The 59,230-nt window shown below is 52.5% G+C and overlaps 5 protein-coding genes across 5 annotated transcripts; 2 read left to right on the top strand and 3 right to left on the bottom strand.

Moving 5' to 3' along the window:
• Nucleotides 1-12,047: 12,047 nt before the first annotated feature.
• On the bottom strand, nucleotides 12,048-12,882 carry CGGC5_v017272 (uncharacterized protein; the record flags this gene model as incomplete). Its single annotated transcript, XM_032027914.2, has 2 exons — nucleotides 12,048-12,596; nucleotides 12,649-12,882. The coding sequence occupies 2 exons, from the start codon at nucleotides 12,880-12,882 to the stop codon at nucleotides 12,048-12,050; spliced, it is 783 nt and encodes a 260-aa protein (XP_031875755.2).
• Nucleotides 12,883-16,974: 4,092 nt separating this feature from the next.
• CGGC5_v017273 (uncharacterized protein) lies at nucleotides 16,975-18,150 on the top strand (the record flags this gene model as incomplete). Its single annotated transcript, XM_032027915.1, has 1 exon — nucleotides 16,975-18,150. The coding sequence occupies one exon, from the start codon at nucleotides 16,975-16,977 to the stop codon at nucleotides 18,148-18,150; it is 1,176 nt and encodes a 391-aa protein (XP_031875761.1).
• A 7,102-nt stretch (nucleotides 18,151-25,252) lies between these two features.
• CGGC5_v017274 (uncharacterized protein) lies at nucleotides 25,253-28,336 on the top strand (the record flags this gene model as incomplete). The annotated part of the gene is made up of 4 exons (XM_066153878.1): nucleotides 25,253-25,489; nucleotides 25,855-26,230; nucleotides 26,693-27,727; nucleotides 28,005-28,336. The coding sequence occupies 4 exons, from the start codon at nucleotides 25,253-25,255 to the stop codon at nucleotides 28,334-28,336; spliced, it is 1,980 nt and encodes a 659-aa protein (XP_066006738.1).
• A 3,190-nt stretch (nucleotides 28,337-31,526) lies between these two features.
• CGGC5_v017275 (uncharacterized protein) lies at nucleotides 31,527-31,967 on the bottom strand (the record flags this gene model as incomplete). Its single annotated transcript, XM_032027917.1, has 1 exon — nucleotides 31,527-31,967. One exon carries the CDS (start codon nucleotides 31,965-31,967, stop codon nucleotides 31,527-31,529), a length of 441 nt encoding a protein of 146 aa, XP_031875760.1.
• A 3,387-nt stretch (nucleotides 31,968-35,354) lies between these two features.
• On the bottom strand, nucleotides 35,355-36,260 carry CGGC5_v017276 (uncharacterized protein; the record flags this gene model as incomplete). Its single annotated transcript, XM_032027918.1, has 1 exon — nucleotides 35,355-36,260. One exon carries the CDS (start codon nucleotides 36,258-36,260, stop codon nucleotides 35,355-35,357), a length of 906 nt encoding a protein of 301 aa, XP_031875759.1.
• Nucleotides 36,261-59,230: the final 22,970 nt, after the last annotated feature.

Raw genomic sequence — 59,230 nt, forward strand, 5'->3', positions numbered from 1 at the left:
GTCGTCATGAGATTGCAGCATCAGTCTATCTCTATGTCAATTTGTCGTGCTTGGCTGATTCCGAACCGTGGCACTGCTGAGTTCTTTCAGGGAAGTCTACAAAAGTAATGTAGTGTAAAGTAGACCATTGTATCAACCGGATGGTACGATGATCCACTTGCATCCGTCCAAATGCATCAACAGCCAGTTATTTGGTGCTGTCTCTCCTGCACTGGCAGTGAGTCCCATTGATGGCAGCGACAGCAACTCCAAATGGCATGCCTGCCACGGCGTACCACTCGCATCAATCAACAATCCCTCATCTTAACCAGCTGTCAACCCCTTTCACCGTCCAAGATGGGCATTGTCAACCCGCAGTCACCATGACCACTCTTCAAGTCACTGCGCCCCAATGCAGACCTCATCGCGGCCACCGCTCACGCTGGCGCTGTTGTTCCCGCCTCCATTTTCTAAATTGATCCACCTTCGAGGACCACTATCATCACCGTGACCTAACAATCATCCTGGGTCCGACCGGAATATTGAAGCCGCCTTGCATCGAGCAGGACCTTGGGAGACAGTAGAGCCGGCCGAGTATTCGAGACCGCTATCACCACCAGCATCAATCATGCTTCACAATAGGTAATGTGGGCGGGAACCCACCAAACTCAGCTCCAAGGCGGAGAAAAGTTGTTTGATCTGTTTCTGGTGAGCCGGCTGAAGATTCGAAGTCACCAGGCAAGGCCGGTGAACGAGGGCATCCATAGGAAGATCCAACGGCGTCAGGTCGATGCGTACGCTCAGTTCACTGCCAAGCGGCAGTCCGTTCAGCTCGTTTCTCCACTCTGTGCCACTGCTTTCATTACTTAGTCATAGTTTTAACAGCCGGAATCCTACCGCAGAGCACACCCTTTCATTACGACAGATTCCAACCGCATCTTCAGCAGCATAGGCAACCCCTCTGTTGTGATCCCATCAGAATCAAGCTAGTCAGAGAACATATCGTAGTCCAGGTAGCCATATGCGCCTTCTTCCTTCAAATATTTTCAATCATTCATTCCACACTCCAACTATGTCCGGATAAAGCTTTGCTTTGCTCTCCTTCTCCTCTCTAGGTCACAAATCGGAGCCACGAGGCGGGATCTCAAACCATTACCTTGCCGTCAGCTGAGCAGATTCATGGTAAAGAAATTGAGGATGCTGCCGACTAATCCACGAAGGGTGGCGGTGATAGTATCAGCGACGACAGCGGTGATGACAACGCAATCAGTGATGGCAACGGTGATGGCGATGACAGGCCTCCAACCTCGCCCTGGTCCGTGAATCTGGGGTCCCAAAACCTCGACCGTCAAAGCATCACGCATCTTGGGAGTCCAACTTCTTCGCCCTGCCTGTAATAAATGCTCGACCCTATCATCGAGACCTCCCCGCTTGTTCTTTGCCTGCCCCAGACGCATTCGTAACAACCTCTGAGCATCAGTCGAGATCCCTTCCCCATTGAAGAGTCGAAGTTGCTTGAAGTTCTGGTCGACAGCGAGGGAGTCCCGCCAAGAAGAGAAGCCCTTGAGGGTTCGTGCCACTCCCCGGACTATACTCAAATACCTATTTCGCCGGGTCTGAATGATAGCTGCAAGAAATTATCCCAGATCTCTTCATCCCTGTAATCGTTCTGATTGGCAATGCTGCACGATCAGTAGCCTAGAATCCAAACTGTTCTAGCCTGCCCAGCTGTTGCAGACATGGCCATGACTTCGGCATAGGCATCGCAGGCGTGTACAACGTTTATGGGGCGGAAGGTTGTGGGAGAAGCAGGGGATTACCAACCATTTCAGGACCCAACAGAACGCCAATGGCATCGCCTGAAACGGTCTCCATCAGCTTCCAGGTCCAGGAGGGCTTTTGCCAAGATCTTAAGCCTGCAGCTTGAATCAGTAGAGATTGACAGGCCGATGTTCAAGGCCGGGCACGAGGCTACATTGATGCGCACAGAGATAGCCAGCGGGAGCAGTGGCTTTGCTTGGTGTCTTCCCCGGCTAACATTTTGACGCTCGAGGCTATAACAGAAGCAACAGGAGGTCAACACGGTGCGGCCCCCCATTGTGACCGCCGATAGCGATGGTTCAATCCTCTGAACTAGAGCCACTCGGTTGCAAAACGTATCCCAGCTCTCGCAGTTGACAATTTGGAAAACAGCCGTGATCTCATGCGCAATTTGTATTGAGCGCTGGCCTCCTAGGTGTCAACTATACCTGAGTGATAGAGCAACGACACCCAGCCTGGCGTCGCCTCGCGGGCGGGAACAATATTCAGGTCCGAGGTGTGGAGAGTGAAAACCCAATGGTGATTCCGATGGCGAAGGCGTGATGACATAAAATTCAAAGTTGAAGTCATCAGCTGGCTGGAATGGAGTATTGAGAGGTTATTTGCAAAAGTCGTTTCTTCTGAGGGGCTTCAAGTGCAGCCTGGACAGCAACCAGAATGATGCTTCCTTGGTGTTAAGACTTCTCAGATCACTGGACTCGATGCCGTTAGTTTGGGCGAGGACGTTTGCCAGTGCAAACGCCGGTACAGCATACTGCATGGGCTCAGGGATGTATCGGGACCAAATCCATTGTCGGCAACGCAAACATCCGACGACCTGAGCAGATTGCATAGTGTCGGCCTGTTTGAACCGAAGGCTAGGTCATGCCATCCAAGGCTCACGATGCCTCAGACAAATATTTCCATTAGCACAGGTTCATCACAGAACACCCATTCAACTCACAGAGATCAAACGCTGAAATAAGCATTCGTTCTATGTATTATTCTGTAGCTTCATTCTTTGCATCAGGTTGGAATGTCCTCGTATAGTCCAAGTGGGCCAACTCCTACTTACCAAGGCTCAAAGAACGCGTGTGAAATACGCTGTACTGAACGTAGCATACCGCCTATGTCGTAGCATTTGCCGAGATACCCATGTCCCCCGCAGCGATGTTGCTGCTCGAAAAGCAGAATATTCCATCGAGTTCTGAATGAGGGCAGTACATCCAGGTGCCAATTCCTCCATTTCTAGCCTTGCTGTGAACTTGGTGATTCGGCGAAAAAAGTGTCGATTAAATGTAACAGCGTGTAACTAGCTGGACTTCGCATACTCTTGGACTGGCGTCATTCAGCACATTCAGCACTCAATGATATATCCCAAGGCGCATACCCAGCAAGCAGCTTTGAAATTTGATGCTGATGTTAAATTTTCAAAAAAGCATGCACCCCAGTACTGTTCTGCAGGTGCAGGATTTGCCTATTGTAGGCGAGAAATCGGAAAATGTCGATTGAATAGAGGAGCTCCAACAGCACGGTTGAATGAAAACCTCTTTACGGCCAGCTATCACAAAGAGAAGCAATCCATCCCTCAAACGGGTTGAAATAAAGCCGTCCCAACCTAACTTATCAGCAGACCTTTACAATGCTCCCATGCCAAATCAATATTATCCATCAGTCCATGCAGCATTCAAATTACTCAATCGGAAAGTAACGACTCCTACTACTTTCGTCGCCTTACTACGCATCTCCAGCTCGCAACGTCATTCCACCCCGGATCAACGAAGTCAGCATCTGTCATGATCTCTTCAAATCAGAGCCGTGAGGACTTGAGTCCCTCGTACGACCTAGACCTACTGCCCGAGCCTCACCAAAGTGAAAGGCCGAGAATGCCATGAACAACACTGAAAGCGTCGGACAGCCCCCTCGTCGACGGACGCAAATGCTGAGGCTGCCCGGCACCTGAAAACACCGTTCAAGCAGCGGGCAGGGCTGCGCTGCGGGACAACACAAACAATCACTACACACATTCACGAAACATGGCGGCGTGATGAGGGGCATCAACTGCATCGAGTCAGAAGATTAGCTGGGCGATGTGACTCTGCGCCGCCACCCCACCCCCCATTTGCGGGTGAGATATCAGTCCATCCAACTGACAGTGCCGGCATAAAGCATTTCCTCGACGAACTTACGCTCAAAAGCCACATCAGCTGCCTACGTAGTCACTCTGGCGCAGTGGGGCGAAGGACAAACAGCTACAGGAAAGCCAGCCACTTTCCAGAAGAACCAGCGCTCGCGGTCCTACCAAGAGCTTCAAGCAAATGCGGACCTGTTAGCCGAGCAGCTACTTCAAACCGCTTGCCTCCAACCACTCAAACGTCCCAGCCGACGCTTTCCAGCTGTGGAAGCCCATCAGTGAGACTAAATAAGGCTGCTATGTCGTCCCAGTCGCCGTCGGAGACAAGGTCGCCACACGTATGGAGGAGTGCGACCCTTGCATCACACTCATGGATAACGACATATACCGCGGCGAAGACGATATGTCCAAGCAGGCTCTCTTCGGCGATCTCTGGGGTCTTTCCGAGGCTGTCTGGGAGACGCAGTCGGCCGTGGACCGTAGTATTTCTGAGGCGCAGTACAACTCACACATTAACACACCCATGCTAGAAGCAGGCACCTGTTCGGATGCGCCCTAGCACCGTTATATCTCGGAAGAAGTGCAGTATTTCGACGCCACGACGGCAATCATATCCGTTCGCTGAATCTCGTTATATGCAGACGTTACAAAGCTTGGCTGCAAAATGGTGGATCATTGCAGCGTACTCAATAGGGCGGGGGCGCAAGAATTAATCCGAGCCGTTATCATTGCCTGGGAGACCTTGGTGACATCGAAATCATGCGCTACGTCGCAATATCGCAAACATTGAAAGGGGACTGTATCTACAGCCCCAACGGCGACATCGCCGCCAACGAAGGCGCAGTCTACCAACCACTCAGAAATCCGCCCTGACAGCTGTTGTCCATCTGTGTGAGCATCGCGACTAAGCAGCCTGATCGCTCGGGCGATCAGGCGCGGGCACAGCTATCAGCGTATGGTGTGTGTGAAGAACGCAGCAATCAGCTTATGTGACATCACGGTAACGCGATTGGAAGCTTTAACATTGCTACCCTGCTTGAAACTGTGAAAGACACGAAAAGGGCAGCTCCGCGGCCGCCTCGAAACATCATGCCTGACGCTCAATACGCTGTCCTTCCATTGTAAATGCAAGACGGCTCCTGTATTTACTGTACCCAGACTGTTCACTGAACTCGTTATCTGTTTCCCCTGCAAAGAATAGACAGCTTGATGTTTTTGGAAACAACTCCTTTGGTTTCTCGAAGCACCGGCTACTTTTCCAGGGCGCCCATCTAATGGGCACTGGCCTTGACTTCTTTCCTAAAACCACCCTCGCGGCTAAGCGCGAACGAGACCATGTTAGAATTTGAAAAGAAGGCTGCATTAGAGGCGGAAGCTGATGTTATTCTTGACGACCGCTCGCTAGGTTATTGATGGAGAGGAGATCGGAAGCATTTTCATCCATCATTACGTATGGACAAGATGATGTCTCACTGAGTATGACCCTGATGGGTGGTCTCCCTTGGATCGCGAGATGATGACCAGGCCGACACCGTGAATATTCATATCTCAATCGGTAATTAAGAGCTTTCCACAGCTTCGTTGCTCACCGTTTCAGCTCACCGTCTGAGAAATATGCGACAGGCTTTCCCTCAAAAGGCATAAACTTAGACATTGTTCGTCACAAGAGACGGACCATAGTCATTGTAGCCGGGAACATTCAACCTAGACAATGCGCTTAATGAGACTTTCAAGCTGAATGAGGGGGGGGGGGGGGGGGGGGGAGACGAATCAAACAGCAGGACCCTGGTAGGCGTTCGCTCGGGAAGCTGTCGTCAATTTGCCTCTGAAATCGGTACCATTTCCGGTACTGTGAATGAAAGGTTTCAAGATTCGCCTCACACTGATCGCCGCCAAAAAACAGTCCAAAAAAGCAATCGAAATCATAGCTGTTTCCACCAAATCCCATAAACTTGTTTGGTTTCTTGTCTTCTCACACGCACCGCATCACTCATCTCACCTGCCCCGCGTAGCTCAATGCATTCTTCCTCGCAAACCCTTCAGCGCCTCGTGATCCTGTTGTTTGAGTCATACCAATCTTGCGGCTCATTTTTCATCTCACTACCGACATCGCCCATCCCAGCGCCCTGGGCATTTGGCGCAGCGTCCCCTCAGGTCCGCTCAAGTCTCCTCAAGTTCCCATTCCATCAGCATGCTGAGCCTTCGCTACGTGCACACACACACGAACAAAGATTTAAATTGTCACAACCAAGTCGCCCTCCATCTTCCAGCTTGTGCTGTTGCTCTTCCTATCGAACTTCTCTCATCCCCATAAGCCGAAGCAAAGATACGCGTCAAAAAGCAGGGCAAACCAGGCCAGGTAAACCAAAAATCAAACGTACAACACCGGGCATTCGCCGGTCGTCACCGACCCGACTACTACTCCAGCACTCACTAGCTTATCTATGGGAGAGCGGACGGGATCCCGAGTTCTCCAGTGGGTATGGTCGTACGTGCCCATCTTTCGCCGGAAGATTGCCCATATAGTATGTGGGTGTAAAGGATGAACACAGAGGTTTGCTTCCTTGGCTGTAAACGGTATCGACAAAGACCACGACGGGTAGGTGATCCCATAAACCCATTATTTAGGTCCTGAAGTCAGAGAGGCGCATCGCTGAGACATGACTGCTAGCGTGATGAGACAAATGCGGGTTCACAGAGCGATTCGGGCGCTTCGTCGACTATGATCTATTTCTAAGACTGAGTGGACAACATTGACGTGTCGTTTCAGAATTACCATCACGCTTGCTATCTCCTAGATCTCAAGCCCCGATATGCCGACGCTTTTGCCCCGCCGTCCAACCGCCGGCGAAGTCATCCCGCCTGAGTTAGATCCGTGTAGAAGAAGGACTGTATCGTAAGTGACACTTGTCATCCTGCTCCCCCGCTGCCTATCTTTTGGCCAGCGACTACGGCCTGGGATCTCACACAGCTCTTATTATCGAACGCAGGCAGACGATCCTTAGCTGATACAAAGTGCTGGCGCTGCTTCGCGAGCCGCGAACCTGAACATGAGAAGTCTTCTAGCCACGCTTTTTGCAAATGCTGTCATACTGAGAACAGTTGGCACAGCTGCTTCGTGTTTGGTGATGACTATCGCGACTTGACTGGCTGTGCGGCTGAGGTCAAAAGGGCCAAGGTCAGAAGGCAACACGAGAAGCGGGGACATGGGCGACCTGGTTCGTTTTTGGATGCCTTTGAGCATCCGTTTATCCGAATTGACCCCATCAGAAGCCGCAGCCGTCCGGGCAAATTCGTGAGGAGATGACTTCTTCCCACCCAGAGGTTCTGCGAAACAGACACGCGAGAGCCTAGGCGGCTCGGGCCAAACTTCAACTGAAAGCCCACGCCTTTTTTGTCTGTCGAACCCTAAGTGTTCTTACGCACCGACTGAACACTGGCCTTCGTTGTACTCGGGTACCACCGAGTGGTACAAGCCCTGTGCGAGACAACAAACCGTCACTTGCGGTGCTGATCCGAGCATCTGCTGTACACCCTTGAACCTGCAAGATGGACTGGGCATCTCACCCATCTGCGTCCACGAGCCTCTAAAACTCCAGATCTCATGTATAACTCGCCCAACTAGTCCGCCGTCAGTATTCTATATCTGCCGTGTCCGGCAATATCTCCAATGAAGAAATGACCTCGCCGGGATTGCGCCTAAAGCCGAGTGACTGAAATCACCTTGACTGGTGTGGCTGGCACGACTAGAATAGCCCGGGCTACTTTCGCAGAGGCAAGGTCGTCACCATAAGCTCGGGGTAAGCAAAACCGAAAACTGTTCAAATGCCGGCAGATTCCACCATGTCCTCTCCTCAAAGGCCGTGGCGACCTCTCAAAAAGCGAGAACGCAAGATGCTGCGCAAGCTGAAGACCTTTACAGCAACTGGGTAAGTTGAGCGATCCATCACGTCCAGAATCCCAAAGAACAGCCAGATGACAACTGCCCAATATACGAACAACCCCTGCCCGTTCCTAGGACATCAACATGATCTACTGGGAAACTTCAAGGGAATAGGCCAGGGATTCTCCTCCTGTGAAACACAAAAGATCGCAGATGTTAGTTGATAGTCGCCACGGGTACTGCATTACTTCTCCCAAGGTAAATAGTATCAACGGCATGCGGCATAGACCTCGGCTGCCATCCTGGGAGCAAGCTATCTGCGAATACAGGCCTATCGATGCTGGCAGTAATATATTGAGTCAGTGTCATTCTTTGCAAGGAGTGAACTTGAAAATATGTTGTCCTTCTTCCCTTCTACTTTTCTTTCGCAGTCTGCCGCCTGGAGGCGCATCTCTTTGACTGCCGTATGGCTCCGACGGGGAAATATGTGGAGGGTCACAGCGAAACCTCTATAGCTAACCCATGGGATATAGGAAATGTGTTGTAGCCGTCATTTGTGTCTTTCGTTTGCCGTTGTAACGTGCCGAGATTGGTGTAATCATTTGTTGAAGTCAGGCAGTGTGATATAATCTGGAATTCGGCCTCAATGACCTCCCCACTGGCGGACCATCTCCGTACAAATCACCTCTAGCTTGTGAGTATTCCAAAAGCAGGACTAAGCGATAGAATGCCGTCGGAAGGTAAGCTTGCCATCTCTAGATGATCCGCCCAGCTGATGCGATGGAATACCTGACACGCACGATCGAGATGCAGTTGGATGAGTACGGCGCGAAACTTGAATGGTTCGGTTTCAAGACCGTCAATGGCAGTCACGTCAAACAGGGCGTTGAATTGTCAGCCGAACCGATACGATTCGACGCCGGCTCGCGAATCGTCCGGTGAAACCGAGAAGCGCGCTCCTCGCGATCTTGACACCAAACGTGTGGCTGATAAGAACAATCAGCGGTGCGAGGCACCGAAGCACGTTTAGCAGCTGTCTAAATACAGACGATGACACACATCTTTTGGAACAGGCTTTAATTATGGAGCCTCCTTTTCTTGTTGTCCAATGATTGAATATCGCTGACGACTTGTCTGATGGAATGTGCGAAGAGACACGCTGATATGGAAGCTATCGTTGCGGTCAGTGCACAACCCACAGCCAAAATCGATACTAAGAGACAGGAACCAGCTCAGGTATCTGTTACATTGTTCGTAATTCGCGAGCTTCTTCAGTTAAGCGTGAACATGTTTGGGGTCTATGCCAGGGCTAGGTGGCTCGGTATGCTGTGACTGCGGACAACGGTTGACAATGCATCTCTACTTCCGAGGAACTTCAGAAACGCGGTCTGCGCTTCAGCCTCGAGTCGATAGTTCTAAGTGCTGAGTCATGGGTTTCAAAGACGTGTTCCGAGGTCCTGATGTCCACTAACTCAAGTCGCCCATGGCAATTCCCGGACTGCACTTGTCGCTAACGAAACTATGGCTATCGATTCGTCTATGGTGTACTGTCAGTCCACTTTCCTTTAACCCTGAAGACCAGATATGCCGAGCAAGTAAGTAGTTGCTGCTGAAACCTTCTCAGTTGCTGCAGTCTTGAAGTAACGTGCATCTCTCTATGGCTCCAGCTCTATGCTGAGGTCTTCGTCTTCAGGTCCATGCAGGTGACCAGTTGGTGCGACGAGGGTAAGATAGAGGGAGTGTGAGTCTCCTTGGCCGGAGATCCGCCAGCTGGGACGGGGAATTATTGCAGGTGATCCTAAGTCACGCTGCTGAAATGTTTGTCTTGGCACGAGAAACCAAGTAAAAAGAACCATCAAAGCTATCCGGAAAATGTATATGATTTAAAATGACAGAAAACTGTGGCTCTCACCGAGAATGCAGACGATATAGCGACGATAACGATAAACACATTGCCGACGGAAAGGTTTGGGGAGCGGAGCATGAGACACAGATGAAATTGTTGCGTCCCTCGCCATTCCGCACACTTCAGGATGTGCGCCGCACATAGCTAGTGAGGCTATCATAATGTCCTCTATGAAGCAAGGCTTACATAGAAAGGCTTGGCTCCGAGACGAGCATGAATCAACGCAGACCCAGCAAAGGCGGCCACGCTGCATGCTTCCACAGAACCTATGCTTGGCGAGGCGGTCGCCTATGTATGAATTGTGAAATCCGGGAATCTCGTCTCAGGAATAACCGCCCTCTTTCGTATATTTAACGCCGCGGGGACCTCTTCACATGAAACAAGTCCACTAAATGGCTCTGGGGGCTCCTAAATACGCCGGCCCTTTCAGGCTGAGACTTCAGCGATTTCATCCCATTCATAACGGGCTGGAAATGAGACGCAGCTTGGTATGAATAAGAACGAGGCATACTTCACATTATACATAGTCTTATAACTAGTTTCGTCTTTAGGGAAGGGTAAAAAACTTGCAGGATCTTGACTGCAGTAGAAACGTTACGAGTCAGTTGAGGCGAATAATGCCCTGCACAAGTTTTCTGCAGCATTACTTTCTGTGGGAGCTTCCTGATGTCAAGTCTTCTGCCCAGACAGTGGTGGTACGACCGCTGTAATAGAGTGTGCAACTGAGAATTGTTTTCCCCATGTTTACTGTCACGAGGGTTGTGGTGCAGAGTTGTGTCAGTCACGGTCCTGTCGAAGAACAGTACGATGAGAGCAAGCAATAACTGTTGATTTATGAAGATGTTTGGGAACTTCTCTTTTAATTGTCTGTCTGATGGAACAAACTGATATCAAGGAGCAGGATAGACGGCACTGTGCGGAATTGTAATGGCTAGGAGGGCCGTCGGGACCAGTGTCCTGGACGTCTTGATACGGTTAAATTTCACACAGAGATGTTTCAATATAGTGGGTATGTTTCCAACCCGGCCGAATACGAAAAGTATTGCGCTTTCATTCACATGCATTCATGTCACCTAAAATGTTGTGAAGCGATTGAGCTTTCATGATGCGTGCTGGTCACAATCTGGTAGATGGATGCGAGATTGGACGGTCATTGCCATCGCCGCCAAAATGAACGGCTTTGTGGCACATGGATGGTGACCCGATTGTAAAATGGAGTGAATTGGCTGAAATGAAGTATTCGAGTGACCGCACCACTAGGTTCTGAGGTTAGCTCAGAGGATGCAAGTCCGGAGAAGTCCGACCGCTACGTCGGATTCCGGCCCGACAAGTGGGGCAGACTCGTAGCCATCTGGCAAGCATCCACCATGGTCGCCGGCGGCCTTCTTCCCGGTAAACATGCCGATCGAGATGTAGCGCCACCACTTGGCATACCTTATGGGAGTACAAATAGGTGCTGTGCTCACCAAGACACACCTTTATATCTTGTGCAATTTTCAATTTCGCTCTGACGATGGTCTCAGACACGTGGCGTTCAGCCCCCTGCCTGTAAGGGGCTGGCCCCTAGGCTTGTTCAACGTAGAGGTGCCGTCGATTGACTATTCTAAGCTGAAGAAGGAGGAAAGGACTTTACAGGGATAGGCGCCTAGCAGCAGTGATGCAGACCGGGGCTAGGCGGTGTGCTACAGCAGTATAGTGGATCCGGCGGAGCCGGATCTCGGTAGCTGCTCCGGCAAAGCCGGAGATCTCGGCCGGGCTCTAGCCCGTGACACTGCCTGATCCCATGCGGCAACCTGATGTAAGCAACGCTCCGCCTAGTATTGATTGCTTTCGCTCCGAGGATCCAACTTGACCATGGAAACTGGAACATGCGTGCAGTAACGTACATAGTACATTTGACCCTTGAGAAAGAAAATACACCTTGCTGCTGGCGACTCGGCTCCCTGCACGGCTTCTGGGAACTACAAAGGTAGATTGACTGACAAGGCTCCATCCAGTACCAGTCATGAAGGGGCGGGTAATTGGCCTGCCACACGTGGGGCGGTGGGTTCTGACCCCCAACAAGCTCATTCGGCAAAAGCATTTCCTTCTTTCGGAAGCTTGAGTGGGTCTTCCCCTGACAACTGCATGGCCGCACGCTGGCTGCCCAGCCCCCCTCACCAAAGGCCGAAGTCACGGTCGCAGTCGCGAACTGGCTAGGTTTACTCTATCATCGTACCCCTCGGTCTAAGCCATGGAGTGACCGATGCCACTCATTATGACGCAAGCCTCGTAGAAAACACAAATGAATGCCAACTGAGCCTGGGAAGGTGGAAATGGTACTTAAGATTCGCCTACGTGGGTGTCTATGATGTCCCTCCTTTCTGGCGCTTATCTGAGTTTTCACGTCGCACGCGTGGAGGGAATCTGACCCTCCTGTTTCCCTGTGAACTGATGGCTTGTTCCAGCTTCTGACGGGCGGACTCCAGCCTCGCGGGCATATCCAACTCAACAATCGAGTTCAATCCGGCATCAATCTCGGTGGACAAACTTCTGTAACAATCGCTGAGGGCTTTGGAGGCTTCCTTGACTAGCCCACGTAGCGCCCTGCGCTTCTGCCACTGCGTACGCCATGTTGTTAGAGCCTCTGAGTTGGCTTTGTCCATCATTGGGAAGTTATATCTATGTTCATCGGTTTGTCCCAAGGCAAAATTCAACTCTGCGCCCTCCGAGTGCACTCGCATGACGAGGCTCTCGTGAAGAGACAGTCGGGTAGTATCTGTGTCTTCGTTGGTAGTTCTTTGCTGGTCCGAGAGGATCCGGAAATCACGGATGATATCCTCGAGCTGATGTAAGCGTTCCCGAATATAGGGGTGCCACGCTTCCACATCTCCCGAATCAAGATCTAGAGCAGACTGTATGTTCCGTTAGTTTTAGGGTTGTCGCTCAGTCTGTAGATTGGCTTACTGGTGGTCTTAAACAACACTCAAAGTCGTCATCGCCGCCGGTCTCTCTCGGCACGGCCGCTTTTCGGGCCCGCGTGCCGGGCTCCGTGTCAATGTCAAAGAAGCGAAAGTCCGTATCATCCATTCCGTCGTCCATCTCGTGATCTTCAGCCTCGTAACATGCAATCTCTTCGTGACCTGGTGCTGGATCTGGACGTTGACGCTTTGCCACAGAAGCCGCACTGGAGGTTAACATCATGGGGAGTATAAGGCGACGGTGAGAATAATATGGTCAAGAAGCCACGAGTAACTTCGCCCGGAAAGAAGTTTGATCCATCGATAGGACTTTGAACTAGCAGCATTGTGGAACGGACTTGTCCCTCTTCACCGGCACTCTTTGTTGAACTGATTTTCCCACGCGACCGTAGAGAGCGGGGCGGGGCTTTGCTCTTGGGCACCACGAATGATTGGTCTGTTGGTGCAAAGCGCAGGACACTACGCATCTCGCACCAACACACCAATCGGATGAAGTCTTTTTGATTTAAAGGCCCGCAGCATACGCGTTGGGACTGCTGCAGGCTCGGCAAGCTCAAACTGGCCAGCAACATCTTTCAGGCTGCGGGCCAAGACAATAATCAGAAAAATGACCACATCTGTGTAACCCATGCCACCTGGCCTGGTTCCCCTTACATTTGTGACCATCTGTCAAGCTGCAGCGAGCAGCCTGGTCGAGTCTGAGTACAGGCCACCAATGGTGGTTTTGCGAGGGTGGTAGGCGACGGTGGGCTGTGTTGATGAGTTGAAGTCAGCAGCAGGACACTGACTTCGAAAGGTGTGTACGGCTGCAGGATAGCGGGAGCAGCCTGAACAAATTGCAGAGCGGGGTTTTCGTGCCTACACCCCAGGATCCCCTGGCCTTTGAGCAGATCCTTGGCAGGCTGATGTCAGAGTTCGGAGTTTCCCTTGTAAAATTCAGACGTTCTTCGGCTTCCCGAAAACCGGCAGCAGATGCCTATGGACGATCTGGCCCTTTCTCCTGCTGCAGCAATCTGTTTCAAGCCCGCTGAAGTGACAAGTCAGCCCAAGCCAAAAGGTTGAAACAAAGTGGTCAAACGAGTTATACATAGATAGCGCAAAGATTAAAATAAGTGCCACGGAACACCGCATCGCCCTTCTATATCACCAATTCCACGATTCATGACCTAATTGGTACGAAAAGAGGGCCTGATCCCAATCATGACGCCCAGAATCTATTAGGCTGGGTCGCTTTTGCCAGTCAACAAGCTGGGACGGAGAGAATCACAGAAAGAATAACTATTGATTGCTCGCGTAGTTATGCAACACCTCAACTCTTCGGATGCTGCTTTTTAGAAAGAGCATCAGCCTAATCCATCCCCCCGCTGTACACTCTAGCACGTACGAAAGTAACTATCGTTTTCTCTCACATGCTCTCATATCTCTACTCAAGTTCACTGTACTTAAACTAAAAGAGACTGTTTGGATGGCGAGATATTGTTTCATTCACGTCCTTGAAATGCCTTTGCTCGGGCAGAAGGGTATCGCGACATTGCCATTGTAGAGCAAATGGAGGAGCGTTAAGCATTGGAAGTCCATCGTGGCACGAAAGCACGGGCAGAGCATGGCAAGATGCGTTCCAAATGATTTAATTACTGGTTGTGCGGATGACAGTGCTGTCCTCTTATATTTAGCAGAGCGCAAGACGGCTAGTAATGCCAGGAGACCACCTGCGGCAACAAGAGCTGATCAATCGCGCTGCATGAGCTGCAGAAGACTGATTTGTGGCCGAGGGACTTGGTCAGGCGTCGGTGTCATTGTGATCTCTGCCTCCGCACCTGGACATGGTGCGACATGTCAAGGTGGTCTGCCGGTTATGTTGACATGCCGCCCCTTGACCCATTGTACAATGAGACGCACACATTTGGCACTCCACACGGCATATGTCTTGATCGCTGAAGACATCGTCCACGCCCAAGAAGTAGCCATTGTCATCCTCATCATCTTCAAAAGAGACGATTGGGCGAGCAACTTTTAGTTGGTGGCTCCTACTGCTGATAGCTTTGGAATGGCTCTTTTCTAAGCTTCAGCAGGGGTTCTGGTCTAGGACAAAGTTCAGCTGGGAAGGCCATAATGCTGAATCCAGACAACAGGGTGATACAATCAAGGGGACGTACTTTGCCATCCTGAAACGCGAGTTTTGATGTGGGATTACACTTCTTGCCAGTCAGAGCTTGCAGTCACCATTCTTCTTGCAGTGACGGAGGACTGTCGAGGAATCGGGTTGTTCACTAGCAGCCGGGAATGGGGATCTTGATCGCTGCGAACACCATATGCTGCTGCTGTGCTTGCTCATCCACCAGACGCGCGAAGTAATGAGCGTCATGCACGGAGGTGGCTTTCTGTTGATTGACTCGCCGGGGCGGTCTTCCGTTGCGTTATCATCACACTCCAGCTTCAGACCAACCTCTCGCTTGATGGCTTGCTCATTCCATTTCGAAGGGCCGCATCGAGACGGCTAAAACGACGGAGTAGACTGCAAGTTCATCCTTGATGGGCTGGGGAAGAGGCCAGCGGTATTCAAACCTCGACAAATTGGTTTGCCGCGGCTGGCGGATGGAACTTTCTGAAAGGTGCCGCGGCGGTTGAGATGTTGGCGTTCGTTGTCGGAAGGGGGCCACTAGTCAAGAGAAGGGTAGGAGGAAGGCGTATGTGGGTAGACGTAGGAAGTTGCAGCGGCTAGAGCCTCGGCCCTTCCGTTCATATTTCAGGCAGCCCATCCAGTTTCTCGTGGTTGCCGCTGGATGGGGTCAACATCGGCTGCCTCTTGCTTTGAAACTTTTTCACTACAAACTGGCTGACGCAGCGCTTGGTCACTTCTTTCTTGTTTGTTTACCGCATCGTCGTCGTCGTCGCCTCGTCACCATCCCAATCGCAATCTGACAGCACGACTACATCACAGCAAGATCTCTGTCGTTCCACCATCGACAATCCATCGCATTCTCATCTCTTTCAATTAACGATTGCACCAAAGTCATCCCTACTTCATCGCATTCACATTGCCTTCGATCACTGTCGAGGACTGTAACGCACCGTTTCACAGCCACGACTGGTTGGGGCGCTTGACATCGCTACGACGCGTGTCTTTCGAGTGAGAGATCGAACCAAGCACACGGCCGAGCGTGTACAGTCAGCCGATGCCAGAAGTGGGCAGACCGTTGGCAAAAGTCCTGGCAAGGCGTGGCTGAATCCGCGGCCGGCGCGTCCCAGGAAGGTAGACACATCCGTCACGACTTCTTCGCTCGAGAAGCACTGGGGCACGGGGCGTCAGGTGCCTGCATCTCCAAGGCCCGCCTGACATCATTCCCCTCATTCTTCAGCACAAGCCGGGCAGTTGCTCTTGCTTTCCAAGTTACCGCGAAACCTTCCAACCGCAAGACTACGACAACAGCTCCTCCCACTTCGGAAGCAGGGAAGCGACACTGAAATCATCGGACGTCGGTTTTCCGCACTTCGCCAACGAGACAGGACAAGATGCCGACTTCACCACCTTCCGTCGGCAGTGAGTCGGGCGAAGTCGCGTATTTCAAATCACTCAATCCCCACGGCCAGCACTGTTTTCTTGTGTCAAAGATGGAGCAGCTTCTTGCACTTCGGCCACACATGAAAACGCAACCCGACGAACTCAGCCGCAATCTCATCAACACCGTTATGGTCCAGGCTAACAATGTCGTTCTGCATCATGATTCCAAGGTTAATGGAGGAGGTGCCGCGAAGCCATGAGCGTTGGTCCCATGGATGGCTTACATGGTGCCTGGAGGTCCTTGGCTGCTTGGGGTGCGGGGATCGTGGAGAAGTAATTTGAGGGTCATGGATCTGCCTTTCTGCCCAAGAACTGGGGAATTCGTGGTGCAGTAGATAGTGCTTTAAATCATAAGAAAAGAATCACATACATGGAACTAGCCTGTTGGAATGACACCGTGAATTAGTTGAAGAGCGCAAATGGGCAGCAATCATCTCAGGGTTCGCAGGTGTTTTGAACGGCAGTTGAGGCATGGTATTGGTGCAGGTGAGAACGTCCAGCATTCTTTCTAAATGCAGCTCCCTCCATCACCAGCAACGAATGATACCACGTCTGTTGCCCCCGAACTTCCATTCAGCTGTTCGTCGGACAACCTCTCCGTTTGAAAATCTGCTCTTTTCCTCGTGTTAGTTGTTCGTTTTTCGAAAACTTCTCAAATTTCAGGAGCCTTCCTTTGCCATTGTGCAGTTCTCTACCATTGTCGCCTGTGCTTAGCATTCACACCAAGCGCGTCACCATTGCTCCTCAACCATGTCTAGCAGCAGAAACCCCGTCATTGTAAGCATCCGCCGGGATGCTAAGGTAGACCAGTCTCTCCGCGAGCTCAATGAGACCTGGAACCAAGCTCAAGTCCCCGAGGCCGACCTCACTAGAGGCTGGAAACAGCTACATCAGGATTGGTGGACAGCTGCTCTCGCCGTGCATACATCCGGCCAGCACACCAGCGCTCGGCACCATGTCCTCGACTGGCCCGCCTTCATCCGCGAGCACCTCTCCGCCGCCGATCTTGTCACCTACCTCGGCCGGATCTTTCGCATCGCCCATGACGCCGCCAAGCACAAGCCCGAGTCCGCCAGCCGCCTGCGGAACGCCGCCCTCGCCGTCGGCCTCACCGACAACATTGAGCTGCACCTTGAGCTCGACCAGGAAGTTTGCACCAGTACCGGCACCCTCAAAGCCCTCTCCTCCCTCCGGCGCTCCACCGCCCACGAGGCCGTCGACCCCGAGGACATCCGCACCGAGATCCGCGACCGCATGCTCGCGCGTGTGTTTGGCTCCCCCGGCCCCTATGTCGTCACCCCGATGCCGACCCTCCGCGACGTCAACCAGGCCATCACCGCCCTCCGCGCCAAGGCCGTCCCACGAGCTGCTCCCAAGTCCAAGAAGCGCAAGGCCGCATCAGATGACGCCGGCAATGACAGCATCAAAGTCTCTCGGAGGTCCAGCAAGCGTCCGCGGACGGAGGTTCCCGAGGAGGACCTGGAGGAGATGGGCCAATCCTTCCTAGAGAGCATCCGTGAAGATGGGCGCCCAAGCCTGCTTTTGCGTTTCCTCGACGAGGACATCATGACCAACGGCGACATATTCGCCTACGCGCCGCCAGAGGCTTCAGCCCTGCCAGACCTCGAGCCCGATGCCACCGAGGACCAACTCCAAGCGCACGCAGCACAGGCAGACCGGGAAAAGGAGGCGCAGGATGACGCGGTAATGAAGGAGCAGCTTGAGCTGTGCAGTCGACTCCTGCAGATGGGAACGCCTGGCGAAGGAGCTGCTGGTGATCCGTTAGTTCACGGTCTGCTGCAGGCTTTGAATATGTCGGCCAAGAATCTGCTTTGCGTTGCCCGTGACAAGCATACTACCGCACATCTTGAGTCACGCAAGAGGAAGAGGGAGGAGGAGGAGGAGCAGCTGGATCTGGACGAGTAGAGTTAAGAGCTTGCGGTCTGAGGTTTGGGGCTTGTGGAGTGATGAAGTATGCTAATGAGGCTGATTCAGTTTTATGTTTCAAAGAAAAGGAACCATTCGTTCGAGTTGCACATGCAAATATCAGTCCATAATAGTGAGATCATTTCGGCCGTGCTGTTTGTGAGGGGCAAGGCTGATATACCAAGTAATAATTTACGATCCTCATGACTTGACGACTGATAATATCTTACTCTGTACCAGGAACAGCGCAAGTACATTATCCATTTTGCGTTCCTAGGCGCAGAGTTATTGTCTGGGAATCAGAAAACTTTTTTCATTCCCAATGCCATCCTTCAGCTTCGCAAAAATTCCATACCCTTGATTTACTCTACCTTCCCCTTAGCGTCGGCGTCGGTGGGGCCGGGCGGAGCCGGATCTTCGGAATCGGTGCTGGTGCATTGCATTGCCTTGAGAGCCGGCGCGCTTGATCCCCGTATATTGGCCTTTGCTGGAATTAGTGAGATCAACTCTCGGGCTTTGTGCACGACTTGGACGATGCAACGAACTAGATTGACCACCATCGATGCATCCACGTTGCAAATCACTTCTGTATGGGCGATAGCATATGTGAGTGCGGCAAATGCACCGACTGCTTTTCTTTCGGAAATGCCAGCAGTTGGTGCGATAACATGCAGTGCGTTTGAGGGAAAACTTCAGCTGTGAGCCCTCTTGATCCGTTTGATTGTCCACTCAATCGAATTGTGGGGTTCTGGGTCGGAAATCCGCACTTACCAGTCTGGGAACCAAATGGAAACTGGGAACCGATTAAACTGATGGACGGTATTGCAAATGGACCATATTAACACTATCGTGGACACAGATGCCCGCAATACTTGAGTACTAATCGACGATGAAGCAGGGGTGCATCGGGAGGATTAGTATGGAAACAGAGCCAGAAGCCAGGGCAGGCCATCTCGCAAGGTGCCTCGGCGGTGATGAGCTGCCGTTATAATGAGTACTTAGCCGTTGCTTGAATGAACTGCTGCCAAAGGAAATCACTCTTGATTGCCTTTTTCGTTAAAGTCAGATGTAGCAGGGGAAAGTCGTCAACAGCAGACAAATCTTTCATTTTCCCAGCTGACGCTACAAGCTGTCGTTGTGACAAACGAAGCATTCGTCTGCTCAATCCCAGTCGCTGCCTTCAGCATGAACTGAAGGTGACAGCACACTCTGCGTCGGGATATGCAGCCGGTTTCCGGTGGATTGTGGGCACATTGACATCGATAAAAATTCCTGCTGGGATTGCTGTGCCGTCTCAAAGCGTCAGGCTGTTGTAAACGATGTGGCCGAATGTCATTTTGAACGACGGAGTTAAAACGTCACAAGGCAAGGGAAAAGTGATGCGCTGCGACTCCTTCATGAGATAGTCACGCTTGACAAGCTTGTGCAGGCTGGCATTGGAGACCCTGACCTCTTCTCCGACCATGGATTTGACTTCGCTGCGCAGAGTCTTGATGTACTCAGGACGAGGGCAAAGATGACAGAGAAGATGCGTACGAAGAGTCGCACTGGTCTGCATGACTGCAAGGCTTATCCCCAAGGCTCTGTGCACGAGGAAGTTGGGTGTCTTATGCGTGGTATTAGCACCATTTGAAGCAGTTTGAATGGCATCCTCTCGTTGCCCGGAAGCAGCATGCGCTCCATCAGCGGGATGATGACGCGACGGGCTACTTAGGCATGATGTCCGACACAAGCGTTGCAGGAATGCAAAAGCTGGCCAAGGAGCGACAGGTGACCGGGAATTGTTTGACTCGGCGCGCTGCTAGCCAGGTATCTGTGGTGAAGTTGATGAACGTTGTGGTCCAATCGACGTTGCGGCTCGGTTCAATACCGCCCAACGTGCAGCTTAAGGCGCGCGATATGATGTCAGTCAAAATTCTCGCCAAGGGAAACCATCTATAATCTTGCGTTTATGTCGTCATCTGGCAGTTGGCCCTCGACATGCCGGAGAAATATGAAGGGAGTTGATTTTACAGTCAGGCCCACGTTATCGACGAATACTTGTGTGACGGAATTGACGTAGGGAGTGCTTGGCTTATTGCATCTCCAACCTCCGGCACAGACGTAGATCAATCACCACGAGTAAGCGGAGCTCAGCAACGAATGTGACGTGCTTTGAGAGTATGAGAGTTGAGAACCTGCCTGACCACGCTGGGATGAAGATGATACCTTTGCCCGATCGTGGTGTGAAAGTCTTCAGATATCTTGGCCTATACTTCTTTTCAGATATCGTCATCAGGCAACAGCCGTATGATTCGCTCCATCAAGTGAAGCCTGCCACATTTTCTGAAGAATTCTCTTTCATTTCATCAGCGCACCCGGACGATATCACTCATTATTCGCCGCTCTGGGAAAGTGACGGGGTCCGAGAGCTCCTTGAGCATCTCCTTCATCGCCTAACCTGTCCATCTGGTCGACATGAGCATGTGAATGATACGACCTATGTCGAGTTCAGGTTGATAGTGTCACCGCTCGCGAGGTCTTCCTAGTGGTTTGGTGACTACGCTGGTGAGCCGTTCGGGAGGTGTGACAAGGCGGTTGTCATGCGCTCGATGGACATCCGAATGGTCTAATATAGAGGCCTTCTTTACAGCTAGGCTTTAGAACAGGCGATAGATGCTGTATGCTGCGTGTTTCGGGCAGCTTGACAGATAGTGCATGGAGGCTCGCCACAGGCAAATTGTCGTATACAATGTGGGTAGCGCGTAAAGGTCTTCAGGCTTAGCGGCTCTTCGGCCCTTTGGCAGAGAGGGTTCGCACCCAGGACCATTGCCCTGGCAATTGAAAGAAAGATCATAAGGGCTGATTGCAGTGCCCGGACAGCAGAACCGTCCTCGAACACGTCAAAGGACTCGACGGCGTTGATACCTTAGTTGATGACGGCTTGAGGCGCTTAGATTGTGCTGTTCCGGGCGGCACCAAGGGTGAAGGTTTTCATGGTGAAGCATACGATGATGATGAACTTATTTCGGCTACCCTTGAGGGCCCATAACAAGTCGGTGTCCTTCTGCTTGCCGGGCTCGACATGATAATTATTCGTGACGACGACCTGGAGTGACACGACAATCTAAACATACCAGACGATACGCAAGCCGAAGTAGTTAATACCACCGCCAGTCAGTAGACGATGGACATCGACGGGGCTAAAACGGCCGACAGGGACGGAGAGGCCTTGCGCAAAGCTTCCTATAGACTTCAAGCCAGTACAGGACTAAGAGTGGAGACGCACCTCCGAGAGCAGTCTACTGCGCATCTGTGAGCTTTCATCAATCGTGCTTGAGGTGTGCAGTTCAAGGGTATGTCATGTAATGTTTGCAAACGGACTTGCTCGAATGTCCTTGCCAGCTTTAGAAAGCCAGCTGGGGTAGGATCTCTCCGGACTGGGCGCATCCATTCACGTTTCCGCTTTTGCCTACTTATTCAAGCACATTCTCAATGCTCTTCATAAGTCAATACCAACACAAATAACTCATACAATGCTATAACTTTGTAAGCATACTTGCGTCATACTTGTCAGCTTACTATGAGATCGTAACGCCGTCTCATCTAGCACAATAACTCTAGATATCGTCTCTATAAGGCCTTTCATATCATCCTGCTTTTGAAAATTCGATATCAGCAAGTTGAAGAGAAAATAAGGCTTGGCTGGAAATCCTCTTATGGAGAGGTTTCCAATGGAGTGGGGACCGAAGATAAAATGCTGCGCTTCAAATAAGACAAGCCTGGGTTATGACTGTGGCGCATACATCCAATGACCTTAAGACAACAGCCAGCAATTCCCATACTAAGATGGGAAAGGCTGACACCCGTAGGCTGAGAAGCGACCGCATCAGAACGCCTCCCGCTTCCATTTTCTCCTACAACACATCATGTTGAGGAAGTTTCGAGCCCATCCAGTAGGGTTTTCACAGTAGGGGAAAAAGCAGTAAAAGCATCTCGGTCAGTGCCCAGTCCAGTAGCTTCGCAGTATACGTACCTAAGGGTCCAGAATCACTGCCCGCGCCGACCTCGACTCGCCATACTATTGTGGCTGTCAGCCTCGTTGACGATGGCTTCGTTGCCGGCAAGGTCGACAGTCTCGCCCGCGTGACTCACGCTGCGACCGAGACACATACCAGACCGACAACACATCATAACTGGTCATCTTTAGGCAGGATGAGCCGTCGTTGAATAACTCACAGTTGTGGAAAGATGTCCATCAGCTGCCCGGAATTCAAGGAACCTTCAACGGAGGGAACTCTGCCGACGAGGTCCGCTTCATCGTTAGCCAGGGGAACAGAAAGCGATGAGGACAAGCTCATGCCAGACACCTTCTTTGGCAGATTCCCCAGGCAGCAGGAAAACAGATGCTGTGGAACAATTTATCGACCAGATCGGGAAACTTGGTCCAATACCCCCAAAGCCTGGAATGGCTCTTTGGATGCATCTTCGTGACTTTTGACTTCCTTCGCGGGCTTTATTGCTGACCGTTCTACCAAGATATTTGCGTGTCAACATGCACTGATACGTCTACGTGCTAAGGAGCATCGGGAGTTCCTCCTCAATCTGATCAAAAAAGCCGCTTAAAGGATCCGACCCTCCTTTCCTTTGTTCATTTCCAAGCTAAATTCACAACTAACTCTAATGGAGACATGGGAGACAGCGTGGACTTCAAAAGCTTACCCTTGGGTCAGAATGAGGCCGCGGGCATTTCTGATATCCTGCTGTCTTCCCACGCTTCAGACTTTGTGTACGTCCTACAGCTCGCTCGGATGCTCCCTCGCGCAGAGGATTCAACGACTACTTTGGATAATTGGATGGTCGACGTCTGGACTGAAAGCCTCCACGGCTGTGCCTTGAGGAGCTGCGGAACCTGCTACAGCTTTCACTGGCTTTCACTTTGTGGTTCGCCCCGGGGGGCAAGCTGTTGTGAGCGGCAGCGACATTTGATGTTCAGCTTGACGTGGTGATTCTGAAGAATTTGCTGATGTGTCCCCCGTGGACCACTGTCGCGACCAATCTCTTTGCACCCAGCGTTAATCCCAAGAGCTATGATAACCCATAGAGGTCCACCCCTGATGATGCATCCCAATGTCACCGGCCGATGAGATCGCAATTACCCAGCTTTTCGTCTCTTAAAATGTGATCGTGCCCTGTGAAAGGGTATGATGAGCCCCCTTCGTTATTCTTTGTGTAACGCCCAGGAGGTACTTGCTACATACAGACATGCCTGCCTGCAGATGCGACTGATAATCTCCAAGATGCTTTCCAAATACGGTCGATTCTGACAACAAACAATGTGGATAGACATCGCGATATGTAGATACAACTGCTGTGGAAGAGGCGTGTGTTGATAGTTCAGCTCACTACTATTTGGTGAGAACAGGTCTGTCCTTCAGCCAGCAAATTAAACCCGGACTCCGGAATTAACGAAGCGGCGTCTACAGCATTGCAATACATTATTAGACCAGAGGTTCATGAGGAAGTCAAACATAAAACAGCCCGAGCCACTTATATCAATCATCCGCTGCGTAGAAATCGGCAGCAGTTATCCAGGTCCCTCAGCATTACTTGGCTTAACGCTTCGGTAGTACTTGTCCACACCGGCAGCACGTTTGTGACGTTTCCATCTCCACGAGAAAGGTGATTCATGCCCAATAAGCGCCTTCCCTCAACAGACGCGTCCCAGATCATGCACTACTAAGCGCGCTTTGCGAGGCACCTCCAGATCTCGCCGGGCGGCTTCCCAGATCCCATCTTTTGCTTTTCCATTTCAGCTCATCACACGGGTCCTGATTGGTTCCAGGCGCTAGTCCTACTGCTGCAGGCCCATGGTGTGGCTCTTCAAGGACCCGGCGGCTCCACGTGTCACGGTTCCGCTCGATGCAGACCAGCACACTGGCAGGAGAAAAGCTGCAACTGTGAGCCTTCGAAAGTCGTGCAGGACTCAAAGACTTTGATCAAAACTTGAATATGGCAAGTAGGCACTTTGTTGTTCTGTGTTTCCCAACGTTGGCTGCTTCATCCGAGACCATGACCGACACAACATGATCCCATCAATTCCTCCCCGCGACCAGCCGCCAAGTCCTGCCATTCAGGGCCAAAGTCTCCCGGGAATTAATTGCGACGAATGGAAGAACATGCCCCAATGCCTGAAACTTCCGTCCGTTTCCGCTGAAGCTTGCTCTGGCTGATGGGAGCGGTGCATCGCGAGTCGCCTCTGCTCCGCGTGGTTTTCCTTGGACCAGGGGTGAGCAGGCACATGACCAATTCCAATTTTGCCAATGCATCGCCTGCTTCATGTACAAATGTGCATGGCAGGCTTCGAAATGCAACTTGTGAATCCGCCATTATCCAACACACCCCCAACAACAGTGAAAGCCATCATGTTTCCAAAGTTGACAGCACCAACCCCGCCTCATGCGTACGACCGTCGACGTGTGCGTAGCTAGAAGAGTCACTCACACTGAGGTCCAGGGAACGTAATAAATTTAATTCCGGTCTGATGCGGGTCTGGGCTGATCTTTTGGTCTTGCTGATGGCCATCGGGCACGAAATCGGTGGGTGATGACGATCTGTGCGGGGCTTCGTTGGTGCCACTGCCGCGAGAACTTGAGGGTGTCGGGTGGGTTCCTGCTAACACCATTGCGCGACAGACGCAGTAGCGACGGCAATCAATCCTACGTTGATACCTGCCAAGGTCATGACCCGGGTCGAGGCGATGCCTTCCTTCCATTTGTGCTGTTGGACTAGTGCATCTGGCGAGGCCGGGCAGGTCCTGCCGATTTATCAGCAGCACCGAATCGGAAGGACCATCGGACCCAACATGAGGCTCGGGCACCTACCTCGCCGAGACACGACTTCCATGCCATGTGCACCGCACTCCCCCGATCGAGCAGGACCTCCTCCCGAGCCACTTCCAACTCCACGTCTACGCCGCGTTGCTCGATAAGGCGAAGCCATGCGCACCTTCCTCTCTCCTTCTCTTCTCATCGGCACTTTGAACTGCCTTTGGCCGCCCACCTCGGCGTCTCGCCATCCTCCAACGTCACTCCACTCCTGATGTCGCCCTCGACGCATCAACATGATCACACCTAAAGACGACGAACAATCTATCCTCTCCGCAATCGATCGTTTTGTCGCTTGCCTCGGCGAGGACAAGGCCACCGTCGCTACTTGCGTAGACCACTACATTCATCTCGAAACCAACGCAGCCGCTCGCTTCAACATCGTCACTTTGCGCGCGCGACTTCCTGTCGACGCCGTGAGCATCATCGCCACCCACCACAACCCTTCTACGTGGATTCCGTCCAAGACATGCGTACCGAAACTGGCTAAAGCCTCCAGAATCTAGCAAATTCCTGGCTCAGCTTTGGTATTCTATTTGCACACCGTTAATGCAGGACGATACTTTTACGCAGCCCTCCACGACCTCGCCACTCGTTGTCCCAGCTTTGAGGAAGCCAGGTCTTTATTACAAGCACAGGCCGCCATTCGAAGAGCCGCCATTTCCAAAACGCCAGGGGTTGACAAGCATGCGCAAGGCATAATTTTGCACGACGTCAACACTGTTCTCAACAGCCTGCGAACACAAGTCCCACCCCCTTCTCCCGAACAAGGGCGGTCAGAAAAGGTTCGGTAATCCCACCACCCAGTCAATCCCACCGTTACTGACCACCTTCCCAGGCCAAACGTACCGTTAATGACGACGACCTCGATGATACAAATACCACGCTGAACCAATCCGTCCCCCAGCCTGCAGCCGCCAGCTCGGAAGACAGCCAATCGCCCCAGAAAGTCCAGCAACAGTCCCCGATTGAGGCTGACCCATTGGACTGGGACCCGTTCGAGGTTGACCTGCCTCCACAACCCGATCGCTCTGTGGCCCACAATCTGTCTTCATCCTCGGACGACAGCTTCGTTCATCAGACTCCTGACCAAACCTCCTCAGCCATCGAAGAACGTTTTAAACACTACGAGTCCCTTGACTACAACAACGTTCCTGCATACATCGACGTTCCTTCGTCGAACATCAGCAGCTCTGCCCAAGACACATTCACAAGTGCGTTTGCCGATCCATTTACTGCGCTAGCCGACAGCAAAGGACCAAGCATCTTGTCACCAGCTCCAATCCAGCCTCAGACTTCCACGATGGCTTCAAATTCCAATCACCCGCAACCGGAGCCGCAGGCAACGCCGTCCGCCAAGAGACGACGCATCACACTCCCCAATCCTCTTCAATCTCTCCTGCCAGGTGAAGAGATTCAAGCCTCTTTGGTTTCGGGAATTCTACAAAGCTTATGCGATCTTATTCCACATCGCGCAGTGTGTTTGGCACCTAGAGGTCCCGCTACAGACGCGACCGCCGTCATATCCCAGACGCAGTCCAGGATACATGGTGTTTTCGATCAGAGTCCGAAACAGGCGGTGGTTATTATGCCACTCCGAACAAACCATCATTGGGCTCTGGCCTTTGTGAGGGTCACAGGCCAAAAGCAAGTCGTCATAGAAAATTACAATGCAGCAAGCGACCAGGAGCTTACCAAGGAGGCAGAGGGTCTGATGTGCAGCCTTTTTGATGTGCCACAGGACAACGACACTGCGCTGCCTAAGCTTTGCCCAAGAAGCTCGTGGAATTCCATCAGCCGACACAGTGTGTTGCAAGTGGACCATCAAGACTCCGGTGTGGGTGTCCTGATTCACAGCCTCTACGCTCTCGCAGCTACAAGCATTCCAAAGGAAGTCGACTGGCTTCTTTGGCGACGGGTTCTGGCTGCCTACAAGAGCGCCCGAGATTCGCCCTTGGCTGCGGGCGGCAGTTCCACACATCTGACTCCGCCGGGTGACGTATTGGCCCAGCTTCGACGGGAGCATGCAGACTCTCTTGGTACTCGCAGCGGAGTCCGTGTACCGGTACCAGCCGACTCGATCATACGTCGTGCGCTACTTGATGATGCCAACTGGCTGTCTGTGCCAAGCGGTGAGGCTCGCGCCCTTGACGCAGCGCTCGCCGAACTGCGGGCCAAGCTTACATCTGTCCCCGACAAACTCAAGGCCAAGGCACATCTAGCCAGGCAAACCATGTACGACATCAACACTCTGGTAGCGGTTTTACTTGGACAAGCAGCGGACAAACCAGGCCCAGCAAGCAATCATCTGGAGAACTGTGAGAAAGATATGCATAAGATCAAGTCACTCATACCCCTCATGCGCGGCGGGAAGATGGCCAAGGAGAAAATGCAGGCTGCTTTGGAGACCGCAGAAGGGGCAACCAGGCTCGCCGCAGCCCGCAAAGCAGAGGAAGAAAATAATCGCCAGCGCAGCATCCAAGGCCTCAAGGCGATGCAAGACGAGATCCAGAAGATTGAGCGAGAGCTCAATACTGCCGGTGAGGAGGACTCTGATGAGCATCAAAACGACGATAAGATTGACCACAACGACTTGCCCGGCGAAGATGACGAAGCTGACCTCAACGACTCGGCTGACATAGACAGCGATGACGATGACGAACAACCAAGTCATGATGAAGAGCTAACTGATGACGAGGAACCAAGCGATGGTGAAGAGGAGAGGGACGATGCGTAGGCATATTTTGGGCGTTTATCACAAGGCTATGGAAGTGGTGCATGTTTATCTACGGCATTTGTACTTTGCGATCCGCAGTTTAGAACAAAAGACCGTCAGTTCAATTCACAGCTTGAGGGTTCTCCCCCTTCCCTCCATCGTAAAGCCGTAATCATCGCCAAGGGTGCTTTCGGCATCGGCTTCTGCCCATATTCTCGCTCCCAAGGGCCGCACCGTCCACGTTCTCAACCTCGACCCAGACCACTAGCCAGACTTGACCATCGAGTACTCTCTGGTCGATGCCGCTGCGTCTGGAAGTATTCGTCATTTGAACTGCGATGTAACATCCCAGGCTGACCTGCGCGCCGTGCGTGACTCCATCTCTCGCATCGACAAGACCGGTGCGGATGCTGGCGTCTCTGGGGAATTTGAGAACTTCTACAACGTCTTCAACGTCCACATCAAGCTGACCAAGCCTGGTTGCGGCGTGCTAGATGCCAACCTCCGTATCCTGCCCATTGTCAACAAGCTCGCTTCAAGCTTAGAGACTCGGGGGGAACCTAACCTGATCACCTCCACATCAGTCTCGCCGTTGCCTACTTAGCTGCATCATCTGAGGCCTCGCAGGTTGGCATTGATGAAAGGGTGCAACAGTATTTATCCCATCTACATGGTCATTGACAATATGAATACCTGTGGTGCGTTCTGAGATCAACAGACACACCTTGGTGCTATTTTTCCTGCCATCATCAACGTAGCCTGCAAGCCCGAGTTTGTATCAGTTAGGTCTTTAACCAAACTCAAGACCCGTGAACATCAAAAAAATGAGAAACTTCTTGCTAGAATGCCGATCAGCATCCCTTTAAGAGCGACGCTGGCTACGCACCGTCAGTGGCCTCTCCAGCCAACCGCACCACGACGCATATCCTCAATAAGCCTTTGTAGTAAAGTATCCAGCAGGAGTGCGTTAATACGTCTTTGCGACGCGCCATAAATGTCTCGCCGGCTTTCACCCTGCATGACGAGTCTTTGAACAACTCAACCCTAAAGGCGCCCGTCACAATGTCAGCATTTATCGCGCCTATTACGAGAGAGATGACGCGCACCCCCAATGGGAAGAACTCAAGTCTCATTGTCTCGCTCAAAGTGTCGCTAACGTGCTGGCGTCGCAGATTTCCATCCGCAGATTATGGAGGTGGTCAGAGATGGTGCACAGATTGACGAGGCATCGACGGCCAAAGATTTGCGTCACGCGTGGAGCAACAAACAAATTTACGTCAAGGAGGAAGCCCGTCTCGAAAGTAGGGGCAATTTTATGGGCGCTCAAGGCGTCAATGGCGTAGTTCAGCTTGCCACCAGCGAGGGCGTGTATCTCTGCAACGGCGGCGTTAGTGGCCAAACAGTCGATAACATCGTGTCAGAGAAGAGTTACATTGGGAAGGCTGACGAGGTGATTTGTCTTAGACAGCATACGGGCCGTGGAAAGAAACGCGGATGCAGCGGCCCTCGAACTCGAAGACAAGCTCGGAGCCGATTTCGCCGGCGCTGCACATTTTGATGAGCATAGATTGGGTGATAGCGACAGAGGCCAGGTTGTGTTACTTTCAATCTAGGGACGGCTAACACGTCTTTACTCAAGTGAGCGCAGGGTTGATCGTACATTTGCTTGCAAGCAGGCTGTGAGTTCAGGCAACATTCGCTCTCTATCTGGACCGACTCATCAAGGGCAATTCCAATGGTAAGCCAAGGGGGTCAAACGATCCTCCATGCTGTGCCTCGCTTGAGCATGCAATGCATGCATAGATGCGACAACTAACCTTATTCCCTGAGGTCTTTCGGCTTTAATCCACTCGTTCTGGGTCGCTGGCCTTGCTGGTTGACGCCTGGTTTAGAAGGCGCCGATATTGGTTGTTCACCAGCGGAAACAGGCAGAACCAACGAAAACTGCAGCAAAGCAATCAAAGATGCAGGGTTGGGGACAAACACGGTGACAGTACGATGTCGATGCGGTACTGGTTTGTGTGTTCGGCCTCAACAAATCTGCGGACGAACCCGGTCTCCCGGAGCCAACGGCTGAACACACGGATAAGACCTTCAACGAAGCATGTTGTCGACTCTGAAGTCAAGCACGATTTTCCCAAGTCTTCGACGCAAAATTCCCGGGTATCTGCCGAAGTCAAATGTACATCTCATAAACCATAGTCCACAAGTTGTCAGACAGCTGTCTGCCTTCTCTGTGAAGCAAACTGCTTCCTGAGCGCCGACCTCATCGTCTCCATTTTGTATGAACCTGTCTACCTTTTCTTTGTTTCCAAGCCTTGCCTACGCTTTCTCTCGCTTCGGTTCTCCTTATGCTCCTGTTAGGCACAAGCTGTGCCAGCGGACGCCAAGGTCGCTCCAACAGCAGCGCTCTCTCAAAGTCCGTTAACACGATTCCCTTGACCACCGCATTAAATAGCACATTAGGTGTTCGGCCGTCTTTGCCGAGAATGAACTGCATGCGGTGACCGCATTGTCGCCCTTTCAAGGTGTGTCCGTCCAACATCTACCGCGTGGAGAGCTAGCCATCCCCACGACAGAAAGATCGTGTGTACGACGTAAACTCAGTGGTCGTAGAAATAGATCCGGTTCATTGACCTGAGGTTGACTAACCCGAGTAACACCAGCACATACATGCCTTGAATAGGCTGCAAGTTTTCGTAGACAGCCGCCTCGTTCTGAGCGTCCTGGATGAATCCTTCAACCGTCCCCTTGCTTGCTCACAAATGTGTAGCCGGATTCAAGCAGAATTACCTTGAATAACACGCCGCATGCGCCACCCCTTCCTAGCCGCTTGATACCCCTGTCCAGTGTCCACTGAAGCTGCTTCGACTGAGATATTCTGCCCGATCGATTGGGTGACAGGCAACTGTACGGTTTCGGTTGCGATGGCTACGGTGGCCACCGTGGCCACCACTGCGCTTGCCCAGTGTATCGACACGTTCGGTCACGTCGAATCGAGAGTACCTCTCCTCGCAAGTCCCAACAGGCACCTTTGGGTGCAGTGTGGCCTTGCTTGGTCATTACCTACACCTTCTCCGCCCCCTGGATGACGCGCTAGAACTCGATGACTGCGTCGAGTTCCCTGGCCACCCTGAGTATGAGGGATTGCTCAGCGTGTCTCTCGTCCCATGGGCATTGGTGTATTTAGTACATTCCGTCTCGACTCATCGTCGCATGACTCCTTCGAATCCCGCCGCTACCTCCTGGACGACTCGTCTCTTCCATGACCCTGCTTGCCCTGCCATTTGCCCTAAACCAAGTAGTGACCTTGTACATCGTTGGCGGGTATCCTGGCGAGCTGTTTGTTGCCCGCCGCTCATCGTCCGAAATCGATCGCGGTGTCGTCTCGAAATCATCTAACCATGCCTTCGGCTATTCATAGTATTGTTCCGTTCGTCCTGTCTATGTAGCTGTCACTGACCTGGCAGGCCTGCAGCCATCAAATTGAAGGCCAAGTATCGGCCGACGGCTGTTAAATAGTGCGAATGGTTGCACATCCGCGGCAAGCTCCGCCAGATGTTACAACAGCGTCTCGGGCTCTGTCAGGTTGACCCTGAGCAACACAATTGGCTCGCCCCTCGTCAAGAGCCCACACATGTAGTGGTAGGTTTGCGCTATGGCGGCCACGGTAAGCCTTTTGGCGTGATGCTGAAATCGCACGACCGAGTCAACAGATGTCAGGATCTTCTTCCGATTAACCACCTCCTCATACATATTCATCGATCACAAACCGAGACGGAGATGGGGGGCAGTTAATTTGTGAGACGGCTTATACCCAGAAACGTAGAGCATGGTGCGTTCTGTCGGGCTCGTGTTTCTGGATCGGTAGATGCAATGTAGATGTAGATCTGATCGGCTTGTAACTGCTCCAGGTCGAGTGGGGTGTGGCGTGGTGTCGAGGGCGGTGTCGATGGGTTCCCGTGGCGGACTACCTCTTCGGCGGTGTCGCTGATCGCATGTGCGGGGTTCTCGAATATGATGCCGTCCCCTAGACCGAACGCGCGTTTGACTTCTTCCACGTTCTTAAGCTCACTCATGACAGTTCCAACCGATTGTTTGACGCTATCATACAGAAGGTCCTCGAGGACTTTCTCATCGCTGATCTTGCGCTTCGGGATTCTGGTTCCTAGACCAGATAAGAAAGAGCAATTCTCAAAAAGGTGTCTACCGAAGGGAAAGCTTCCGTAGACCATGCCGAATGTGAGCTCCTGTAAGTACAGGAAATCGTCCCACGGAACGATTTGTGGGGCACCATTTGTCGCCCGGGGTGATGACAGGCCCCTCAGAGGCCAAGTTGCAGTCTGTTCCGACGTCGGGGCGACAAAAGACAAGGGAATAACAGGCAGAAATGTAATCGTCGAGCATTGTGGGCTACGTTTGTTGCTGTTCTTCGCCTCGCTCCTCCTCTGCCCCTTTCGCTCGTGCTTCCGCCTCCGTCAGTCGCTATGTCAGCGTTTCGGTACTTCTTGACATATCGACCACGGCGCTGGTGGTTGGTGTGGAGAGGATGCGTCGATTGACGTGACAGGTCTGGGATGTTGTGAAAATGCAGCGGCCCGCGTTGATTCGAATTATTACTCTGACAATTTCGTTAGGCGACGCTGTGTGGGGATGTCAATCAGCGCTCGGCTTACCTTACGCGAAAATATCGGCCCCACACCGACGAGCCACGGGCCCGTACCCGTGCCGGACCCGGAGACGCGTGCTCGCTGCCCGAAAGACGAAAGTTTCAACTGGGCCGCAAAAGATGGGGGTAAATCGGAAAATCGTGTCTGGGGTAATTTAATTGAGATGGAACAGACGAGAGCTTGGCCCTCTTAAGCCATTTGGAGTGGACCAAAATCCTCTGGATTAGGGAAAACGACGTGATTTGGGTTGGGATTTCAGCCCCCGGAGCGGGTCGATCTCGCAATCCCTTTGCAAACGGTGATATCGTCCTGCCAAATTGAGTTGCTTGAGGATGCATATTGCTTTCCTTGAGAGTTGTGAGTATTAGGCGAATAGGAGTGGATAGATGGTTCAATCGGCGTCGCTAAGGACCCAATTGCCAATCACGTCGCAAACTGGAACATCGCCATCTCGACACATGAATTTTCCCGGCATCGTCGTAGCGCCGCATAAGGTTATCGTCCGACGCGAGGCATCTGTTTCTTTCGTCGGAGCACTGAGAAAGGGGAGACGCCGGGATGTAGAGGTTTGCTGAATTGAAGGTGTTGGGTTGTCGTTCTTCCCTTCTAACTTTTCTTCCGCACTTTGCCGCCTGGAGGCGCACCTTGTTAACTACCGTATGACTCTATCGGGGAAATATTCGAGTGCCAGGATGGCTCACAGAAAAACCTCTATGGCCACCTATATGAAGTCCCTGATAAGCAGTGCTAGAGTGCATTTCTCTTCGAGATAAGCAATAGCAGGAGTACGTCGGGAGAAGATGAGAATACTTCCGAAGTCAGTTGGATCACAAGCGCAACGCAGCCGCATCTGCCAGATCCCCAGTGCTACGTCCGCATGCATGATCGCTTCCCCAAATTCAGCATATCACTGCATGCCTGAGGTAAATGATTGTGTCCAGCTCGACACAACAGACGAGGTCAGCAGCGCTGTCATCGACACCACAGAACCCCCAAAGATCATTAACGCCACCAATGTCTCGACCGAGTCAACCACCCTCGCTGAGACGGGACAGCCGAATATATATTACCATGCCGCCAAGAGACTGGAAGGGCATTGTGGAATATCTATTTTTCCAGTGCATGCCATAAAACCAATCTCAAGGTGAATCGGGACAGCGACCAGATCTAGGCATGTGAAAACCGACTTCACCGTATGAACACACCTACATCACACAGATCCCAGCAGGCGGCCTCCCTTTCGAGTATTTGAAGTGCTTTTCAGCTGGCCCACACCATTCCCATTCTCAAATCTCGCGGTCAGTATGATGAAAACCCTTCCTAGCTCCGTCAGGTACGCTGGCGTGAAAAAGCCCGTCGACCCTATGCCTTCATCCGTGAATGCCTACTAGTGCGTGTGCGTGGCTATCCAGAGTCTCGTCGGCGATTGATTCATCTGGTATACGAGCAAATACTTGCGGCGACTGAAAATCAAATGAGCTTGATCAAAGATCCGTTCCGGAAGAAATAGAGCCAGATTACCTCAAGTCAAGCCGGTCATCCGGACGCCGACGAGGTTTCCATGCCAATACATACGCGCAGACATGTATCAATCAGTGCATTCAACATCAACGAGTCTGTGGGCGTGTCCAAAAGACATGTTCGGGCAGGGGGAGGGATGGTATGAGCATCGGGTGAAGGACGCCATTGGCAATGGCGGTGGCAACGGTTAATCTCACAAAGACGGCTTTGACCCTAAAATCATCGAACCGCGACGATACAAGCCGTGTTTCTAAATGTTTCCGAACAATGTCGGTCCTTCAGGTTGACGCTGAACTCGGTCATGCAGGATTCGTGGAAAGGGGGGGTGGCTTGGGCATGGCGACGATGGAAAACAATGGAGTTCCCAGTCAGGACAATTTGCCAAACGGCGAGTCTCTATTCCGAGTCATTTCCGAAAACACAGTCACTCATTTTCCATTCAATACTGCGCCATACTAGGCTCCTCAAGCCGGAGCTAGCCGAGAGAGCAACCGTTCTCACAGTTAGCGCGTATGTCGTGACATACAATTCAATCCCAAACCCATATAGCTCCTTTCCGGAGTGTTTAGCCACAGCTCTCACCTGCCATTGCATCCCTAACTCCAACCTCCATGGGCGGTTGATGCAATCCATCCGTATACGGTTCATTCATTCTACACGAACCAAGACCTATTCCCAAAGTCTGATTGAGCCTGGGTCGGATACCAAACGCCACCTCTTGACACAGGGAGGCTTTGGCAGAACTGAGAGCCTGTCGAGCCTCCATCGTGAAGTAGAACAAGGCACACCGCTCTCGCAGCGTGGATGCCGACGTGAAAGGTTCTGCTGCCCAACGTCTATCCTAAAGCTGCCGCTCGCACTTCCAAAAGCTGTCAACAAGAAGGGAAATGAACTGAGTCATTTTTGGGAAGGTAGCTCAACTGTTCACGGACAACGGTGTGTTCAGGCCAAGGAGAAGGGCAATAGCATTTCCTCCTGCCGGACAACTTCACTGAAACCAACTTTCTTTTACAACCCGTGGAGATTCAAGCTTGGAAGGGCAGGATCAGTGATTATGGCTAAGCCAGGACTTTGCTGTACGACGAGGATTGATTTTCACAGGGGGGGGTCTGAGCAGCTGATTCAGTGTGTGCAAGCTTGCCACGATATCCGCGGGACTGCTCCAAACCTTTTCACGCTATCCGAGGTCAAGTGGGACGTTCGCAACGAATGCATGTTTGATTATCATACGCTCCATATTTACCCGTGTTCCATGTTGCTTGAGTTCTAACATTTACTGCTGTGCTCCGTTCAAATGATGTGACCTGGTTCCATGCTTCATTTCTATCAATACGACTACTCTCCAGCTTCCATGCATCCCTTCTTCCATCGCAGCGCAGACCACATCCAGGTATCGACGCAAACAGGCAAGAACACCAGGTTGCAGCTAACTTAGGCGTCGACAATGCCTTCATCGGTTTTCTCGATGTTGCCTATGGCCTGGATTGTGGCCACTGCTTTTGGCACTATGTTTGATTCGAAAAGTTCGATGAGCTCAGACTTGTTCTTGGCCTTGGTGTAATTGACTTCATGAGCGGCCAGCAGATTCCGCAACTTTGGAATCGTAAGACAATCTGGGTTGAAGCTTGGGTGTAGATAGGAAATGTCGTCAGTGGGGTTGGGTATGTTTGGGAGGGGCGTGTTGGTGTCGACCTCGGTCGAGACGCCAGTGATGGGCCCGTCGGTTGAATCGCCGGTGGTGGAGTCAGCTATGGCCTTGTCTTCCTCAATAGAGAGTTCTGAAAGCTGGGCGGAGAGGGTAGTCAAATCGCCAGTCTGGATGTCAGACGATTTGGCTTGATGTTCCTTCACGAGCTGCAGGAGTCGGGGCTTGCGGGCTCGGCTTGGTACAGCGATTGCAAAGGCCTGCAAGTATCCACGCAGCTGGGCGATGGTCATTTCCTCCACATCTTGAGCCGAAGCGGCTGGGGAGGTCAGAGTTGTGGTGGTGGGTCGGGATGCCTGCTCGTTCAGAGTGGTTTGTTCGGCTGCAGACTGATTGAGTGTTGTCTCGAGACTGTCGATGGAGAGGTCTGGCTCGAATTCGACGTCCGAAGTCTGCCTGCGATGCTCTGCAGCTAGTCGGACGAGCTCTGCCTTCCTCGCCCGGGACGGAAAGCGAATGGAATGGGTTCGGAGGTGCTGCCGAAGCTGTGGGACAGTCATCAAGCCGAGAGTCAGATCGATTGCGGATGTGGCGTTCTGGTCCAGGGTGTTTGGTGGATCGTTGTCGTCGCGCAGGGTGGCCGAGGCACTGATGGTTGGGGTGGGCTTTGGGGGTCGGACTTGGCGGACCATGCTGAGGTCGGATGGGGGAATCTATGGGTCGAGGTGGTGTCTGGAAAGAAAGCGAGCTGAAAAGCGAGAATTTGCGGTTGATGGGGACAAGCGACCGTCGGAGATTGCAAACGACTGGAAGTCTGGTGGAGGAGGTGTCGTGTAGTTGGATGGCGTCACGAGGGTTGGATGGACTGCGTGACATGTGAATCAGCAAGAGGTGCAGTGCTGCATGACGGTGCTCTTGCCTCGTTTCACACAGCAATCTAGGCAACTGCCCTGGGAAACAAGCATCTCAGCAACTTCCTCATCGGCTTGGTAGCTTCTGTGCCTTCCCGGTGATAACGTCGGGTGACGCATGTTTGGGCGCAGTTGCCCGTCGTGGATGCATCGGCGTTAGTTGGTCATGCCACTCGATGTAGAAGGTAAGAAGCGAGGTGTTCGTGGTTTGCATTGACGAAAGCTTTCGAGGCTGCAAGGGGAACAATCCGAAATGAAATGGTCAAGCAAAGGCGTTGAAGATGGCCATGTTGCAAATTCAACCAACCGACCACCACGCCGACGTCCAGTAGACTCCTATGGAAGGCCGGAGCATCTCTTCCGACGGCATGCCGAGAGGGCTGACTTTCTGCCTCTGAATGTCCACTTCTTTCTCGAAATTGGGCTGGTCTTCTTGAAAACCACTGGGCGGAACTCCGTCGCGAAGTGAGGAGTCCGCACATAGAGTCGACGTCAGATGCGCGATGGATTTGAGACCTTCATCCGTCAGTCCTCGAAGGCGTTGCTTGCTTTCAGCCGCCTCTGCTTGGCTCAACGGTGAGAATTGGCTTGGACGCATCTCCTTCGGACGCACCCAAACTCGCTGCGTCCGAAGAGCCAGGGAACGTGAAGGAGCTCGGGTGCGTTACTTCCAAGGAAAGAAGGCGCGAAGCTGTGTCATTCCTCAGCTACCCCGTCGATTACGTGTCTGCAGAGGCGGGAGTGCTCTTGCTGAAAATGTGAACAGCGCGATATATGGAGGGCGCATCAACTCTCCCTTCCCCATAAACCATCACCTCCTTCAGCATGCACGACAGGATGTTGCGCAGCCCGGTATACCATGACCTGGGTCACCAAGCTTGAGGCGCTGTTGCCTCGCGATGCATTGAGCAGGGCGCCCTCTCCAAAGAATTGAATGAATCCGGGGCTTCACTCGCCAGGCGCAAGTCCGCGTTGACAAGGCCCTTGCATCAATGTGCCCATCTCTTTGCAGCTCAACGTCGATACATGCATGCAGACAATATGCATGCAGATGACTCTGGTGCGAGGGAAGCTTGCGTCAGTCCACCTAACCTCCGTTCGTTTGCCGGCACGATGATGGCTTGAAGATGAAAATCGTTGGTGGCCAGGGCAGAGGCTGACTTGTGCTTTGGGGGAGGTGCTGACCGGCTCATGGCTCGGACATACTGCCGCTTTCTCAACCGTCAGCCTTTTCCCGGTTCCCGTTCATGGCCGAGGCAGGCAATCGTTTGGACGACCGGCCTTGAAAGCAGCGAATCGTCGGCCAAACAAGTCGCATTACGATCCTCCCTTCTTTGTTCCCTCTCCGACTCTTCCAAAGTCCGCGCATCTGCGCATGGGATGATTGTTTGCGCTGCGGCGTCCAAGTAATGTTATGAGGTCTCCCGCGCCCCCCTTCGCGATGTTGTTTTGTCTAACCTTCTCCTTGGCAGGGTTCTTGACATCATCGCCATTGCCATGGCATCCTGGCCCCCTGTCTCCCCGACCGCGAGACCGAAAGAGCGATCGAGCCTTACAAGGGGACGAGTAACATTCCAACTGCCGATCAAGTCCAAACGATGCAGTACGAAAGCTTCATCAATGCCAGGCATCGATACCGGCGCGATCATCTTTACCGCCTCTCCCGTCCCCGCCAAACTTGTCGACCTTTCACACGCGTAGCCTTGCTGTACCGAAGCCGCTCGAAACCCACCACCAGAGACCTCGACCTGCATCGCTCGAGGCATCAGCCACGTGCCCATACCCACCATGCACGTTGATCAGTGTGGGAGCTTGAGTCACCTAATGGTGGCTTGTTCCAAAGATAAGGTGGCCATGGGTAGTATGATTCAAGCTGAGGCGCAGCAGGGCCTTTGCGGCAGCGGACGAGTCGGCAGCATGCCCTCCAAGTCGAAGGTTCAGAGGCAGCAGCAATGCGATTCAAACCGTCATCTACTCCGATGACTCATGACTTACCTTGGATGCAATGTGGAGGCAAGTTGTATGCAGTCAGATGGACTGCTTTCGGCTCAGGATCTTCCTAGTCCCAGACATCGTCTCTCGAATGGGTCGTGAAGTGTCCTACGTCGTCGCATGTGCCGTCGTGTGTTGCTGCTCCAATATCTAGTCTCATCGTGGTCTTGCTCCCAGGACTCTCCCGGCAAGTATGCGCTTGTCGGTATTTCGATTTCGCGAATTGGCTTTCCCATTCTCCCTCTCCTTGCGCCTGATCGTCCATCTGGCCTCTCGCTCGCTCTGCGCCCTTCCGTATCCATGTTTCTTGCGAAAAGCGACCATGCACATGCGAACTACCTCATTTTAGATTGATTGGTGTCTCTGCTGTATCTGTGGCTGCATTCATTGTCAAAATGAAGGCCATAGAGAAGGTGACTTCAAAAGGACCAACCACGTCATGCTCGACGCCAACGTTAAGTAGTTTGCACGCATAGAAGAATAATATTTCACCCTCCAGGCCAGCAACAGTCCTAACCACCTGGACTGTAGACTTTCCCCCAAGATGCTCCCAAGATACGAAGACACCTGAATTGGCGCCATGCTTGTTTTCGTACTTGTTCCTAGTAGAATACAGTTTCGTCTCCAATTGGTTGTAGCGTGATTTCGAAGGAGGCGATTCTCAGGTTGGGGAGACTCGGCTTTGCTCCAGTTCTTTGGAATTTTAGGTGCGTCTGAATGGTGCGTCCGAGTGGTGCCGAAGGGTGCGTCCGAAATCCAGGGGTCCAAGCTTCGGACGCAGCCATTCTTACTGCGTCCGGACCATAAATCAACCAAAATCTGCGTTGGCGGCCCAGAACCTGACACTTTGGGGTTCAGGGCGCCCTCAGGGTGCCAACACTGTCCTTGAGAGACCTAAGGTGATGACGATTTTTCGTCAGCACTTCTGGCACCAGCACCCACCCATACCCTGTGAGGTTTTTCAGCACTAAAAACCCCACATCTGTCTGGGACAGCCAATCAGCGCACCTTCACCATTCTCCTGGCCTGGTGCTGCCCACTCAAGCAAAGCCCCCTCATCTTCTACGATACCAATAGCTGCACGCGATTCTAGCGATGAAGAGTCTGAGTTTGCGACCGGCTACGTAAGGTAAGGTAGATAGCTGTAGACGCAGAATGCGCCATGAACGCCGATGCCCAAGCCGAAGATTACTGTGAGCTGGAACAAATCAGAGTGTTTGCTTTCTTGTCCCGACACGCTGCGCAGCATCAAATTCGCTGCGGCCGACGATTCTTGCCGAACCCAATGGCCCGGGCACCTGAGCTTCAGGTGCGCCCCAAACCACTGTGATTCACAACCAAGGTCTTACAATCCCCAAGCAAACCTTGGACTCAGGATTGGGGCTCGCAAAGTGGAAGTCGGAATTAACTTTGAAGCCTGCCCCGTTAGCCCGCATTTTCAAACGATCTGCACGAGGGGAGGCGTCCGATCGCGCTAAACTGAGAACGGCCAGGCGCCAGGCACCAGACGCCCACAAGTCTTCAAGCCGTTGTGCACGCCAGCGATTGGGACCCTGCATTTGTTTCGCATGCTGAAGGGACGCGATTAATGTATGCTTCTTGCAGTGATTGAAAAGGAGTGGCATGGCTGGGCTGTCGGAGATGAGTCAGTATTGATTGCTAGATGCTGTGACTGTGACCTGCAAACCCCCTGGGAGGTGCTGACGATTTTTTGGCAGCACCTCCTCGTCTGCCACCATACGTAAGCATCTTGTGCTGAAAATTCCAAACCAGAACCCCACATCTTCAACCAGCAGCCAATCAGCAAAGGCGTTTCCCACGCACAACCTCAAGGTGAGATGCTGCGGCCACCGCGATGATTGGCCGCCAGTCGGCACGCGACACATACGGCCCATACAAGCCTTCATGGAACAAACACATTCTCCGCCATGGCTCAGAATTTGATTGAATGTCGTCGAGACTGGGCGTACGGTGGCAAAAAGGCATTGCACCAAACTCCTGGAACCTTTTGCGTGGACGCGAGGTTGACTTGTTGATGGACATCACCCCGTTGCCCTTCAATTAAAAAAGATGCGCCAAAAGCCAATACCGTCAGTTTCTGTGGCTGCAGTCCGGGTGGACACATTTTGGTGCAGATGGATTGGACGTACAGCGCTCTCAATGGTGCATTCGAAGGGTGCGTCCAGTCAGGGGCATCGAAAGGAGGTTTAGGGAGAAGCCAGTGCAGTATTTGCGAATCAGACGACATGACACTTGCATGTATGCATGTGAGCCGGAGCATTCTTGGACGAACGCTATCATGGGGGCGCGCCGGAAGAGGACGATTTTGACGATAGATTTGACATTGGGGGTTTGTTCCGTTTGTGCTGGCTCCCCCCGGTGATGGCTGACGGCGGAGTCGCTTACATTAAGGTAGCAGGCAACACGGGCGTCACGCGGTGCGTTCCCTTCAGGGGAGGTGCTGACGATTTTTCGTCAGCACCTCCCCCAAACCACAGGTATCAAAAGCCCCTGCGAGAAATAGGATACATCACAGGAGACCCCAAAGTCGATATGTTGCACATCGGAAGCACCTCTCGTTCTAACCGTAGGAGATCGCACAGCATAGATGAAAGGTGCGCGATGCATTGCATTCTGGGGAACCAATCTTGGTCCTGAACATTGAAGATGCAGTCGCTCGTTCTTGTAAGCCTTGTGACACCTCCGATATCCATCATCCAAGTCCACCTTTCCGGATCGAATCCATCAAAAGCGTCAGGGAGATGAATATGACGGTTCACCAGACCAGAGAGAAAATTGAAATGTTCTGCTCTGAGGACTCGCGACTCGGGGGATTGTCAGCACAGCCAGACTGGAAACAGACCCAAGGCCCGTGCAGACGGTCGCATCCATTGTTGACCACGCAGTCGCCGCGTGAACACCAGAAAACCAAACGCCGACTCAGCAGCCAAGACACCACCTTCTGATAATCGCTCAATCTGCCCTGCGCACCATCTCTGGCTCACAAACTTGCAGTATTTGCAAATAAAAGGGCTGGGGCGATCCAAAGCACGAATGGCGCAGCGGGGCGTGCAGCCTTCGTGTCCGTGGTTCACTGATACCAGTGATGTGAATGGCTAGCCTTAGGATACTGCTGGTATCGTAAGAGCAGGCCAATCAGAGAGACGATTCACCCTTAGGATACCGTCGGTATCATAAGGACAGGCCAATCACCTTAGGATACCGTCGGTATTATAAGAGCAGGCCAGTCGGAGGGTAGTGCACCAGCGGAAAGTGCGAGCCTGGACTGTTCGACCATTGACTGTAAGGAGGTGGCTTCCTTCTCTCGAGCGGACCACATGCTCCTGTTTGGATGCAGTGTGGCTTCAGACGCAGCTACTGAGGCGCAGCTTCTCAGGCGCAGCTGCCTTTCCTCACCAAGGTGCCTGCACTGCAGACTGCCTGTGGCATTCCAAGTAATTGCTATGGAATGGGGGGACCTTCTTCATCTCAGCCGTTCCCACATCGATTTCTGCATGACGCTGCACCCGAATCAAGCCAGGGCATCATCCCCATCCACATCCGCACAAAGCAACGAACATTGGTCGAGTGGTCCAATTTCCAGTCTGCGCTCGGTGAGAATGCATGTTCGACCGGTCGCCATTCCTGACCCTTCTTTTGTCCGAGCAGATGGACCACCTTTCGTTGGATAACGTGCCAACACGAGCCGACAGTTTCTACCCCAATCTCGCCGTCTACCATCCTCTCGACCAAGCCTCTCGGGTTATGTCGTATGTTCTCGCTGGAAGACGATCGCTTCAGCACATTGCCCGCAGCTCCTCGATGACTACCCTCCTCCCTCTCTAGCCATCCACGACCTAACCATCCTCAATCTACTCGGTCAAGATTCCATCGTGGCCCTCCGCTTCCAAGCTCCGCCTGTGCCGCCATTGGTTTCTCCTCCTACCTGCTTGCAAGTCGGCCTCCGATTCCGGGCTGGAGGTCCGGCCACTGCAGCCTTTGAGCCCCTCCCGACTCCATCCTGCTCGAGAAGAGCACATTCAGGAACTTCGCCGATCTTCCTGGCTACACCTTCTGCCTGAATGGCCAGCAAAAGCACCCTTCTACCCACGCCGCAACGGTCCCTCAGCAGGCTCTCAGCCAGTCCTTTATATCAACACATCAATCCAGGGGACATCGCCGGAGAGATGGCAAATCAAACTTCAGCACAAAATCAGCGCAGAGAAGCATGCATCCTCAGCCGGGCGGGGCGGATCGCAACTCGTTTCCAACAAACGCCGTCGAGATGTCGCACCCAACTGGTCCGACTACAGCCGCTACTAAAGTAGGACGAGGACGCCATGCAAGAAGCTACGCCCTACACTCTACGTATGCCGAGACCAATTCTAAAACCATCCCAAAGTCTACACTCATCAACTGACATCAGGCTGGCTCGAATGTTCACCGTCTGGTTGCGTCCGCGACGCACCCAGCCTGCCTGCTGTCTTCATTCAGCTCCCGGGATACGATGGATAGAGAAACTTCCTCCTTCTACCCAATCGTATTTTTGGAGCCTTCTTGCAAATTTCCCAGGCGGCAAGCTCCTTTGCTAATGTATTTCGGACAGGCTTGTTGAAACACTGATGCGGATAATCAATCCGAATACTTCTCAAACAGCCAAATCAAATGCGATCCGAAACCCGACAACAGGAAGACCAGAAGGTACGAAAAACAAACGGCGATAATGGGAAAGACAGACCGAAGTCCTCCAAGACAACTACAAGGTCCATATCAGCATGTTCGAGCAGTAGAAGGATTTGATATCGAGTAAGGCCAAAGCTAAATGCTCTGTTCAATGGGAGCAACGTATGCCAAAGGGCCAGAAGACCTGAACCAAGCCACGCCTCACGCGACCAGCTGGCCCGAAAGCAAGTTGGGCCAAACTTTGCTGGGCCTTGGAATGAGGTTGTCGAGTGCCAAAGCTCGATGAATCCCGCATAAGAAGCGCTGTCGCCGAGTTCTCATGGACCGATACTAAATGCCGCTCAAGCAAACCACCACGACATTGGTGGCGACTCGACCTTGCAGGCCGGGACCTTCGGCAACCACAACGTTCGAGTTTTTGACCATCTCGTGTCAGCAAGAAGAGGTATGTTTGCCATGGGTCGCACTACCGTGACATCAATTCGCTAATTGTTTCCGCTCCCTACAGCCACCCTGAAGACCATCACACTTGCTCGTGGGTGTGTCGCATCCATCCGCCCGCAAGAAAGTTCAGCCAACACCGCACTGGATTTCTTGCCGGGCTTCCAGCTTCGCAATTCGCCCGCCCAACGCAATTGTCCCTCGCTCTTGTCAGCGTCTCGCGTGTTATTGCAATTTACGCGCGCCCGAGATGACCCGAGCCGTCAATCACCGTTCTACCTTCTCGCTTTCTCGGCCTGCTTGTGCCGATCTTGTGGCCTGTATCGGCAAGGGACCCATCGGTCTTCTTCCAACGCTGAATGACAGCATCATCTTTGCCTTCCATCAGCACGCAATCATTCGCAAGTACTGGAAAGACATTCGTCAAAGCCTTACTGTACATGCTTTTCGGCCGGCTTAATCTAGCCAAGGAGGAGCTTCTTGAACCGGAGACGACTGTAAAGATTGGGTCCCCCAACGCCTGGAGTTTTGGGGACAATCAAAGACTTAAGCAGATTTTACTGCCTTGCATGGTTGACGAAACACTAAAAGTCTTGGCTCTTCTTCGACTTACTTCTGTTGCGTGCCCTTATCCCCTCATTCATGCAAGGTCCGTGGGGCCTTTGTTGGGATAGATGCTGGTCTCGCTCCGAATCATCACTCATGTATTTACCACCGCTGCCTGCTTGACCTCGCGGTCGTTAATGTCTCTAGCTCTCCGACTAACATACTTGAGATCAGCATCATGTCTCCTCAGCCAACCACCTGAGCCGTTATCTTTAGGTTAGCAGTGTAAATATTGACGATTCCTACGCAGCAGCCGCTGAGACTCTCCACCGACTGCTTCGCCGCCCTGTCAGTGCAGTAGGCCACAAGACCCTCGACCGCGTCGAGTAGCTGTCTCCAAGACCATTGCTAGTTGTCATTGAGTTCGAGAAAGAAGTTCCTTGAGGCCCAGAGAACAACTCATGCCTGCTGAAACATCCGTTCGTCTTTACTTACTCCACAATCATGGCTGATCCTTTCAGCAAGAGGGGCATATGACGTGCAGAAAGCCTCAGAACACCACTGATGTGAGGAACTCTATGCATCGGTCATGTTGTATGCTCTGGCCCAATGTACATATTGACCATAGTTCACGGTGATTGTTGGTATTCAGCAACCCTGTCTCGCATGAGAAGGTCTCATGGCCTCGCAATTGGCACTACGTCCATATGTAAAATACCGCGGTCGGTCGTTCTGGACGGCACTTCCAGCTCCAGGGAATTCGCGAACTGGAGTTGCGGCTGGAAGTGCTGCACTTCCAGATTAAGTCAAATTGTTCAGCAGGCGAAAATCGTGGCGAATTTGACATCCTCGGCAATGGAGATGGAGGGGGGCATGGCTTTGGAAGACCCCTGTCTTTATGTTTACTGCAGTGTGAGGTTTGCTTCTGATGGAAACGATGTCGTGGAGTATTGAGGCTAGCTGTGTTCCGATTTTTATGGAGAGAAAGAGTTTCGAATGTTGAAAAGCCATCTGGTCCTCACAAATCTGTTAGTCAGTCTACATACCACTTCTTTTTGCAACTGAAAGCTAACTTTGATTTTGTATTACCTCGCCTCGCAGAGAAAAGGGCTAATGTCATAAAGGAAAGGTGCAGTCAGTGAAACGCTGCGGAGTGAGTACTTTGTTGACTGACGACAATGCTGGATCATGGCATCACAAGAATACCCAAGCTCCTTTCATGCATTCTGGCGACGACGGCGGCAATTAAAGCCAGCACACTAGTGCTGAGATCGCCTGAGAATCGCCCGTGCATGCAAAGATGGACTTGTCTGATTTCAGGGCGCGAGAACCATTGGTGAATGTTTCTATCCGGCGGGTTTGACGCTGCTATTTGGTTAGGTTATGACAGAAGGTGCTTTCCACTCTGATCCTCTCTGCTGGGGAGATGGGCCATTGCTGATGTAAGTTTTCCAACTCAAACGGTCGTCTTCCTTGTGCCAGTTGCGAAAGCTTATCGTTGGCCTTTACCCGTCACATAAGAGCACGAATCTGGGCATTGGCCAGACTTTGGCTTCATTCCTGAGGTAGGTATGTCAAATACTCATGCAGCTGAATAGATGGATGGAGGCGCGGACTCCCACATCACTCCTCTTGCTTTCAGTTCGTAGTCTAACTGATGTCTTCTAGCAAAGATGAAACAAGAGTAGCAGAAGGAAGAAACATTCAAACACTCACAGTATAGTCTTCGTTGTCGAGCGTTCAACTCCAAAGAAACAGGACACACTAGGAGACCTGATGGCTAGCATTATGGACATACTTATGGCGTTGTGAGAGCTTCAAATTTCAATGAAAGTCCACATTGTCAACTTTCACTCAAACTCTGAGGCTTTATAGTGCAGATAACGAGATGCCTTGTTGCTAGAACTGCGGCGTACATGTGGCACTCTGCGACTGCAGCCGATCTCAGGAGATGTTTGACTGATGGACAACCGAAAGAAGCCACACTTTGATAAACATAAATATTCGGCGTATAAGGCTGAAAGTTGGTTCCATGTCAATTGCCCTTTGCCAATCGTTCGGTGTGATGCTGAGCGCGAGAGTAACTCCAAAGCCCCAAAGAATACATTCTATAAAAGAATGGGAGGTAGATGGGAAGGTTGATGACTATGAGTGTCTGCGCTGGCGCCTGGGATGCCAGCAAGCTAAGCATCAAAACCCAGAACACAATCACAGCCTGAGCATCTACTTCTAGGGCGCGGAAACGAACTTGGCGTGACTATGCTCCGTCTAGAGGCCGGAACGGCTTCGACTTGTTAGGTACAAATGAACGGTTGATCGAAAAAAATCCCTTTCTTTGTGTTCGCGCTGGTCATGAACGCCATGCCGCAGACTAGTAGAGCCAGGGAAAGGCGAAGGTCAGGCCAACGTGAGCACCCATCCATCATAAGTCCAGCAGTCTCGGAGAAATGGTCGTCGGATCTTGAGTGTGCACATTCAATTGCATCACTCCCCTCGGGGCTTTTGGTCCCCGGACACATCACGGGTTCATTCCGGGTTAATTCCGGTTCCTTTTTAGGTCGAATCATGGTAGATCACGTCGAAGGCTTGCAAGACTTCGTTCCTATTCTCACATTCTCTTCGGTACTTCGGTACTCCTAGTCTTGAACTATGCAGACTTCACTTAGGCAGTGTTGGACAGGAGGCGGAAGATATCAGGGCGAGGTTGGGATGGGAATTTCGCGAGTCAAGTCGGGTGGTGAGCTGCCATCAAGGGGAGGGGACCGCTAAGGTTGAGTTCCCCGTCGAAATTTACAGGGCGCTACAGGGCAAGGCGTGCCAGCTACTAATCCACTGAGGGTGGGAGCTACGGCGCTGGGCGGGGCATCCAAATCCCCCCTAACAGTTCCCAAGCCGAATTCAGGCCTGAAATCGGCAGTTGGCCCCTGTAGCTTCAGTGACATGGTCGCTATCCGAGCCTCCGCCTTCGCCACCCACTGAGACACGCGCACATTTCACGGCTGCTTGAAATTGTGCAAGAAATTGAAAGCCTTCACTTGACGTGACTTACTCAGGGCAATGAATTGATGGTCAAAAGTCAAGGCTTGACCGGGGCCAAAAAGAATGGTGGCCGAAAACATCTCCACGGCGCCACACCAACACTGCCAGTCAGAACCTTGAATCCACTGGTGGAAAGACAAATCTCCGCCCGGAACAACAATCAGCACACTGAGGTCCAAGTGCTGTCATTGATTGTGCACGTCCAACACATCCGATATTGCACGCCTGCTAGCGGACAGTCTCACGTCACGCAACAGAGCATCAGCGACCTAGTGGTATTCATTCCCAGTTTTGAATGGTTCGGGGCGACAGCCAGACCTGTTGCCGATGGGAGACACTTTGCGGCTTTGGACACATGCAGACGCCGCCCAAGCTTCAGCGTTAATTTCCTGGGACACAAGACAGGGAGACCAAGCTAAGGCACGAACCTTTTCCCGTTCATCTTGCTGCAAGTTTTCTTCTCCTTTTGCATTTAATTCCTGTAACCCGTCATCTTCAGGTGTCGGTCTGCTTCTCATTCTAACCTTCTCTGCCGCGCCCAGTCGGGTTTTCATCATGCGGTTTTAGGAGTTGTCGAATTGCAGGCCTGTGGCGGTCTTGCTGCTTCCTTAGTTTAGATAGTTTGTGAGGTAAATGGAGCGGCCCTGGAAGTCAATCCTTCTCTTGACTTTCGTCCCTTCCGTTCGTCACTTTCGTTTGTCACTTTCGTTCGCCACTCTCATTCGTCACTTGCGTTCGTCTCTTTCGTTCGTCACTCTCATCATCTCTCTCATTCGTCACTCTCATCGTCTCTCTTATTCATCACTCTCATCGTCACTCTCTTCGTCACTCTCTTCGTCACTCTCTTCGTCACTATCATTCGTCACTCCCAATCGTCATTCCACAATCGTCACTCCCAATCGTCACTCCCAATCGTCACTCCCAATCGTCACTCCCAATCGTCACTTTCATTCACTCACATCCGTCACTTTCACTCATCACTCTCATTCTTCATGAGCCATGTCTTCTAGACGGGTCCACTTGAGATGATTTGCCCATCTTGTTGGTCCCGGAATTGTAACCCATCTATGTTCAGTTCGATGGATCTTCCTCGTCGGCCTGTCTGAAGATTCATTCCGCTTAGCTTCGGAACGAAGCGTTATGGCCCATGAGCTAAGAAAGCAGATGGCGGGGAAGCATATTGTCAAAAGTCCAGGCATTGATTTGTGCTGGTATGATTGTTGTTGTTGTTGTTATATTTAACGCCGTGGCGGCAAGGGCGCAGCCGCCCTTGCGGCCGACCTCCCGAGGGGTATATGGCGTGGAGGGTCGCCGGCTCAAGCTATATACTCTACAGTACACGCCTCTTCCTAACGTCCTCCAAATCTTGCCCGTGGGCTACTATGTGTTCTATTTGTCCCTAGTTCCCGCTGGTTCCCTAGTTCCGTTGTGGTCTTCCGATCCTCTACGAGGAGGGGGTTGTTACTAAGGTCTAGGTCAAGACCTAGTCCCTAGTACCGCGGGCAGATCTTCTGGAAGAAGTCTGTCACGGAGAGAAAGGCCTGGAAGCCTTCATGATCAGTAATTAGCCCCTTATAGTACTGCTCAAGAGATCCTATAGGCCCTATAGGCTCCTGTGAACTAGAAGGGTGGAGGGTGGGCCACTGAAGCCGCCTCACTAAGGTCTTTCGGCAGTAGACTAGGTGGTCTACTGCCTTTGCCTCCCCGCAGGAGCAGGTAAGTAGTGCTTCTGTATGGTTGAAGCGTTGGTGATATTGCTCGAAGTCTCCATGCCCTGAACGGGCTGCCAGGAGATGGTGAAGGATCGCCCGTGGCAGGGTCAGTTCAGGAGGGCAGGCGAGGGAAGCCTTTAGCCCTAGTTGGGTGTGGCAGGACGTTGCCTCTTGCTTCCACCATCTTCTATGCTGGCGGTATATTCGCTCTCTAGCAAGCCGTTTGATCCCTGATAGGGTAGCTAGTTGGCCCCTAGGGACTGGCAGGGTTGTGCCCTCCTTAGCTAGGATGTCTGCTTCCTCGTTTCCTTTGATACCCTGGTGCCCTGGGGACCAGTGGGTTTGTATGTTGTATATCCTAGCTGCCTCTTGGATCTCAAGGAAGGCAGCTTGTGAGGAGTCTGGGGCCATGCCTCGGATCCCCTGGATAACGCTGGTATTGTCGATACAGATATGTATAGGCTGGCCCTGGGAGGTAAGGAGGGCCCGTCGGAGCCCTGCCCTCGCCCCTTCGGCCTCGCCATCAAATACTTCTGCTATGCCGAGGCGTCCGCAGCCCTGGGCTATGCGTTTATTCTTACGGTAGATGACAAAGCCAAATCCTGTAGCGCCATCAGGGGCTTTAGAGCCATCTGAGTAGACGATAGTATGCTCTTTTGGCACCGTCTTGAGCCAGGCCTGGAAGATCCTGGCTGCTACTTCCTTCGTCTGTGTAACTATAAGGTTATAGGACCCTGGGAGGTATTGCGGCTGTAGAAGTGCTGGCCTTGGGCACTTAGGTAAGAGGCCAGCTGTCCTTTGGAGCCTGGTCTGCTGCCGCCCTGGCTGTAGAAGCCTTGGGACCAAGGGATGTTGTTGGTCAACCTTCTGTAGGCGTGTAGCGAAGCGTAGTCGCGCTGCCTCGAGGGCTACCTCTGCTGTAGGTAGGCCAGCATCTCGGATGAGGGCACTGGTTGGTGTGGTCCTCCAGACAGGTAGGATAGCCCTTGCTGCTGCTGTAAGAACTCTTCCGACTCTACAGGCTAGACCCTTCTGCCCTGTGCCAACTGTAGCTATCTGTGAAGCAGTACTGCTACTAGTACTGTTGTTGCTGCTTAGAGCTGGCTTAGTCAGGCCTGCATACCAGGTTTCCGCTCCATATAAGGCTATCGGGAGGGCGCAAGCAATAGCTGCTTTTCGGACTGCAGCTGCTGGGAGCCCCCCTTTTGTGTTTGTAAGGTGCTGTAGGAAATAGGCTACCTTCTTTGCTGCTGCTACCTTTATTCCTACATGGTGTTGGAAGGTGAGTCTCTTGTCAAACCAGACCCCTAACCATCTTACAGGCTTTGTTGAGGCTTTAATAGTCAGGCCTCTCGCTTGGATATCGGGTAGGTTTGTTGTCTGTTTATGTTTTCTGCTGAAGTGGATTGCCTCACACTTAGCTGGGTCAAAGGCGACCTTATTTTCTGTTCCCCAGCTGAGGATACTGGTGATCTCCTGGCCTAGGGCTGTAGCGTTCTCTCCTAGCGAGGGGCTAGTAGCTACTAAGCCTATATCATCTGCATAGCCAAACCGTAGCTTCTGATCATCAGCTAGGATATCAGCTATATAGAGCAGGAAGAGGATAGGTGACAGCGGAGAGCCTTGTGGTAGTCCACAGGATAGAGGGAAGTCCTCTGTAGTAGTATCCTCTAGCCTGACCCGGGCTGTTCGGCTAGAGGTGAAGGTGTAGATCAGCTTGATCAGGCTGCTTGGCCAGCCCTGCTGCCGTAGCCTGATAATAAGTCGGTTTCGTAGAACGGAGTCAAACGCCCCCTTAACGTCCATTGTTGCTAGCGTGGCTGTAAGCCCTGCATCTAGAGCCCTCTCTATCTCATGGGTTAGGCAGGTTGTCAGGTCGACTGCAGCCCTCCCTGGTAAGGCTCCAACCTGCTGTGGGCTGGCGACCCCTTCTAGGATGGTAAGGTAGGCCATCCTGTTTGCTATCAACCGCTCTAAGCCTTTGCCTAAGCAGGATAATAGAGATATCGGGCGCCAGGACCCAGTCTTAGAGAAGTCTGTTTTCCCCGGTTTCTGGATCATAACAACCTCCGCTTTGCGGAAGGGTCTAGGGAAGTAGCCTACCTGTACGCAGGCCTGGAAGAGCTGCTGTATAGGCCTAGCTACTAAACCCCAGGTGCATTGTAGTAACTTTGTAGTAATCCTATCAGTCCCAGGGGTTGTAGTCTCTGTTAGAGTAGCCTGGCGTACTTCCTCTATACTAACTGTATCCTGCCAGGGTATAAGACGCCTTGTGACCACTGGGATAGCAAAAGGGTTCCCAGGTAGGTCATCTCTAGCGCTAAACCGTTCGAGTAAGGCCTTTCGTAAGGCTTGGGCTTTGTCGTAGGTGTTGCTGATCGTCTCTCCTTCTACTATTAGAGGCGGAGCTTTAACTGCTAGGCTTGACTTCCGCCAGCCTATGATCTTATATAGATCTTGGTCTGTCTTAGCCTCTTCAACCTTAGTAGTCCAGTAGGCGCGTTTTGCCCTTCTAACGGTTGTTAAGAAGACCTTTTGTTCCTCTAGGATAGGGGGAGGTATGACCAGCCCAGGTTCTTGGGCCTGTTGGCGCCTAGCCTTAATAGCAGCTTGGTGGGCTACTGAGCATTCTTCTGTCCACCAGGGGGCTCCCCTACCCTGATTAGTCCGTCTCTTGCCTACAGCTTGAATAGCTGTATAGAAGAGGCTGACCAGTTGGGCAGCTAGGGTGTCTAGCTCTGCTGGGCTGGGCAGTTCCCCTAGAGTAGGTAAGGCTGTAGCCCCAGCCTTTACTAGGTCGATCAGCCGTGGTAGGGCTGACTCTGGTACTGAGAGCTGGTTAGCCTGGCGTCCCTGTTCCTGGGCCCTACTCATAGGAATAATTGTTGTGATGGCTTCGTGGTCAGCCCCTGGGTGTAGGTGTGGGCTGATATAAGCCTCAGTAAAGGGGATATTTGAGAGGGTTAGGTCGAGGGTATGCCCGTGGGTATGGGTAGGGGCCCCAACCTCCCCAATAAACAGAAGATCGTAGCCTTCCGCCCATTCTGCAATATCGTCTCCTCGATTTCGGCTAGGGGACCCAGGTTCCCATGAGGAGTGGTGGGCGTTAAGGTCCCCAGCAATAAGGGCTCTCTCTGGCGGTTGGTAATCTAGAAGGAGGCTGGTTGCTTGGTTTATAGGCTCATCTGGCGGCCTATATATATTCATAATAGTGAGGTCGCCAACTTTCACCCACAAGATATCTCTTGATTGGGTAGGCCTTTGTTGCTGTATTTGCAGCCTTAGACCTTTGCGTGTGTAGGTCATAACCCTAGGCCTTGTGTCTCTGCTGTTCCAGAAGTCAACTGGTACGTAGGAGTTAAAGCCTGGGTGTGTGTTAATCTGCATCTTATCTCTATAGCCTATCCAGGGTTCCTGGATCAGGACTATATCGATCTGATCTGCCCAGCAGAGCTCTAGAAGAGCTGTATGAGCTGGGCTTCTCTTCCCCACGTTACACTGGGCGACCCGTAATACCCGTGGGGGAGCCGTCCTGAGCCTACTGCTCCGAGTCGAGGTCGAGGTGGGTGTAGGCATTAATAACGTTATAATCAGGCTTCTGAGCTACCCGCTGGACCCTGCTGCTTGAGGTAGCTGGGGTATGCTGGGTAGGTAGTGGTGGTAGGATCTTCTATTTCCTACAGTCCGCAATCCCTAACCTTTTCCCCAAAACAGGGAGAGAGAGTCTACTGGAGCCCTCTCAGTACCTAGGGGTCCTAATAGTCAAAGGGGTAGCCAGCCCCTTTAGCGGACGTCCAGACCACCGGCTCGCCACCGCCCAGTCCTTAGCCACCCAAATAGAAGTTTGCACCTTAAGCAGGCCGCAAGGGCATATCCCTCTCTAAGCCTACCGACATGCGCGTCCGTCCTCTCGAGCCAAACACACCCCTTATCAGGTCCTCCCCTACGTCCAGTCCACAATAGCGACACCCTACCAGCTTCCAAAGCGCGCGGCGCCATCCCGGCGCGAGCGGTGACCCAAGCGTTCCTCCCGTTATGCCGTGATACCCCGGGTACGATCCGAGTGAGGGCCGGGCCCGGAGGCCGGGCCCTAAGGCGATACCATATCCGACCGGTCCCCCTAGGGGCAATTCTTCAACACCCTCCTTCCTCCAGCAGCCCGAGTGCGAGTCGGGGTTGTTTCCTTTCTGTAGCCTGCTGCTCGAATGTGTTTGCTACGGCCCACTGGTTGTCCGAGGGCACAACCCCCCGGGCCAGCTTCCCGTTACCCGCCGCCGTCTCCGACCGTGCTTCCAGCCTCACAGCTGGTTTTCGGCAGGCCGACCATGTCTTGCCCTAGGCTGTCCTGAGGGCTACCCAGCCGGCGTAGCCTCCATCTATCCCATGACTAACCCGCCTCAGTGTCTGTCTGTCTGGAGGTATTTCCCAGATCTGGGAGGCGTGAGGGTGCCCTGTCTCTGCCCCGAGAAGCAGTGTCGGGTGGTTTTTACCTAGTTCCCTCGAAATTGGGCAGCTTCGCGTTCGCATTTCGGTTTTCGGTCTCTCGATATCTGTCGATTTTGCTGGTGTTTTGGTGGTTGGTGGCGCGTGTGAAAATTTTTGTGCGACGCCAAAATCCCTCACTTCTGGTCCGATCCCGCCCTTCCGCCGCACCAGAAAAACTTCGTGCGCAGCGCCCGCCACCACTTGCACTTGCGCGCCGTAACGTCTCTGCACTGGCTCTACCTTTAGAAAAGATAGGTTCCCAGGCGGCACCACGAGGAGGTTGCAGAGTCCGAATTTCGCCGCCCTTGTGCTGGTATGATCCCTGATAGTACTTGCAAACTAACTCCAACTGATTGCTGTCTCTCTCCCCACATGCGTCCCGACCAGCAGACCTTGACAACTGAGTCCATGGGAAAGTCAATGCGGTTCATGCTCAGACTCTGGCTACGCCTGGTATAACAGGACGGTAGTAGGATCTTTAGCCAGACATGAATAGATGTCGCATTCTTAGTATCCACGTTGAAGTCCAAAACCAGGAAACCAACAGCTGACCCCTTGCCTGGGGCAAGTATCAACATCTCTTCCTCTCACACCATGCCATCATTCGTACGCCATTCGCTGCCATCGGCTTCAAGCTGGACGCAAAAGGCATCTCTACTCCCGCTCGCCTTCAAAGCCGCAGCAAAAGTAAGTTATGATCAGCAATCTGGCCTGACCAACACCCCGCCGTATATTGAGGGTTATGTTATTTCGCCTCCAATCTCACTCTTGCAAAAGTCTCGTCGGGCTCATGGCTATCAATCTTCGTTCTTGACGATCAAAAATGTGATATCGCCTGAGTGTCCCTCCACCAATTCAAGTATTTCCATTTTCATCAATTTCCATTACGAGTCTCTGGTTTAATCCAGTATGCATCGCCCACCCATGCTCGGAGAGATACTTTGGAATTTGGGACGGATATTGAGCGTGTTATAAGGTCACCGCATCCAGACGAGGTTGTTGCGGACGCGAATTGGAGTGGTTGAAGTTGGGTTCTGCGGAAGGGGAGCTACCCCTGAAAGCAAGGCGGCTCGCGCCCTCTCTATATACCCCATAGGTTTGCCATAGAGGTTGCTCTTCCATCCTGGCCCTCGAAGATGTCTTCATCAGGGTCATGCAGCGGTCAGAAAGGTGTGCCCGCAGGCGATACCCTGCTGCACGAAAGTATGAAAAGGGTGTCCAAGTTCGAGCGTCGGCATCCTAAATAAGGTTGTTATGGACGCAAATGGGAGCGGGCTGGAAGTGATAGAGGTTGGCGGCAAGATGAAACTGTGCAGAAGACGTCTCGAATGAAGACGGAGGCTTTTCCCTTGGGCTGCGTCTTGGGGCAGACAGCAGGGATGGAAGACCTGCGCGTGGTGGCCTTCATCCGCAGCAAGGCAAAGGCACGCGAGGAAGTCGAAATCAGGTCGACAAGGTGCAGCTGCACATCCAGTAGCAGGTCTCCTGTGAACCTGGAAGGTAGCGTGGGGCGGGTACCTTACTTCACCGGGCGAACATGCATCACCTTGAGAAGGAACCTAAGGACTCACCCAAGCACCTGCGCAGCCTCATCTCGGTGTGTTCCGGCTTGGTCTCATTGGAACGGTCCACCGTACCTTGATGGAATCTCGGAGCACAGGGGTTCGTGCAAGGATAACAGAGTCGATGAACTTGCTGGCGACCTTGGAGACAGGTTTCAAGCCTCGAGACACGATTGACAGGAGGCAGATTTGGTCCGCTAGGATGCACAACCGCATCGAAAGCCAAATATTTCTGCTCGATGAAATGACTGTCATCGCTGGTTATGCAGTTGGTGAGGGAGAGGTTATTCGGAAAGAAGGTTGGAGAGGACCATTCAGTTCGTGCCATACCTTGGGAGTTGGGCTGCCTTGCACGGATCACCCCAAATTTGGATGATTGAGCATGTATCATCCTAACTGGATTTAAAAAAGCAGGATCAGCCGGGTCGGGCCTGTCGCGATTGTTGCTCGCAGCTCCGAATCCTTACAGGGTACCAACTCACTGCGCGCGCATTATAGCAGAGCACCGGCATGCCCGTTCTGGATCCGCGTTCCCCGTTGGTTCCAACAGAAGCAGCCGTCTATTAGTCTCATCCGACGACGGATTTTGGGGTGCCATGGGGAGGGAGCTTGCAATCGAAGCGCACTAGATGCCAGTTGAGGTATGGGAGGAGGTCATGCTGGAGATGGAGTGTTGGCAGACTGTCGGGGATGGCGGGTGCCGGGTGCGGGCCTTTAAGGGCCGGGGCGGAGGCTGGGGATGTGTCGACGGACTTGTCACCATCTTGTTGATTTGGTTGTTGTCGTGGGACTTTAGATGCCTCTGGATAGACTTGGCCTCTTGGGGGTGCAGAAGCTCACGCAGCTCCTGACAAGTTCACCGTTTCTTGGCGGAAGGAATATTGGAACCATTCGGTACGTACCTTACCTTAGAGATTAGGCTTTCGGGTGTGGTCAAGATGTCTGCGCAGAGCTCTGACGTCATGTGCTGCGTCCGAAGGACAGAGGCAGGCACGAGGTCCCAAAATCTGCAGGGCCATCTGGCTACAGCTTCCTGCTGTCAGTAACCAATTGCCGAGCAGGCAGCACGTCGCGCGGTACTTTCCCTTCGGGGCCCTTCCGGTGAGGTGCTGACGATTTTTCGTCAGCATCTCCAAAATCGTCAGCACCTCTCCAAGCACCTCACAGGAATCAGAAGCCCACCACGGACTTTCCCCCCGCCCGTCTGCCTTCTGCCCGTCTGAGTCCGTTACTTTGCTGAACCTGCGTCGCCGACAAGCTTGAAGCCAGCTAGCAGCACGTTTTCAATCATTCATCTCCCACTCGGTCCATCGCCGCCGCCGTCCGCAAGACGAATGCAAGCACCGATTCGCCGAACAGGCCGAGGAGCTGTTCACAAACCCGATCTGCGATGGAAAAGAGCCGCACGAAGTCCATCAAGCGATGTTAGCTTGATGTCTGCTATACCCGCGCTCGCCAACGTCTCGGAACGAAGCATTTTTCACCACGACGAAGATGGTTTGGTCAACACGATGGCTGCTTGGAATCCGGAAGTGGCTCGGTGCAACCACTTTCTCTCAAGCCGGCTGCCCCCTTGCTTCGGGTCTGTTTATGCCCGACGTCCTTTCTTGACAAAACCGCCAGACCGAAAGCTGACTTCGTGCTGGAAACAGGAAGCTATCCCTTTTTCTTCGATGATACCGACACAATCAATTGGGCACTCGACCCTCAACCCCCCGAGAACAGTTCGAAATCATCTACCGACCTTCGCAGATGGCGAAAATCCAAGCCATGCCTGGTGTGGATCTTGGCTGCATCGCTGTGGTCAAGACAACAAAGGGAACCTCAAAGAAAATCCATCGCACGCCCAGGGACTCCTTCAAAGGGCTTTGGGCTGCGATAGTCAATTCCAGTAAAAGGAAAGTCTGGCGGGAACCTGTGCATGGCAACTTTGCCGGGGGTTTTAGGCAGGTCTACGGTGATCAAGTACCATGGGTTCGGAGACAAGATGGCCGATTTTGACGATGCGTCTGGGGGAGTATATGCCAAGAAAGTGGCCATCCAGAGGGAGGGATTCAGGCGAAAGAAGGCTTGTAATTTTTGTCCTTTTGGGAAAGCAAACGTTTTTTATTTGGTGTTGCTGATATGGGCTGGCTTCTTCGACTCACCTCTTGAACACGAATGAAAGATGCACGGCAGGGCAGAAGAACGTTGGGAGGGGTTTTCAGCTTTGCGCAATACCGGTCGCCTTTGTCACCGTAGTGCATTCTTGCATAATTCAAGAGCCAAGTTCTCCGTGACCACACCAACCGCATGCCCCTGCTCCGCCGACTCGGAGTTTGCGCCGGTATTACAAGCGCAGCAGACAAGACGGAACCCGCGCCCGATGCTCTGCCGCAACAGGCTCGGCTCAAGTGATTCCAGGCGTTGATGTGCACTGTGTGGTCGTCCAAATCATAATCTAGCCAGCGTGGATGAGGGTGGCTGTTGGGCAAAAGCCAGGTGGGTTTCGCGGCGTTCCTGGACAGCAAAGCCTCTCCCTTAGGCAACGTTATGAGGTGGGGCTGAGTTATGCTCGTCAACTTTTATCTACAGCACATTCATATCATTCTCGCTGCGGAAATTGTGTTCTAGGGCAGGGTTATCGAGGAGACGGCTTCGTTTCTGCGTTGATTAGTTAGGTGTTGGTCTCTGGTTTGGAAGCAGGGCGTCGACACAACGAGAGGGCCTGTGGCGGTACGTGCCTTTCAGTGGGCAGGTTCCCTGTAGCTACAGGGGCCAACTGCCGATCCCAGGCTTGAATTCGGCAGGTGGTCTTGTAAGGGGGATTTGACCGCCCCGCCCAGCGCTGCAGCCCGGGCCCCTCCTTGGATTTCGGGCCCAATGTAACCGGGTGGTCGTCATGTTCCGCAAGCCTCCAAGCCCTGGCCAACTTGTCAGGCGTGCATGTGTACTTCACTACCTTACCTTACGTTCTGTAAGACGACTGGATTCAGGCGACTGCGCATATTAAATATTGCGGGATGAACATGCAGAAATCGATTCCTGGAGTTTGCATGCGCGTTGTTCTCATCGACGGGCGTGATGTTCACACATGGACTGCGCCGAATCAAAATGCGCTTTCATCCACCCAAGACTTTTGACAGGCCAGAGTTCTGTGATTGGCTAGGGATACTATCTGTGAATCGGGACAGTTTTGACCGGGTCAACCTTTTTCTCCAACACTCCCGTCCCCGTTTCCGGACCTCTCCGGAGCAGACGTCTGCGTCAGACACGCCGGTGGCGGCATCTGTCGCTGCACAGTGCCTTGCACTTGTTCAGTCAAGGCGACTCGGCCAATCGTTTCTGACCTCTCAGTCCCAATTGTGGGGCATGTGCGAAATTTCGCACAGGAATGCCGCGTCTGGCCAATCAGATGAACCGCCAGAGGCAGAGTGGGGCCATGCGTTAGCAGGCGGCTGTGAGGACCAGGCCTGAATCTTTTTCTTCTGTGTTCACCATGATTTTGTCATTGATCCTGGCGTTTATGGTCGCATTTTCCATCGGCGGGCGGCGACAGGTACCTTTCACCTGGTCAGCCACCCACGCAAAGCCCCACCCGTGAAGGTTGGGAGCCCGCTCCAGGTCCAAGCCCCGAATGCCGGCCCCAATCATGCACGGGGTCGGCCACACACTACTTTGCACTTTATGGCCAGGTTACCCGACACTTGTAGCTAGGTAAATCGATTGACCGCCGGTAACTGGATAGATGTCCTTGATAGCCCCTCGGGCAGCAGCAAATTCTGTTGGTGGATGCAGAGACATGCAGATCTTTTCAGGACTTCGTGCAGTCCTTGAATCCATTCTGAGATCACGGGGCAAGCATCGGCGTTCATCTCTCACAAGTTACGGGCTTGAAGTTGGCATAAAGACGAGCTTCGGACGCTCCAAGATCAGCAAGATCCTCGCCCTTCAAACCGAAAACTTCAACGGCTAATGCTGGCACAATGGGCATCACGGGAGATGCCGAGACTTTCGGGTAAGCCAAACGAGACCGATCACGATACAGATAGAAGTGACGAAATGCGTGAGACCCAACGGCCATGCGGAAAATTAGAGACAATGGCCGGGAAGAATAGCAGCCATAGTGTCTTGCCTAAAAGTAGCTCTTTCTCAATGAGAGGCTTGAGTAATCCACAGCAGTCCTTTCCTATCAAGAATTTCTCTATGCACATAGTATAAACGCAGAATCTAAATGTTTTATTTAGCTTGCGCCCGCTTCGCCTCTTTCACCTCCGACGCCCACGTCCCCGATGCCCACCCGCCATAATCC

Source organism: Colletotrichum fructicola, assembly GCF_000319635.2.
Source record: "Colletotrichum fructicola Nara gc5 chromosome Unknown KSG_Nara_v1_contig12, whole genome shotgun sequence".
In the NCBI taxonomy this organism is placed as follows: domain Eukaryota; kingdom Fungi; phylum Ascomycota; class Sordariomycetes; order Glomerellales; family Glomerellaceae; genus Colletotrichum; species Colletotrichum fructicola.